At 36.3% G+C, this 72089-nt stretch overlaps 1 long non-coding RNA gene across 1 annotated transcript; it reads right to left on the reverse strand.

The window, feature by feature from the left end:
- Positions 1-15965: 15965 nt before the first annotated feature.
- On the reverse strand, positions 15966-36714 carry LOC144295233 (uncharacterized). Its single transcript, XR_013362574.1, has 4 exons — positions 36613-36714; positions 33655-33797; positions 24568-24666; positions 15966-16269 (listed from the first exon to the last, which is right to left on the reverse strand). It is a non-coding gene; the product is annotated as an uncharacterized LOC144295233 (long non-coding RNA).
- Between the last annotated feature and the right edge of the window lie 35375 nt (positions 36715-72089).

Raw genomic sequence — 72089 nt, forward strand, 5'->3', positions numbered from 1 at the left:
CTTGGCTACTGTGAATAATCCTTAATGATCATGAGTGAAGGTATGTGTTTAAGATCCAGATTTCGATTGTTTTGGAAAAATATCCAGAAGTAGAATTGTTCGATCATACAGTAGTTTTATTTTTAATTTTTTAAAATATTTTATTTATTTATTCATGAGAGACACCCAAAGAGAGAGGCAGAGACACAGGTAGAGGAAGAAGCAGGCTCCATGCAGGCAGCCCAATGAGGGACTCAATCCCAGGACCCTGGGATCACTCCCCGAGTCAAAGTCAGGCCCTAAGCCACTGAGTCACCCAGGGATCCCCTATTTTTAATTTTTTGAGGAACTTTTATACTATTTTCCCTAATGGCTATACCAAATTATATTCCTACCACAGTATACCAGAGTTCCCTTTTCCCCATATTATCGCTAACACTGGTTATCTTTTAGATGTTCAATAATAGCCATTCTAGGAAGTATGAGGTGATACCTCATTGTGATTAATTTCACTGCTCTGGCTCCCTGTCTATGATGAATAGAAGTAGTCTGAGTAGGCAACCTTGTCTTATTCCTGATTTTGGATGAAAAGATTTTGTTTTCACCATTGGGTTGGATGTTAGCTATGGGTATGTCAGATATAAACTTTATTACATTGAAGTACATTCCTTCTGTATCTAACTTTTGACAGTTTCCTTTTTTAATCACAAAGAATGTTGGCTTTTTGTCAAATGCTCTTTATTCATCTATTGAGATGATCATATGATTTTTATCCTTAATTTGTTAATGACATGTATCACATTTATTGATTCACAAATTGAACCACTCTTGCATTCAAGGGATACATTTTACTCGATCATGGTATATAATCCTTTTAATGTGTTGTTGAATGGAGTTTGCTAAAGCAGCTCCTTTATTCATTATTGATCTGCTCAGATATTCTGTTTCCTCCTGATTCAGTCAAAATAGGTTGCATGTTTCTGGGAATTTCTCCATTTTTTCTTGGCTGACTGGCATGTTGGTGTGTAGTTCTTCACAGTAGTCTCACAATTCTTTGTAGATCTGTAGTGTCCATTGTGATGTCTTCTCTTTCATTTATAATTTTATTTTTTGACTCTTTTCTTTTTTCTTAGTCTGGTTAAGACTTTGTCAATTTCTTTTTATCTTTTCAGAAAACAAAAATGAAATCACAACAAAACAAAATTTGTGCAATGCAACAAAAGTAGCCCTGAAAAGGAGTTTTATTGTGATAAACACCTACAATAAGAAAGGAGGTCTCGATAAAGAACTTAACTTTTATACCTCAAGAAACTAGAAGAGGAAGAATGGACTAAGACCTAACTTATCAAAGGAAGTAATAAAGGTTAGAGGAGAAATAAATGAAATAGAGGCTAGAAAAACAATAGCAAAGATCAAGATAAAATGTGAATTATATGTTTCTAGAGTGATGTTCCCCTGTGCTTCCCCCTCCATACCAATTGAATGAATCAGTAGTGAGTCTATGTAGTTTTACACCCAAAGTCTAATGAAATCACGTTGTGTCTCTACACGCCCAGTGATTTGGAGCCTGTTGAATCATTTCCTACAAAATAAAAAATGGGTTATATCACTTTTCATTCTTTGCCAGTAATGAGAAACAGTATTTTTGGGGGGCCTATTTTTGGTTTTGATGGCAGTGATCTACATGAGTATGTTACTCTAAGCAATTTACCTAATTACCCTACACTTGTCAGATATGCATAGAACTTAGTACAAGAAAAGATACTTCCACAGAATTTTTTTTTTATCAAAATTTGGTTATATTTGGCAAATAACCACTTTCAGTGAATGGGATGTTACCAGCAAGGATTAGCTACATTATTTTCCCAGTTTAGCTCTCTTAGGCAATAGTAGCTTACGATATTATTTTTTTCATTGTCTAGTTTCTATCTCTTTTTTTTTTTGTACACAATGTAGCTTTAGTAAATTTAGCATAAGTGTCTTCCCAAAGGCTTCTACACATAAGTTTACAAGCACCTATCTTACTTAATAAATGAAGGTGTTACTCGAAAGACACATTATACTATATCATTTTAATATTTCATTTAGCCCATGTTCCTGATCCGTAGTGTTCTCAAGCCATGCATCAAAATCTTGAATTGCCTAAATTTTATAGGTGAAATCAGTAACAATAATAAAATCCTATATATTCTTCTTTCCTTTCTTGCCTATTTTTTCCCTTGTTTCCCCTAGGGTTTTAACTACTTTCAAAATTAGAGATCTGCTTTTATAACAAAATCTTTTGAATATAATAGCTCAGAATAAACAGGAAAAAATACTGTAAACAATGGAGTTTGGTCACTCAAAATCACTTTTTACTTAAGAGTCAATAAATGACCCCAAGAAAGACAATAGGATAAAATTTTTATTTCATTACTTAATCTTATTTCATTCATTCGGAAAATATTTATGCAGCGCCTACTAAACATTGTTAAGGCACTGAAAAAGGCTAAATTCTTATTCATATTAAGTCTCGGGTGCCTTATCTAAAGTAGTCAAACTCTCAGAAGCAAGAAGCAGAATAGAGGTTACAGGGGTCAGGGGAGGGGGACATTGGCAGTTGTTCAAGGGCTTTAGGGATCCAGTCATACAAGATGAAAATTTCTAGAGATGTGCCTTACAACATTGTGCTTATAGTTAACAATCGTGAACTGTGTCCTTGAAAATTTGCAAAGAGGGTAGACTTCATGTAATGCACTTATTTGTTTGCCACAATAAAAAAGATAAAGAAATGTGTCTGGCGCATAGATAAACTGAATGGCAGCTACAGTTCTTGGGAATGGTCATAGCGTATTTTAAAAGTCTGTGCCCAGTGACTGAGGCTAGAGAGCCTTGGGAGCAGTGAGTGGTGGGAGGAGAGGTCAGAGAAATAGCCAGAAACCAGATCCTGCAGTGCCTGATGTCAGCCTTCAGGGGAAATTTGGACAATAAGCAATTAGGAGCCTCTGGAATTATAAGAACAAAGGGCGACATGATGGAATTTTTCACTTCATTCTCTTTAGTTCTCCATCTCTTTATTAAGGGTTTAATTTGGAGATTCAACCCAGAATGGCCCATAGGTATGGCCCCTCAGAAAGTAGTTTTTGATACTGAAATAAGAATCACTGTGGAATTTGGCCTTTTTTTTTTTTCTAAAGGATTTGAAACAGAACTTCTTCCCTGAATTTCATCCCAGCTGTATTTCTTAATCTCCCTTATAGACACAGAAGAGCCTGAAGCAAACTCTATATTATAGTCAAGAAATCATCTAAATCGAAGTCCTTTAATGATCTATCCAACAGCTAGCTCATTGCAAATTGCCACTGTATGAGCCCTTTTATAACCATTGATAGTGGCCTAATCATTACTTCACAATGCACTCTGAATTAGATGAAGACAAACTTATTTCTCCTGAAGCTTATTTCCTCCTGTTGGAAAAAAATTATCTGAAACTTGGAAATAAACAGATTATGAGGGTTTTTTTTTTTTTTTTTTTTTTAGTACTATTCTGGGCTTCCAGTTTTGCTAGAATTTGTATTGACTGGGATATTATAATTATGTAAAGACAGATATTGACTTGCAGATTTTTTGTACATTGGAAGACAAATAATTTCTTTCTGGTGGAAGAGATAACCCAAGAGGCTGTGGTTCATGGTTTGCTGGACATTAATTAGGTTTCCGTATAAACCAGCACTCTTAACCTGGCATTTTTTTTGTTAATTTTTTTATATATACTTAGCTTTCCAAGTGCACTTTGAACTGTGCACAACATCTTAGTGGGTTTTTTTTTCTTAATTAATGAATTGAACAAGTCTTTGATATGTGTACATTTTGGAATAATGATTTTTTTCCTTTTTTGAAAATTATACTTTAACATCCCTCGAATCTTCTTCTTCATGATCAAAGCTCCAGTTCCTTTTTATCTCCACCCCAATAGACATCTTCAGGTTTCAGCAATACTTAAAATACATGTCAGTATCAAAACTTACTTTCAAGGAAAAATAATATCACAGTTGATTATGATTTACAAGCATATAGCCAAAAACAACGACACCAGAAGCTTCCAAAAGGGGCTGTTGCTATGGAGATCTCATCACAGGCATCCCACATGGAGGATGATTAGGTGATTATGAGAGTGATCATTATTATTTTCAGTTGTCAGTTACCACCTAAAATATTATTATACATTCAAGCAGGAAGAAGACATAAAGCCCATTAAGTTGCCAGTCCGAAGACTAAATGACAGTCTGGCATGCTGTTTGCTATGCAAGAGGTAGATGAAGAGGGAGAAAAAAAACAAATTTGCCTCAGTACTAGCTGGAAAAACAGTCAGTACTAGGGAATAAATACCTCCTTTGTAAGGAATATGTAAGCCATTGTTTTTTTTTTCTTGGAGCAAGACACATTTGGATAACAAGTTAGAGCTCATATAAAGGGAAAATATCTAAAAAGAGTATTGATTACATAGGTGGTATGACATATATATGGCAGTGATTCTTAAAATTGAGTGTGTTGATTCATTGAGTACATGATAAAAAAACAGCTTCCTTAGCATCTAGCTCGAGAGATTTTCTTGAGCAGTAAATCTAGGGTATGATTCAGAAATCCATACTTGTAATACTAACTTCTGATTATTCAAATGCAGGTGTCGTATCTAACATTTCATTGCCAAGATAGTTGAGGCAACAATGGTTTCCTCACTTTAATCTCAGCTCTACTTTCATAAGAGCTTGAGTAAGTCAACATATATTCTTTGTGTGGATAACATAAATAATATAGTCAATCTGAAACATATGTATACTACATTATACTACATTTATATGTATAAATCATTGTCATTTATCTTCTATTATCTATCATCTATCTATCTATCTATCTATCTATCTATCTATCTATCTATCATCATCTATCGGCCTATCCCTATTGTAAGTCCTTGCACCATTCTGATTTCTGATTAGGATAATTTATGCCTCTCTTTTCTTTGATTTTCCATGAAAACAGATTCTTTAATCTTGTCTAATTTCTTTAATACTTTCTCTGAGGAAGTCTGGTAAATTGGAAAGGAAGAATAAAGTAAGAACACCATTATATCCATTAAATTTTAAATGTGTAACTCAAACACCCACCTTCTTTTCTGAATACTTCCTCATCACTCAGCTTAACCCTGTATTGCCATTGACAGTAACCTTGAGTTTTTTAAATGTGTCAGTTCATTATTCTAGTGGGTCTATGTACCCATTATTTAATTAATCTGAAGAGGTGTTGATACACACACACACACACACACACACTAAAAATCTTGTAGGAATACCAAACATTAAATTAAACAAATGATTACACAGAAAAAAAAAATGTATTATCAATTGTACCTAGAAAATTGATGTAAAAAGCTGCAATCCTAAGAAGATTGTTCAGTGCACCATTCCATGTATTTCTCTTAATAAGATATTAAATTATAGAACCAGGCCAGTTTATATACAAACCATAGCTGTACTTGGTATGCCTCGGTTGCCTTTTTACATTTGATCATTTTAGAACTGTACTTGGAAGTTTATAAGGCATTTTCACCTTCTGCTTTCTCATTTGGTCCTGCTAGCAATCTTGTGAGGTGAGGAAGGCAGGTGTGGATCTTATTAGTTTATAGGAAAGGGTGATTAACGTTAGGGAGGATGAATGACTTGCCTCGGTTCACAAGGCTAATTACCCTGCAAGGATAGAACCAGATTTAGACTGAAAATATATTAAACTAATTTCAGAGTGATTATCATGATAGTACTATGAAAAGGAAGCAATGGGACTTATTCCCACATTATTTATTGAGCCATTACTTTGTGCCAAACCCTACAAATATAGCCATAGACAGATAAAATTCCCACTCGCAGGTAGATTATATTTTTGGCAGCCAAAAAATCAACAAATCAATAGATACTGTAAGGTCTCATCATACATATTTTGAAGATATGGAACTATACAGGCATCGATAAAGAAAGGCATGGAGATAACAAGTGACAGAAGTAGGGTGATAGAGATACTATTTTAGATAGAATAATCATTGCACACATTTCTGATAAGGTGATATTTGGATGAAGCCTAAAATGAGTGAGACATTTGATATTGGAAGAAGAGCAGTTATGGAAAAGGAAAACAGTGCAAAGACTCTGAGATGGGATATTTGGGAGCTCCAGGCACATCAAGGAGGTGGCTGGAACCAAGTGACTGGAACCAAGTGAGTCATAGATAATAGGTAGTAGATGAGGACGAGAAAGGCACAGTCAGGTCTAATACACCATGATGAGGATATTTTATTGATTACATGAGAAACCATTTTTTTTTGGGGGGGTGCCATGATTTCATTTATGTTTTTAAAGAGTTATGTCATTTTGTGCTTTGTAGACAGGAGGAGAGGTGAATAGGATGACAATTTAAGGGGTTAGTGCAGCCATTCAAGAAGTTTAAAAAGGTTTAATTAAAGATTTTGATGGATTTTGTAAGATCCAAACCTTTCGTGAGCTGTTCAGTTCTACAGAAATCCTGTCCCATTTATTTCCTTCAAATAAAATTTATTGTGTATCAGGGAGGGTTCTATTCATAAGCAATTATTTTTAAAATGATGGTGGACAGAGAAGAATTAAAGCCTGCTTATTATTACTAAAGCTATGAACTTTGGATAAAGGAAAATTGAAAAGGAAAGTAAATGCTCAATTTTTCCAAATGAAAATAAAAATCTCATTTGAGGGCACCTGGATGCCTCAGTTAAGCATCCCACTTTTAATTTTGGCTCAGGTCATTGTCTCAGAGTTATGATATCAAGCTCATCAGGCTCCAAGCTGACTATGGAGCCTGCTTAAGAGAGAATCTTAAGAGAATCTTCTCTCTCTCTCTCTCTCTCTCTCTCTCTTCTATTCCCTTCCCCTCCCACCCCTACATACTCCCTTTCACTCTCTTTCTCTCTCTCTCTCTCTAAAAAAAAAAAAAAAAAAAAAATCTCATTTGAGAAAAGATTTGGAATCTAGTAGAATCATTTCTACCATAAAATTTGAAATATGGTTCTTTTTATTGTTTCATCAGTCTTTTAAAGGCCTCTCAGAGTGCTTGGGTGGTGCAGTTGGTTAGGCCTCTGACTTGATTTTGACTCAGATCATGATCTAAGGGTTTTGAGATGGAGGGCTCCTGCTCAGGTAGAGTCTGCTTGAGATTCTCTCTCCCTCTCCCTCTTCTTCTTGTGCTCATGCTCGGTCTCTCAAAATAAATAAATCAATCTTAAAAAAATTAAAAAATGAAGGTGTCTTTTTTTCCCAATAAAATGTCAAATAAAACTTGTTAAAAGTTTACTCTTAGGTCTAATTAATTAGAAATATTTCTCTTTGTCATTGGAATTATATCTTAATGAATACAGAGTATATTTTAAAAGAATAATATTTTAATTGCTGACTTTGAAATTTCACATTAAAACAATAAGCGTGAGCAGCCCAGGTGGCTCAGCAGTTAAGTGCTGCCCTCAGCCCAGGGCCTGATCCTGAAGACCTGGGATCAAGTCCCACGTCGGGCTCCCTGCATGGAGCCTGCTTCTCCCTCTGCTTGTGTCTCTGCCTCTCTCTCTCTCTGTGTGTGTGTGTATGTGTGTGTGTGTGTGTGTGTGTGTTTGTCATGAATAAATAAATAAAATCTTTAAAAAATAAAACAATAAGTGTACATGATACTGCTATCTTTCTACAAAAATTTCAAGCATGAAAAGAAATGACTTTAACTCACAAAATAGGGAGAAAATGAGTTTCACAGAAAATCATTTTACTATGTTTCTTATTTTTCTACATCATTTTTTTTCTAATTTAGGGAGTGTGAAAATTTTACAAATAATACTAATATATGGATCAATGTTTGGAAAACCTGGATTTAACCTTTCTTCCTCATTTATAAGTTAGCACTTATTCTCAAAATTGATATCACAGTGAAATGAGATAATGTCTGCAACTCAACTCAAGAAGTACATGTTGAAATTGCTCAACACAATGAATTAATTCCTGATCCCTTCAGACAGATAACACATTATAATGAAAGCATCTATGATAAGCTATCTCAGGTTAGAATTTCTTGAAACTTAGTTGTATGAACTTGGGGAAGTTACATCATCCCATTGAGGTTCTGATTTTTCAACTTTACAACAAGCAAAATAATCTTTTTTTAAAAAATAATAATCTTTTAAAAGGATTGTTAGAAGGTTAGGTTAAATTAGATGGATAGATAGATGATAGATTCCTTATATAAAAATTTTTGCACACAAAAGACCGAGCACAATCAAACTCAGTTGAGCTCAATTCAGCTTAGTTTCTTTCCTCCTACCCCTTCCCCAGTCTTCTATTCAAATATGTTCTATAATAATAAATGTATGAGTAGAAATCATTTTACCTTTTATAATCCCTGATGTCAGTACACTAACTACTTGTCTTGAGATTGTCAAAGGATTTGTTATTATTTTTCCTCCAAGCATGTGTTTGTTTGTTTTTGCTTCTCATTCCTTTTCTTTTCATGATTCAATAGGGCAAGGAAAATTTTCTTCAGTCAAACATCTTGCCTTCTTGAGAAACATTCCTTCAGTAGATTTTTGTTTCTTCCCACTTTCCTCCATTTTTTGGAAGAGCTTGTGCCAAAGAATCCTTATTTTTTTTCATTTGTTTGTATTTCATTTATTTTTCCCATCTCAAAAAATAAGGGCTGATAGCCAAGTACAGTGGATTATCAAGTTTTCATCATCAACTCTTATTTCAATTAAATTCTATACTCTCTGCCTGTTGCTCTAGTCCTGTTTTTCTTTTTTTTTTAATAAATATTTTTAAAGGTTTTATTTATTTATTTGAGAGAGAAAGAGCATGAATAGGAGGGGCAGAGGGTAAGGAAGAAGCAGACTCCCTGCAGAGCAGGGAGCCCAGTGCAGGGCTCTAACCCCAAACCCCAAGATCATCATCTGAGCTGAGGGCAGACACTTAACCCACTGAGCCCCTCTGCACCTAACACAGGGCTTGAGCTCATGATTCCAAGATCAAGGATCACATGCTGTGCCAACTAAGCCAGCCAGGCACCCCTGGAATTTTTTTCCCAAGTTTTTATTTCAATTCCAGTTAGTTAATTAATGCACAGTGTAGTATTAGTTTCAAGTATAGAAATGAGTATAGATTCATCACTTACATACAACAGCCAGTGCTCACCACAAGTGCCCTCCTTGATATCCATCACCAATTTAACACATGCCCCTGTCCACCTCCCCTTTGGTACCATCCATTTGTTCTCCATAGTTAAGAGTCTGTTTCTTGGTTTACCTCTTTTTCCCCATGTTCATTTATTTTGTTCCTTAAATTCCACATATGTGTGAAGTCAGATGGTATTTGTCTTTCTCTGACTGACTTATTTCACTTTGCTTTATAGTCCCTAGCTCCATGCAAGTTGTTGAAAATACAAGGTTTCATTCCTTTTTTATGGCTGAGTAATATTCCATTCTGTCTATACACCACTTCTTTATCCATTCACTAGTCGGTGGGCATTTGGGTTCTTTTCATAATTTATCTATTGTTGATATTGTTATAAACGTCAGAGTGCAGGTATCCCTCAAATTAGTATTTTTGTATTCATTGGGTAAATGCCTACGACGCAGTTGCTGGATCATAGGGTAGTTCTATTTTTAACTTTCCGAGGAGCCTCCATACTGTTTTCCAGAGTGGCTGCACCAGTTTGCATTCCCACCAACAGTGCATGCAGTTTCCCTTTTCTCTGCATCCTCGCCAACATCTGTTATTTCCTGTTTTGTTGATTTCAGCCATTCTGACAGGTGTGAGGTGATATCTCCTTGTGGTTTTCATTTGTATTTCATTTGTATTTCCCTGATGATGAGCGACGTTGAGCATTTTTTCATGCGTCTGTTTGCCATCTGTAGGTATTCTTCAGAAAAATGTCTATTCATGTCTTCTGCTTATTTTTAAACTGGATTATTTGTTTTTTGGGTATTGGGTTTTGCAAGTTCTTTATATATTTTGGCTACTAACCTTTTATCAGATCTGTCATTTGCAAATCCTTTTCCCATGATTTTTTTTTTTAACCAAAAATCTGCCAAGAGCATATTTGAGCCTAAAAATGTCACGCAATAAATAAGGCATAGTAGCCAACAAGGATTTTGCAAATCTCTTCCAAAATTCAGTTTTAACTTGAAAATCTGGCACACGTTTCTCTTCTCTGCTCTAGGACTTATTGCTTTCTACAGATTTTCTCCTCTTGTCCCTAGACAATACCATGCCGTTGAACCAGGGATGGGCAAGCAAGTGTAACAACAGGAAAACAGAGCAGGGCTCCCAGTGCTAAGCAAAAGCTATTGTTGCTTTTCATTTCCTCAGTGCATTAAGAAAAATTAAATGTTTTTTACCTCTAGGATTTGGAAACATTACAAGACCCATTTAAATTGAACATTAAGTCTTAATCCCTAAGTTAAAGTAAAATGCACAATTTGTTTAATTGTAGATATGCTATTCAACAATATGGGGCACATTTATGAGCTGGAAGAAATGGGGTAGGGGACGGTGTATTCTTTTCTCCCTTCATTTGACTTCAATGTTATCATTTAAGCAAAACTGCTGAGAATAACAAGTCATTTTAAAGTAATTTAAATACACCTCAAACTGAAAATTTAATATTTCCCTAAGCTCTTAATGATCCATTTCAAATTTTCTAACTCTGTTAAGTCTATTAAAGAGAATCAAAGGGCCAAGCCTAATTCTTTGAAGAGGGTATAGGCAGCATATGGAAACTGGAAAAGTATGAGAATGAGAGTGATCCCTGACACCAACCTAGGAAACGTGTTCATGGTTCACAAAATTTTAATACTAAAATTGCAAAACATGATTTTTGCGAGAAAGAACTAATAGTAACTGTGGAGAACTATCAGAATAATAGAACTGTGGATATACATATATATATATATATATATATCCATTATATATTGGATATACATATCTACAGTTCTATTATTCTGATTTATATATATATAAATATATAATATATATAAAATATAAAATATATTATATATATATATATAAAATCTCCATAATAAACTTGAAAGACATCAATGTCAATGTTCCCTAAAGCATGAACATGAAGTATTTAAACATTTATGAAAGAATACTTTAAGTCTGTTACTTAAAATGGTTTTAGTTCCTGGGCCCTACCCCCCCGACCTACACATCTTTATGGGAAAGAATGGAACCTGTGTAAGGCTGTTTTAAAACATGTTTGTTGGGATTTTTAAGTACCATAAAGTTTGAGACCTATGGTTTTACACTTTCTAAATGAGGAGAAATTCAGAATATTGAAGCTACTTGCCCGAAATAACCCTATTGGGAGTGAGCAAAAATGGGATTGCAATGTCGTGTCCTCTTAAGTAGAAGCCCAAAGCGTTCCCCACATATGGTTCAGCCTCAGGTGTAACCAGCATTGGCCAGCTCTGCTCTTCATTCATGGAGAACGCAGGTAGGCTCCTCTTCCAGGAGGAAGGGCCCAGTAGAATCACCAGCCCATGCATAGTTCTCACGGTCATTTTGTTTAGCATCGGTTTTCTTCATCAAACGTATTTCTTTCATATTGAGCCTCAGTAAATGCATGTGTTTCTTTACTTGTTTGTTTTCCCAAATGAGAGTGAGCCGGATAGCTGAGTGATCTTAAGGGAACACAATCATGATCATGTTCATCTGAAACAGGGACCAGATGTGTCCTTTCCGTTCAGAAGCAGAAACAAGTATTTTTCCCTGAGACATCGGATGTGCTCCTCTCAGCTTTCACTGAGGTCTCTGATGGCCAGAGAATCTTACAGTTGAAAATCTTGTTAACATTGACCTCCTTCTTCCCTCCTTCAGTGCTTCAGTGTCTGAAAACATCCCTTAGTGCTGTATTTTCTTTTTGTCATTCGCTAGTGCATTCTCTTATTACGGCCTCTCCATGTACCCTCCAAAGAGTACCACAGAAAATGAAAAAATAAAAATAGATAAAAATATTAGCTGACACACCTAACTCAAAACAACCATTTAAAATCGTATTATGACACTGATCAAAAAATAACGTAAAAAAAAAAAAAAACCTAACATTTATCAAGTGCCTACCCTGTGACAGGAGCTGGGCATGTGCATCTCATGTAAGCCCCCCACTCCCCTATGGCCTACTGGAAGCATCCCCCACAACCTTAAAAGTTAGGGGCACCCGGGTGGCTCAGTCAGTTGAGTGTCTGCCTCCCACTGGGGTCATGATCCCGGGGTCCTGGGACGGAGCCCAGCGCCTGGCTCCCTGCTCAGTGGGGAGTCTGCTTCTCCCTCCTCCTGTGCTCTCTGGCTCTCTCTCCAATAAATACAAATTTTTAAAAATCTTAAAAAAAAAAAAAAAAGATAATGAAACTGAGGTTTGGTTACACCGCAAAAAAAAAAAAAAAAAAAAAAAAAGTCGCATTTGAACCAAATGCTTTCTGCTTTCTAAATCCTTATTCTTTCACTATATGTATACCGCTGAGTTGTTTTTTGTTTTTTGTTTTAACTTAACTAGTAGGAGTTAACACAGAGCAAATAGAATTATAAGCAAAGGGCTTTTATTCGCATACTGAGTCTCCCTGCCTGGATTCTCTTTGATCCCTGTGTCTTTGTCAGGAACAGACTTGCGCATCCCTGGAGTCCTTGGGAGATGCGAGCCTGTGTCTCGTGATCATCACAGGGAGGAGGTAAAAAGACTCCAGAGATGGACTCCCTGTGTTCAACTCCCAGCACTGGCCTTGGGAATATGAGGCTTTAGGCACATTTCCTCATCTCTCTAAGCATCTCTTTTCACATGCTGCGCCCTGGGGTTGCTGTGAGGCACAGAGGAGACAGTTTGTGTAAATTAAATTGCTGAATACAGTAAAGCCTCAGCGTGCGGCAGTTACAGTGTCACGAGTGCAGCTGGCATCAGGGATGTGACCTTGGGTAAACTGCTTAACCTCTCTGAGCTGGAGCCGCATCTTAGAAAAATTAAATGACATATCGGTCACGGCTGTGTGATGATAAAAGGGAATTAAATCGGACAACTTATAGAAGTTTTCTAGCAAAATGCTTGGGAAAGAGCGGACACCTAAGAAATGCTACCTCTTACCTCTGTGTTGCAGGTGTCCCGGGGCTCCTCTTCCTTCTCTTCCTTCCTCTATCATGGTTTTTTAGGGACAGAAGAGCTGACCTGAGTCTGCCGCTCTATCATGCTCAATACAAAGCAAGTAGGCCAGCTACCATCCTACTCGGGAGGAACTACCCTCCCTAGAAACTGGGTTTGGGTTCCGCCAGCATTAGTTAAGTGGTAAAAAGCAATCCTCCCAAGTCTCCCAGGAGGACCTAACACACCTGTAGTTACGCAACAAACCAAGTGTCTGGAGTCCGTCCCACTTAGCTGCTATTAAAGTTCAGTGGTCTAGAAACTACAGTCATCTCCACCAATGAACCCCCACCCTAGGAAGCTCATTGGAGCTTTGACCTCTTTAAAATATAAAATGTGTCAGGGCAGGGGAAGGTGGAGCATCTGTTACTGAATACTGTGCCAGGAGAGGTGTGTTTGCCAAAACTGACAAAACTAAATCGGCTGTTTTCACTTTCATTTAATTATTGATACATGAACATCCTACCTATAAGCTCTACTGGGGAGAGGAAGTGGTCCTGTGGGTTGTCCTGTCTTCCCCGTTTGTTTCTGTATCCTCCTCTTCAGCTTCAGTGATTGGCTACTACAGAGTAGAATGAATGAGTAGGAAAGGCGACGGTAGGATTGCCTGGTTGTGCAGGGGTCTGAAGACAGTTACTTTCTCTCTTGTGCCCCACGAACATATTCTAGTTTAAATGCAAAGTGTGGCCCCTCGGGGCTGCCCGTACCCCCTTCTGAGCGGCCACCCAGACACAACATGCTTATCTCATGCTAGCTTTCATACTGGCTGAGCTGCCGGGAGGCCTGGGTCAATCAATAGGTCAATCGGAGTTTTGCATTCATGGGGCTTCACAAGGGATGGTAAGCAGGGTGCATACTGCAAATATGTTTTCTCTCCACCACATATGTTCCATTGTCTCTCTCTTTTTTTAAAGATTTTATTTATTTATTCATGAGAGACACAGACTGAGAGAGAGAGAGAGAGAGAGGCAGAGACACAGGCAGAGGGAGAAGCAGGCTCCCTGCAGGGAGCCCGACAGGGGACTCGATCCCAGGACCCCGGGGTCACACCCTGGGCCGAAGGCAGATGCTCAACCGCTGAGCCACCTAGGTGTCCTCATATGTTCCATTATCTCATTAAATTTCTCCTACAAAACAAAGATAAAATGACTACGGTTTTTGAGATAGTGACTGCAGAAGCTCTGAGTTAGAGCCCTGTGCAGGGGTGCAGGTGGCTTGCACACGAACTGTCCTTATTCCTTTTTTTTTTTTTTAATTTTTATTTATTTATGATAGTCACACACAGAGAGAGAGAGAGAGAGAGAGAGGCAGAGACATACTGTCCTTATTCCTAAACTCGGTGTTGTGGCCGGGCCACCTGGGTGTTCTGAGATCGAGCCCCCAGGTGGGCTCCCTGGTCAGCATGCGTCTGCTTGTCCCTTTCCCTCTCCTCTTTTCTCCCTCCCACTGCCTTGCATTCTCTCTCTCTCTCTCTCTAATACATAAAAAAAATCTTTAAGAAAAAAAAAATCAATGTTCTGGCCATGCCGCTCAGTCACACACAAGGTTTGACAAACCTCTGTGGTCTCCCTAATTAGTCCTCCTCCCTTAGCCCATGTCCCAAGGTCCTCCACTAGTCAGATTCTCTTTTTCCTGGGCTTTCTCACCGTCCCCCCTCGTGCACTGCGGGTTCTAGCCGTGCTGAGCGTAACCCTAAAATTCCCTGCCTCCGCACATTTGCTCACTCTGTCAAAGACATGCCCACCTTTCGAAGTACAGCACCGGTGCCCCCCTCTTATTTGAAGCCCTATGTCTTCCCCTTCCCTTTGCACCCTAAAATTGCACTTCCTTTAAACAGCAGAGTATTTCATATCTCCTTCTTGTTAACCCTGTAGTGCTGTTCCCTGAATCACTGGGGCACTTCTGTAACTCTGCGATATGATAGTGAGATCCTGGATCCATTCATGTTTTTGAAATCTCCCTTGGCAGCCAGCTCGAGACCAAGAGACCGAACGGTTAATTTACTTTGGTTCTCCGCTTCATTTCTTTAGACATGTAACCCGATTTCTCTTCAAGCATCAACAGTTTCAGCAGACTAGTTCGAATTTGTGAACTCTCCTGAAGCTCTCGTTCTGAATCCATTCAGTGCCATCATTATTCCTTCTTCCTCAAGTTCACGCAGGGTAGCACTATAACCTTGAATCGCCGAAAGTCCTAGGATTAAAATGATCACATTTCCTTTGTGCAATAAAATAAAATTAAAATAAAATAAAATAAAATATAAAAAAATAAAATATAAAAAAATAAAATAAAATAATAAAATAGGGTTCTGCTTCACATTTAAAAAAATTCTATCATTGTTAAGTAAAAAAAATCTTTTAGTATGAAATAATATGATATCTCTATAATATAGGTCATATTTACTTTCTAGGAAAAATACTACAGAATCACATCCTGCTTTCCTTATATTTCAACAGCTTCCTTGCAGTGGGTGTAGGGATGAGCAGGCTGCTGAGCCTGTTGTCACCCATTCCTGTGTCTTGCGGCTCACATTCACAAAGCCCTAAAAGGCTGGCTGCTGCTTCCAGAGAAGTGCTTGGGTACTGCACATCCAAAACACATTTGCCTTCCTATACTTGAAAGTAGAGTGTTTAGGTAGTTTATATTTTGTATGAACAGAACGTTTCAGGGTGGCACCCGTTAGCATTGTGCGGATGTGTATGCCACAGTTTCACATTTAGTGCCATTAGGCCCTATTTTTTTTTTTAATTTTTTTTAAATTTTTTTTAAATTTTTATTTATTTATGATAGTCACAGAGAGAGAGAGAGAGGCAGAGACACAGGCAGAGGGAGAAGCAGGCTCCATGCACCGGGAGCCCGATGTGGGATTCGATCCCGGGTCTCCAGGATCGCGCCCTGGGCCAAAGGCAGGCGCCAAACCGCTGCGCCACCCAGGGATCCCCATTAGGCCCTATTGAAACCTAATATTACATCTTTAGAGTCAAACATGGTAGTAGGTGTGTGGTTTTCTTCCCGTGCTGGATTCAACCTGAAAGGTCTCATTGTCTCCCATTGTGATCACACTATAAAGACCTGAGAAAAGAAAATTGGAAAAATGATGAATGAAAAATAGAATTAGTTTCAACAACTAGATATAAATATGGGTGATTTAAAATATAATATAGTTGCAGCATTGAGAATGAAGACCAAACCAAAGTATGTATTTTATATATCAGACACATTTAATGGAGTGCATTATAAAATTCATTTTGGGTGGCTCAGTGGTTTGGCGCCTGCCCTCGGCCCAGGGCATGATCCTGGAGTTCCAGGATCGAGTACCGTTTCAGGTTTACTGCATAAAGCCTGCTTCTCCTCTATCTGTGTCTCTGCCTCTCTCTCTCTCTTTCTATCTGTGTCTCTCATGAATAAATAAATAAAATCTTAAAAAAAATAAAAATAAAATAAAAATAAAATTATTTCTTTTGGTGTGCATTATAAAATCCTTAACTTTGAAATTAAATCACATGATATCTATTCAAATTTGAAGCACTGGTGTTCAATGAAATAATGTACCAAATAACATTTTTTGAATTATTTGCATAAATTAATTTTATCCCAAAATCACCTGTCCCGAGTAATCCCCAATTATTTCATATTAATATTATTTTATGGAAACATACATAAGGGATTACGGTCATGCTTATGCTTCACTAACAGACCAATCTATGACACAAACACAATCCCTTTAATGAATCTTAAAGAAATAAAATGGCAGCATTTTTCAGCTTTTCTAATTGAAACTATGTTATGACCAGTGAGTAGAAGCATCCCTATTGTCTTGGCAAGTCTAGTCCTGCAGTAAAAATATCTGTTTCAGACTTATGCAGACTGACACAATACACTGAGATTTCCCAAATTTGCTAGTTCTCATCCCGTGCATAAAAAATATAAGTATTTTTATAGTAATAAAATTAATTCAAAAGGACTGCAATTGCTATGTGCAGTATTTTGGTTCACACAGTTATATTGCCAAGAATAAATTAATAGCTTGTTTTTTTTCCTTAAATAACTATTCTATTGTCTAAACACTTTAATTTTAAGAAAGGAGTGGACCGTATCTCGAGCAAATCCATGTGTGCACAAATTGCACTACAATGGGAAACTCATGGTCCCCCAGAAGATTATTTGCCCCATTCCCACCAAGGAAATGTGATGAAGTCTTACTGCTAGGATGTTGGCAAAATCAAATATATGGATCGCTCCTTCTAAGAGTTGTGAAACAAGAGATATTTCTGATCATTAATGTAAATGACTTTGAGATAAATAGATCTACTCCAAACACCATCATAATTCTCTCCCTATGGAACATTCTTTCATTTAATAAAAGGAGCACTGCAAATTTCCTTAGACCCTTTTATCTGCAATTAATCCCAACCTTTAGGTCTTTAAATTGAAAGGTATGGCATAGGAATCATAATAGGTGTTATTTTACAAGTTTCTAGTCCTGGGTCTTCATCTTTTTTCTGAAGGTAGGAGAAAAAAAATATTGACTTGACCACTACGATTTATTTTCCACTCAAGCCTTGACTCATCAGAATAGTTACAACATCCAGGAGTGGCACTGGTATTGCAGTGACAGATTTTTTTTTTTTTTCCATCACAAAGTTCTTTTTTTTTTTTTTTTCTTGTCTCAACCAGTGGCAGGATTGGAAGAGTCAGTTCAGAGTGGGGTATAGGTGTGCTTTCAAATATTTAGCCTAATAGAGAGGCTTTCCCACAAAGCTTAATCTTGGAACACCTATTTACTTAAATGTTTCGAAAAACTTCTCTTCCAGGGGCTCTTGCCAAGGGCTACTCTTCAGGAGCAGCTGTTAGCTCTGTGTCCTGCAGGCAATGGTCTGGGCCTCAGAACTCCTGGAAGTATTATTCCCTCAGCCAGACAGTCATTAACTGTGCTCTCAGGCAAGTTGCTTTCTCCCTTACTTCACTTATAAAATAAACTGTTTGGACTAAATGAAGTCCAACATGGACTTGAGCATTCGCTAGGCTGCATTGGGCCTCTCTCCTGTCTTCTCTTGATCAGAATGCCCCAGACTGTGTAATGAATAGATGTGGACTGTGTCTGTGGTATCCCCCTCTTCACACACACTGAAACATCTCAGTGGCAGCAGGAATGACAACACGGGGCTCAGAGCCACGTGTCGCCACCAGGCACACGTTATTTTGCAATTTAGCTAGGGCCAATGAGGAACTGGATTTTAAACTGTGTTTAATTTTCCTGAATTTAAGTTATAAAACTGTTGGACACACGTAAGCATCTTTGCAGCAACTTGGAGATCTGAATTGCCTTTTTCAACTTGAATGAAATTTAAATGCCGATCAAGTAGATAGAAATTTAGCATTCAAATTGAAATGTCCCGTTAGTCTAATAGGACATACCAGCTTTAATGACTCAGAAAATTGCATTCATAATTCTTGTTTGTTTATATATTTTTAAGTAATCTTTACACCCAGTGTGGGACTTGAACTCATGACCCAGAGATCAAGAGTCAGATGCTCCACTGACTGAGCTAACCAGCTGCTCCTCATTAATATTTACATTGACTACACGTTGAAATGACAATATTTTGGATATTGGGTTAAATAAAGTGTAGTGTTAGGTTAATTTCAGCTATTTAGTGTTTTTAGACCCGTGGCTACTAATAAATTGGAAGCTACAGTTGTGGCCGTCATTCTGTTTCTTTCGGATAATGTTCTTCTAAGGAAAGGCAGAGGTAAAGGATCCTTGCATACCTGCTTCTGAGGGTGTTTGGATTTGATGACTAACCTTGAAGGTTTGTTTGTGCTTAGGTTTTCTCTTTTCCTTAAGTATCTCCTATGGCAGGGGCTTGCAGTGGTGTGAAGGATGAAGGTTGACATCAACACAGAACTGGGGTTCCACAGTTAGAATACTAATTATTACTATTCATAAAGCCTAGGAATACTTTGCTTTGGACGGTCTAATCCTAAACTTAGTAGAGCCCAGTGGAAAGAAAGTCTCACTTTACCTTTGTGTAGATGAGAAGAATGAGTCCCAGAAATGTTCACGATACACTCCGGGACAGAGAGCAGTTAAGTGATGTCATAGCATTGATTGGGACTCTCAGTTATCCCTCATGTTTTGATTATTGAGGTGACCTCGCACCTCCCCAATCCCACCCTTCTTATTCTGAGTGCCCCAAAACCCTTAGGGATAACAGACGTCAAATAAAACTGATGGCTAAGTGTTTTATTGGCTTTGTTGTAGGCTGCTGGGGTTGGAATCTGACTTATTAGATTCTTCACTTTAGGCAAATATCCATATTTCAACCTCTCCCTGAGCTGATTTGTTTTTATTTTTTTTTAATTGTGATTAAAAAAACACATCATTATGAAAACTGCTCGCTCTCCTAATAAATTTGTAAGTGTTGAATACAGTATTGTTAACTATACGCACGTGGTTGCCCAGCAGATCTCTAGGCTGTTTCATCTTGCATGACTGAACCTCTATAATCAGTGACGGCAACTCCCCATTCCTCCTGCCTGCAGCTCCTGGCACCCACCATGCTAATTCTGCTTCTAAGAGCTCCACTATTTTAGATACCTCATTTAAGGGGCATCATGAAATACTTGGGCATCTGTGACTAACTCGTGCCACTTGGCACCAAATCTTCAAGTTTTACTCGTGTTGTAACATATGAAAAGATTCCTTTCAAAGGTTGGGATAATAGTAGCATGCACATTCTGGATTTATTGCAAACACCAAAGGAAAGACTCTGCAATATATTAAGGGGTCATTTTATCTTAGCTTTGAATACTTTTATTTATTTATTTTTAACTTTGAATACTTTTAATAATTAATTCTGGGTCCTGTGGAAAATAGCGTGTGGCAAAAAGAAGGCATATTCCCAGCATCAGAGGGTGTGTCCTCCGCCTTCGATAGAAGAAAAGTAATGTCTCCCATCGCTTAAATAAACTTTAGCTAGGCTTCCTTCTGATTCTAGGCCCCTGACTTCCTTTTTCTTCAAGCACGTACTATAGAAAACTTAATGATTGTAAATTGTTTCCCTGCCCCTTTGAGACATATGCCAAACTTTCTTAAAAGACTCTTGCCAGTTTTAAGACTCAGGGATGTCTTTGTTAATCCAGGACCTGAGAGTCATCCCTCTGAAATAATAATCCTCAAGCAAGATATCATCACCCTATCTCAGAGGCCCTGTGGGATAATAGAAACCTAACTTTGATAGACAGCAGTTAGCAAACACATGGCTTAATCACAGCAAAACATTTGTGAATTTAGGAATAACTCAATATGCTCCACACCTTCCACTGGCAGACATTTCCCAAAGTTCTCCAGTACTTTTCTACTAGCTCAGCCTCTTGATTTCAGCTGAGTGAAATTCAGACTTTAGTTCTGGCCTGTGTCTCCTATTGTAATAGCCTTGAATAAAGTATCCTTTGCCTGTTTTACATTTATTGTTTTAATAAATAAAATGTGTTAGTATATAAGCATTCTTAGAAAAATAATAACTGATTAAATTTAAAATCAAGGGTCATTGTTAAGAAAAAAAAAAAAAAGACTAATACAAATAATTCCAAACCAAACCTCAAGGAAACTAGAGAAACTAAAGTACATTAGTTCACTAACATATTATAATTTAGTTATCACAAACTTCTTGGCTTGGGGTTAAAAAATAAATTAAAGCTATTCTATGAGCCTTCTTCTAAGTTAACTTAATCATAGACTCTAAAAAGGTCATAGGTCTTCCCCCCCATTCTATTTTTGAGACTTTCCTTCCTTCTATCAGAATCTCTGCTTTTTATCTCACATTACATCCATCCCCTGAATTCAGAGGACATTAAATTGGAGATAAAAGTTTCTTCTGTCCACTCATTTTTAAATTTTCAACATTTCTGGAGTTGGCCTTTAATTTAAAACAGCAAACAAGGGCAGCCTGGGTGGCTCAGCGGTTTAGTGCCTCCTTCAGTCCAGGGTGTGATCCTTGGGTCCTGGGATGGAGTCCCATGTCAGGCTCCTCTGCCTGTGTCTTTGCCTCTGTCTCTCTGCGTCTCTCATGAATAAATAAAATCTTAAAAAAAAAACAGCAAGCAAAAGAAGGCACTGAAATAGTGTTGTTGGGGATATAAAAATGAGCAAGAGTTGCCTTTGTGTTCAGTGTGTGCACTCTAATTTTTTACAGAAATTACTACAAAGAAGCTTCAGATTGTAAAAGGAGATATAAGTATATTGGTATTTTGAGTGAAATCATAGTTATCAAACCTATTCGTGATAAACAAAAGAAATGTGTATCTTGATTATTTAAGGAGAGATGGAATTTGGAAGGATTACATAAAGAGTGAAAAAGGACAATCCAGTAAAGGGACTAAGATAAGCAAAGACATCCCACTTTTGTCAAAGGGTTTCAAGAATAAGAATTCAGCTAGTTTGGTTGGTACCATAGGGTAGTAGAGTAGTCATGGAAAATATGCTACAAGGGTAAGCGGGGAGTTCAAAAACTGAACTACACAATGTGACTTAGTTGAAAAATCCATGGGAGCCCTTGCAGATTTTTAAAGCAAGATATGATGTGGCAACCTTGTGAGGGCAGAATTGGGATAAAACCAATTAAAAATTGGAACAATGATAAAGAGTATTAAAAAAAAAGTCTTGGCACTACCCAACTTCATGCTTAATAAAAACTTATGTAATCAAAACATGGTGATATTACTTAAAGAATAGACCAATGGGACAAAATAGCCCCGAAACAGACTCATTTAAATATGCTCAACTGATCTTTGACAAAGAAGGAAAGGCAATACAATGGAAAACAGATAGTCTTTTAAATAAATGGTTCTCAAACAACTGAATTTTCAATGCAATAAATAAACAAACAAACAATCTAGGCAGTGACCCTCTAACCTTTAAAAAAAACTAAATCAAAGTCAATTCTAGACCTAACTATAAAATTTAAAACTATAAAAACTCCTAGAGTATAGGACACAAGAAGATCGAGATGACCTTGCCTATAGTGATGACTTTTTAGATGCAATATCAAAGTTGCAATGCATGAAATAAATAATTGATGAGCTGGAATTCATTAAAATTAAAATCTTCTACTCTGCAAAAGGCATTTTCAAGAGAATGTGGAGATAAGCTACAGACTGAGAGTAAATATTTGCAAAAGACACATCTGATAAAGGACTATCATCCAAAATACAGAGTGAACTTTTAAAACTCAATAGTAAGAGAATAAAGAACTAGATTTTTTTTAAATGAGCTAAAGGCTTCCACCAACACTTTATTAAAGAAGATCTACAGATGGCAGAAAGCAAGCATGTGAAAAGATGTTTAACATTATATATCACTATGGAATTGCAAATTAAAACAACAATGAGGTATCACTACATATCTCTTAGATTGGCCCCAAATCCAAAGCACTGACAATACCAAATGCTAACAAGGATGTGGAGCAACAGGAATTCCGATTCATTGCTGGTGAGAATGCAAAATGGTGCAGCCGCTTAGGAGGACAGTCGGGCAGTTTCTTCCGTGTCTAAACATATTCTTCCTATATGATTTCACAACAATCATGCTGGTTGGCATTTACTCAAAAGTAACTGCTACTCAAGAGAGATAAGACTTATGTGCCCACAAAATACTGCTCCTTGGTGTTTGGTAATTGCCCAAACTTGGAAGCAACGAAGTTGCCCTTCAGTAGGGAAATGGATAAATAAATTGGGATAGGTCCAGAGGATAAAATATCATCTAGTACTAAAATGAAATGAGCCATCAAGCCATGAAAAGACATGGAGGAAATGTAAATACATATAACTAGGTGAAAGAAACCAATCTGAAAAATATGCATATTGAATGATTCTAAGTGTTTGACCTTCTGGAAAAGGCAAAACTATGGAGACAGTAAAACAATCAGTGGTTGCCAATGGTTAAGGGGGAGGGGAGAATGAATAGGCAAAGAACAGAAAGATAGCGTGGCACTGTCTTTATAATTCCGTATGTATAATACTAGAGTGGCAGATACGTGTAATGTCCACACACATTTGTCAAAACCCTTAGAATGCACAACACCAAAAATGAACCCCAATGAAAACCATGGATTTGGGGTAATAATGACATGTAAGTTAGGTTCATTGATTGTTATGAATATATCCCTTTACGTAAACCTAAACTGCTCTATTAAAAACAAGCAAATGGCCAAAAATCAGATGGGGTAACAAAGGGATAAACTAAAGTGGTGATAGCAATGAGCAAAAGTTTTCAGAAAGTGAGAACCAAGTGGGAGAACAAAAGAGTTAGAGACTCTATAATTTAGAGAATTCAACGGAAATGAGAGAAGACAGTGGAAAAAGAGGACTTAAAAAAAAAGATTTCAGTTTGGATAAAACAGTTTAAAACTTTGGGATGCCTACAAAGAGATAAACTATGGAAGACAGGTAGAAAACAAAATGTTAACAAGAGTCAAAAAACCCCATCGACTTTAACTAAAATTTAATGAGTGCCCCAAACCCTCCCCCACCATAGTCCCAATCTACAGGTGATCTCAGAGAACAAAGAATTCAGGAGGATTAAATACACACTCACCCTCTCCAGTCTCCCTAGACCTTCCACCCAAAAACCAACACTACCCAAGGGGCATATTAAAAAAATGGAATCAAATCACAGTAACAGCAAAGGGACAGTTTTATTCTACTTTGTTTCTTTCACATAGGAAGCTTGAGAAAACAATCCCAATTCTTCTCTTTAAATTTTATTTATCCTCTAATAATATTATAATAGCAGTAATGTAAATTGCAAATTAAATTCTTCTAATAGTATGGCAATAGCTGTTTTTAGTGATGCCTCCCAGTCTTTGGCCACATTCACATGCATCCAAGTTAATCACTTTCTGTATACACTGGTTGTAAGTATTTTTCTTTTTCTCCTTTTTTTTTTTTAAGGACTTTATTTATTTGTGAAAAAGAGAGCATGTGTGCGTGCATCATCAGAGAGGGACCGAGGGAGAGGCAGATTCCCTGCGGTGCAAGAAGGTCCCAGTCACAGGCCTCCTTCCCAGGACTCCAGGATCATCCCCTGAGCCAAAGGCAGAGGCCTAACCGACTGAGCCACCAGGGTGCCCCAGGTTGTAAGTGTTTTTCACGTCAAGCCGTCCTCAGTGGATGGCTGATACCCCAAAGAGTACCAAGCTAGGGTACTATACATACATACCTGTGATGAAGTTTACTTTAAAAATTAGGCATCATAAGAGAGAAGCAACAACCATATCAGAATCGAACAATTATAACAATAAACTGTGATAAAAGCTATGTGAGTAGGATCTCTTTCTCCCTCAAAGTATCTTACTGTATGGTACTCACCCTTCTTGTGGTGATGGGAGATGATAAAATGCCTTCATGGTGAAATGAAGTGGAGTTAATGACCTAGACATTGCACCATAGCATTTGGCTACTTTTGACCTGGGTAGAGAAGGATCCTGTGCGTTAGTGTCCACACAGCATCGATATATTCTCAATCTTTGCTGAATGTCCCTTTTTCCTTATCCAGGATACTACATTACTCTTATGTCATGTCTCCTTAGACTTCTTACAGGCTTACATATTTTTGATCACCTTGATAATTTCGAGATATATTGGTCAAGGATTTTGTAGAATGCTGCTCAAGTGGAGAATGATTCATTTTTTTTTTCCCCATGATAAGACTGAAGTTATAGGTTTGGGGGAGGAAGAACAGAGAAGGGCCGTTGTCATCGTATCAGATCAACAGGGGCAAGTACTATCTACATGACGTCACTGTTCATTTTGATCACCTGGTGAAATGGGTGTTTGTCAAGTTTCTCCACACTAAAGTCCTTTTACCCCTTCTCATACTTTTCTCTTTCGAAGGAAGTCACTCTGTGCATCCTACATATAAAGAGTGAGGGATTTTGCTCTAGGTGTTGAGTACCTGCATAAATTACTTGGAGTTTGCAAGGAAGATTTGTCTCTTCTCCACCACTTTTGTGTTCATTCAGTTATTTCTTTACATTAGTTTTGACTCATGGAAATGTATTTTATACATTGGGTTATAGTCCAATGAATAAAATAGTATTGACACTTAATTCCTTTTTACCATTAAAATGAAATGGAGAAATGCACTTCTAGTAATTTTTATATATACACAAAGATGGACAAACACTAAATGGACACATTCTTTACTCCATCACTTCTCACTATATACGTAAACACTTTACTGCTGTTTCCTGGGACGTCTGGGTGGCGCAGCAGTTGAGCATCTGCCTTTGGCCCAGGGCGTAATCGTGGAGACCCAGGACCAAGTCCCACATCGGGCTCCCTGCATGGAGCTTGCTTCTCCCTCTGCCTATGTCTCTGCCTTTCTCTCTCTGTTTCTCGAATGAATGAATGAATGAATGAATGAATAAATAAATAAATAATTAATAGTCTTCAAACAAATTAAATAAACTGTTGTTTCCAAGTTTGCTTTAGCTTCTCTACTAGAAAGCAAGAGCCTTGATGGTGAATTTATCTAACCAGGTCCTGTGGTCAACACATATTCATATCCAATATGTTTATGATAATAGTTTTGGATCTTTCATTGGATTTCTTATTCTTCATTCAGGAATTTGCCCTGCTTCTTAGTTCTGATTCTATCTTGCTTCTCTTCATAAAAGTATCCATATTGATCTTTTTTTGTCGTCTCCCTAATGATTTCTTCCAACTCCTAGATCTGTAATTTTCTTCCTTTTGTACTTATTCCTACTTATTTGGATAACCAGTGGTTGTTGATGATGATTCTTCAGTCAGACAAATAGATTCAAATCTTGTTTCCACCATTTACCAGGTATGTACTCGCAAATTACATAATCTCTCTAACCCCCCTGGGGGGTGTTTTGTATGTTGTTTTTTAACCTGTTAAATAATTTAACCTGTTAATAGTATTCCTAAAAATGCTGTGAGGATTAACAATCACAATTTGCACTTTTAATACAGTTACTATCAAATGTTAAGATGTTAATTATTACTGTTACTGTTTTTCATGACATTCTCCTGTTTTATTGACATTCTTTTTTATTAAGATTTTATTTATTTATTCATGAGAGACACACACACACAGAGAGAGAGAGAGAGAGAGAGAGAGAGAGAGAGAGGCAGAGACACAGGCAGAGGGAGAAGCAGGCCCCATGCAGGGAGCCCGACGTGGGACTGGATCCCGGGTCTCCAGGATCAGGCCCTGGGCTGAAGGCGGCGCTAACTGCTGAGCCACCCTGGCTGCCCTGGTGTTGACATTCTTATTATTAATTAGACTTTAAGATTCCACTTTATTCTTAGTGGATCAGCGCCATTCTCTTCAGTAGACCTGACCTTGTTAACAGTGAAGCAGAATGAGAGAATGCCTTAACCATCCCAGGCTCCTAACATCCTTGCATATGGCCTTTCTTCATTAAAAATATAATAATGAAGGAAATACAGTGTAACCTACCATGTTATCTGCTATCTGCACAGGCAACAATGAATTATAAGTTGAGGAAATTACGTGGAATGATGTGGGAATTAAGGAATTATGTGATGACATAAACTAGTGGTGCAGTTAATATTCCGTGGAACGTTTCTTCTTGCTCTGAATTATTTTTGGCACGTTGTTTCCCTCTTCACTTCATAAGAATATATATAAGATTTTACCAAGAACTGAATAGAATTACACCTCAGATAAACATTATTTTATGGCCAGAGGCTTATTTAACAAAGTTATACATGAGAATATAAAACTAATTTCAAAACCGACAAATAGTGTTATACAAAAGGACAGAAGACAGAGGCTTGACTTTGAGTTAACAGGGAGTTAGAAGTTTTCTTGTTATCATCATGGCAGTAAGAACATATTTTATGTGAACATGTCGTGCCATTTATTTTTTAGGTTTTGAAATTTCAGATTGTATCTAGCAAAAATTAAAATGAAGCTCCTAAAACCATTTTCTCATAAGAAATTTAAGAGAAATTATCAACCTTTTGTGAAAACACCTTTGGCTTTCAAATCAATGACAACAGTTTTTAAATCTTTCTACTGTATAATGAGAACATGTCAATCTACTAGTATTAGAAAAGGAAGTGGACTGAAATTGTTTGCTCCAAAAGGTATTTTTCATGATGCAAGTTTCCACGATATCTGAATAGGGTGTCACGAAAAACAAATTCTCATAGAACAACAGGGCTATTTGTTGAGTGATGCTATGCATGCTCTGTTGACATGTGCTTGTGACAAAATTTGGAGGGAGGACTGAGTTGTTTTTAGTACCAAGGAGAGAGAAAGTACAAATACATCATTTAACACTATTTCTTAATTTTCTACAAAATCTAAAAGGATTCCATACAGACTCATCTCTTGAAAGGCTCTTTCATTTAATTATCAATAGTTTGTTGTTAAATAATATGCTTCCAGTAACACAATTTGAAAAAAAATTGTTAAAAATTAAAATTGTATATAAAACTTCAATCCAGATATAAGAAAAAATCACTGTTTCTTTCTTCTCATTTTTTTTTGTATATATGTTTTACCACCATTTATACACTGTTTAGAAAGAATCAAATTTACTTTGAGAAATTAATGTTGGAACATTTCCCAAGCTTCCCAACATTTTATTTTCAATACTTCATTTAACGACTGCTTAATATAATGCATTGTGTGAATATACGTTTTAATTTAATCTGCCTTCTTTTAAATAAATATTTAATGTCCTTTCAATACTATAACATAATGCTAATATAAATAATTTTTCAAACAAATCTTTGTGCACCTTACTTATCCCAGTACGCTAGTATCTACTAAACTTGAGAAGTTAGTAACTGAATATTCTAAGACTACACAAGACACCTAAGTTTTCCAGAGTTCTTAATTCTTAATACTTCCTACTTTTTCCTCAGTATATACTATACTTTTCTCATCAACAAGAAACTTTCAAGACAATGATTTATAGAAAGGTTCCCTGTAGCAAAAGAAGAAAGTTACAAGAGATGAAAAGCGATGGGAAAATTAGAGAAAAGCAATGGAAAGAATTCTATGTAGCCATTAAAGGAATGATGGAAGTTAAGACTAATGATATGGAAATATATTTTAGTATACTTTTAGAAATTAAATACTGTATTCTTTTTAGTTCAAATATTTGCATTTGATAAAAATTATTTGCGCTGTGCATATTTAAAGTTATTTCTCTCTCTCTAAATACTGCTATTATGAATACTTGTATGTGTAAGAGTCGTTCTCTCAGGTTACCAATAGTTTCCAAATATTCAAAAATGAAAGTTTAGTTTCTATATGTTTAAGAAGTATATAAGTCATTTATGGAAAAGCAAAAATAAAAAATAACTCAATATCCAGTGGATTTAAAGAATTACCTCATGTCAAAAATGGCTACTTGGGTCAATTTAAGAAGCTATGGTCAATGTTTTTACTCAGCTTACCAAATATCAAGAAGAGGAAGAAAAGTAAACAATAATGTCAAAACCTGTGGATATTATATAATTTCATTTTATTAAGCCATTTGGAAAAGGCTACAAATAATAAAAGTTGAAACATTAGTGACAGCACCATCCATATTATATAAGAAGAGGCACATTTTTCCAAGTATTAAAAGAATTTTCTCTGGAAAATATGGCTCTAAAATACTTTTTGCAAATCATATATCTGATGAGAGGTTAATACCCAAAATATATTAAAAAAAAAAACTCACGCAACTCAATAGCAAAAATCAAAACAGAACAATCTAATTTAAAAATAGGCAGAGGATCTGAGTAGATGTATTTTCAGAGAAGACATACAGATGCCCAATATACTCATGAAAATGTGCTCAGCATTACGAATCATCAGGGAAATACAAATCAAAACCACAATAAGATGTTACCCTATATGTGTTAGAATGGCTATTATCAAAAGGACAGGAAATAGTAAGTGTTGTTGAAAATGTGGAGAAAAGAGGACACTTGTGCATTGTTGGTGGGGATGTAAATGGGTTACGGCCATTTAAATATGAATATTTTTTAGCCATAAAAAAAGAAATATTGCCATTAGCAACAATATGGATGGATCATGAGGGCATTTTGCCAAGTGAAGTAAGTCAGACATAAAAGGACAAATGGTCTCACTTATAGGTGGAATCCATAAAATAAATAAATAAGAATTCATAGATGCAGAGAAAAAAATGGCAGTTACCACAAGTAGGAGGAATGGAGAGTGAGAGAAATGGGTGTGGGGAAGAAGAAGTACAAATTTCCAGTTATGAAACAAGTAAGTTATGGAAATGTAACAGACAGCTTGATAGCTAGTTTAATAACAGTATCCTGCATATTTGAACGTTACTAAAAGAGTAGATGTTAAGGTTCTCAGGACAAGAAAATAAAATTTTATAATGGTGAAGTATATTAACTAGATTTATTGTGATCATTTTGTAATATATACAAATACCGAATCATATTATTGTACATCTGAAACTAATAAAATGTTATGCCCATTATATCTTAATTTAAAATTTGAGGATAAATTATAAACAGAAAAAAATAGATGCTGTTTTTAAAATATCATACTTATTATATATGTAAATATCGTTTTTTTTTTCAAGATGTATTGATTTGAGAGAGAGAGAGAGAGAGAAAAAAAACACGTGAGAGCGTGGGGAGGGGCAGAGGGAGAGGGAGGGAGAGAATCCTAAGCAGACCCCCTCCCTGAGAACAAAGCCTGACCTGGGGCTCGATCCCATGACCAGTGAGATCATGACCGGAGCTGAAATCACAACTTAACTGATTGAGCCACTGAGGCACCCCTGATCAACCAATTTTTATTCCTACTTATACTGAGTAGGTGACCCATTTTTACAGTGGAGTTTAAAAATATTTCTTCTGATGAAATTGCCTCCTGTTTTAAAACTGTCAATAGTTTCCTATGGGTTCGGTTGTCTCCCCGCTTCCCTTTACCCATAGGGGTCTCCTTTCATTTCTTAGAACACAACGTGCTCTTTACAGATGCAAGGCTTTCATATGTATTGTCCTCCCTACCTTTCTCTTCTTTTTACCTAATATATTTGTTTTCATACTTCAAGCTAAGCTGGCCTTTGACTTCAGAGTAGGATTTTCTGGCCATGACTGTTACACATATTTAGGCAAGTCTCCAACTTTGTCTTTTTGTTTCACAACGTATTTTTCATTTGCAACATTTTTCACGATTGAAATTAAAAAAAAAAAAAAACATGGCTTTTAGTTCATGAAATCCATGCAATTTGAACAGTGTATACCAAACTCACAGCTCTAGCATCACCATCTGAGACATTGAATTCCCCAGAGTAAATTATAATAAATATTTATTGAGAGAAGTTTGGAAGGGAAGTGGCAGAAGGGAAGAGAAAGTTTTAGAACCCAGAAATCCATTCTTATTTTTAAATCATAACAACTGAAGAACTTTGCATGTCCTGGAAGGGAAAAATCTTTACATTTTTGAACTAATGAATACCTAGTTTAAGTATTAACAGAAATCTATAATTTATATCCCCTCTGTTCGGCAACACGGAAAAGTGCAAAGATTGACGGCTTCAGGGCTGTCAGACCTTGGTTTACATCTATACTACTAGTTAGTTGTGTGGCTTCAGGTGGATTTAACCTACTAGTGTTGACCTAAGCAAGTTGAACAAGTGCACTGACCCATTCCTTTGAGTAGAATCCTAAAGGTCAAAGTCTAGAGACCAGAGGTGCTCGGTCTCACACAACCCTAGACATATGCTTCATTCATATTGTTTTCCCCTTTCAATGATGCAGGAAGGAAATATTGTAGAACATTGGGTAGATGGGTGCAGGGATGGATACAGACAGAGTTAAAATGTAGATTTAGGAAAAGGAAAAAGTCATTAAAGATTTGTGTGTGTGGGTGTGTGTATGAAAGAGAGAAACGTTACGATGTGAAATATATTCGTGATAACTTGACTGGAAAAAAAATGGCCCACCAGGCCTGCCTTCAGATGGCAGACAAGTGATATGGAACCTGGTTAACGCCACTTTGAACCAACCGTAAAGGGCCTCAGAGTTAATTTCCACTAATCCCCCATTCTATTCCAGCAGCAACTTTTGAACCAAATAAATACTGGAGTTTAACCAAACTAAAGAGACATGGAGGAGGATTTCCCTGTAATTTTTGAAGTTATATTCTGACCAGTGTCTCAGAACTTTCAGGAACTGGGGAGGGGGGATCTCTAGAAATGACAGCAAAAATATAATCCGACAGTTTAGAGGAAACTTTCTAAAACAATAAACCTGCCCCCCCCCCCAGGTGGCTCAGTGGCTCAGGGGGTGATCCCAAGGTCCCTGGGAGTCCCCCATTGGGCTCCCTGCAAGGAACCTGTTTCTCCCTCTGCCTGTGTCTCTGCCTCTCTGTGTGTCTCTCATGAATAAGTAAATAAAATCTTTTTAAAAAATAAACTATTTTCTCAAGTGTAGAAATATAAAACAATATCTTCATTGCATTGCAGAGTGGCCGCAGTGAGAGAAGACAGGATATAATAAAATCCAAGCCTGAGTTGAGCACGCTGATAGAGCTTCATAAATGTTTATAAGCCCATGACTCAGAGAATTCTTATTCAAGTCTATTAGGCTGAATTGTGCTGACTGGGGCAGCTACGGGGGCAACGTGAGAATTAAGCTCATAATCTTTGCCTACTTAATCCTAGGATAGAAACCACTACATTTCAGTCATACTCTGCTTTACTAAATGTCTTTTGTGTGAGGGTTCGAGGCATTTTGCATTCTATACATTGAGCTATCTTTCAATAATGGACAGTATATAGCTCAGGGGAAAATGGACCATGAAAACTTCCCTAATGTCATGTCTTAAGACTTAAAATGAAATTTATTCCGACATCTTATTTTATACCACCTGGTTTCTAATCATGAGGAAGTATCAGATGAACACAAATTGATGGACATTCTATAAAATGACTGCCTCATACCTTCAAAAATGTCAATGTCAGGATGCCTAGGTTGCTCACTGGTTGAGCATCTGCCTTTGGCTCAGGGTGTGACCCCCAGTCTGGGGATCCAACCCCACATCAGGCTCCCTGCATGGAGCCTGCTTCTCCCTCTGCCTGTGTCTCTGCTTCTCTCTGTGTGTCTCATGAATAAATAAATAAAATCTTTAAAAAAATAAAAAAAATTCAATGTTAAGAAAGTCAAGGAGAGAGCGAGGAAGTATTCCAGGTGGAAGGATACCAGAGAAGCATGGCACTGGGGGCAGTGCCCATGATGCTGGATTGGATAACATCACTGGGGCAAATGCCAAAGCTTGAATGGAAACTCAGGATGAAAGATATATGTGTGTTCTTTGTACTGGTATTACAACTTTAAGTTTGAAATTGGTTCAATGAAATTTTAATAATTATTAAATCATTACCTATTATAATACTTTTAATAATTATAATTATTTATAACAGCTATTTATTATAATTATTTATCATAAATTATTTATAATAATTCTCCTTTCCCTCCTTCATCTCTCTCTCCTCCTCTTCATCCTTCTCCTCTCCTTCTATTTCTCTCCCTCCAAATTCTCCTTCTTTGTTTGGAAAAAGGGTGTAACAGTGGCCCTCTTTTTTTGTGTGATAATCGTAAAAATATACGCTATAAAATATTTTAACCACAGAAACTATATATAAATTAAATAATTATTCCTGTTGTTATTGTCTCTGTTATTGTGGGTGATGTAATTGTCGTCACTATTATAATTATTATCATTGTTATTATTATTATTATTATTAGTAGTAGTAGTAGTATTACTATAGCTTTTTGGTTGGCCAAGGAATTAAAAAAAAAAAAAATAATAATAATAATAATAATAATAATAATATTAGAACACTTACAAAGCAAAGTGTATCAGTAAAATTTCTAGGACTTCATATCAATTAATTTAAAAATGACAATTATGCATTTGGGCTCTGGTTGGTGATCTCTTCAAATACTATAAGATACATTTTATATTCTGGAATTAAGTTTACAGGTAAACTGAAATATATAATTCCAAGGCATGATTAATTTGTAATTTTGGAAATGTGTCTGTCATTAATTTTCCTTTTCATTTCCTTCTCTTTGGTCTACTACATTACAAACTACTTCAGGCACAACATATCCAATATCCACTACATTTAAGGTCCTAGATATATCAAGAAAAAAAGGAACTCAGTTTTCTACTTAAGTTCAAGCAGTTAGACTACGTAAAAATTTTCATCTGCGGAATATTATTGTAGATAAAGGAAAATACTTAAAGATCAACTATGTCCCAATGTGAACTAAAAAAAAAAAATTCCTGTTCATATGTATGAAAAATTACAAATACATCATAAATGTCTAATCTGTTAAATGTACTATATTATATAAGAATATGCTGTAATATTGATCACACTAAAAAATAAATTTGTGGGGCACCTGGGTCAGTTTCACATCTGACTCTCAATTTCAGCTCCGGTCATCATCTCAGGCAGGATCTTGAGATGAGCCTTGCATAAGGCTCTGCACTCGGCAGGGAGCATGCTTGAGATTCTCTCTCTCTCTCTGTCTCTTCCTGCTCCCTAAATAAGTAAATAAATCTTTAAAAAATTTTAAGATAAATTTGCTACTATCTTGTAATGACTGAAGTATCTTAAAGAAAAGCATAAGTACACACACACACACACACACACACACACGGGTTCTCCTCTCATAATCTGCAAAGGGTAAAGAAAAAAAACCAAAGTTATAACTGTATGCATATTGCTTCTTCATGAAGGAGTGTAGCAAATACCTGCACAGGGTCAGAGTTGCTGATAAGATTGTAACTGATGGAAATAACCTTCCAGCTTAGGGAACACATAACAATTGATTTTAGAACACATACAATTTTTCAAGATCCACAAAGTATCTTTGCTCTTATAAATCCAAAATCAAAGATGGGTTAGATATGTAATATACACTAAGGCTAACACCATGAAAGAGCCCACCAAACTTGGCCACAATATCATGAAATACTGAATAATTCAACCACTTTTGTACAGTGATGAAAAAGAAGGTTCTAATTATCTTTGAAATGATTCTGACTGTTACTACTTTTAGTATTGATCCACAATGCAAATTCCCTGGAATTTTATCGGCATGACCAAAAAACTAATTAGTTTTAAAACATACAAACATCTTTTGCTTCTTATGATTTGAGGAAGTTCTTTTGATTAAAGTTGGAATTATTTTGATTTGTTCTGTTTTGTTTTAATTTTAATTGTTCAAACTCCGTTTAGACTTCTACATTGGATACCTTCTCGAAGATGATTATGCAACATTCTATTCACAAATGTAGATGTGAAAATGAGAATATTGATCTATAAGGAATTTCTTCTTCTTCTTCTTCTTCTTCTTCTTCTTCTTCTTCTTCTTCTTCTTCTTCTTCTTCTTCAGAAAGAGAGTACATATGTATGAGAGAAGGTGGAAGGACAAAAAGAGAGGGAGAGAACGAGAACTTAAGCAGGCTCTACTCCCAGCATGGAGCCGTATTTCATGACCCGAGCCAGAATCAAGAGCTGGACCAGTAACTGACTAAGCCTCCCAGACACCCTTTGCTATAAGAATGTTTTTAAACTTAATTCTTTGAATTTCTGATTGTATGCAAGGTTGTTAGAGGTCCCTTAAGAGGGTAGAGGAGGTTGAGTAGGAGGGAAGATACAGATGCTTATCACCTGAGATGAAAAGAAAATGTTCTATTTTTTTTACATGTATTCAAATATTGGACTTCTTGCATGAAATGTATTTGAAAATATTAAAATTAAACACAAAACTTGCCCTGCTCGAAGAATAACATCAACCTTTTAATTTTGATTTTTAGAGACAACAATAAGGTTAATTTCAATTTGACATGGATGAATATGATTCTCTGATGAAAACCTAGAGATACACATTAAAAATGAATGCCTGAATAAATATTAGCTATTTATCTTTAAGACTTGATTTTCCCTTTGTCGTTCTAATTTTAAAAGGTTATTGAGCATTACTGAGAGAGAGAGAGAGAGAGACTTCATACCACAATTTTATTGCATAAAAATGTTAAGGATGTATAAGATAAAACGGTCCTGGTAGCCCAGTTGAATGTGGTTAAAAAAATAAAAGTAAATTCAAGGCCTACATTGCTAGTTCTAGAAGACATCTGAAAAATATTTGCAGGACGCCTGGGTGGCTCAGTGGTTGAGCATCTTCCTTTGGCTCAGGTCATGATCCCAGGTTCCTGGGATCGAGTCCTGCATTGGGTTCCCTGCAGGGAGCCTGCTTCTCCCTCTTCCTGTGTCTATGTGTCTCCATCTGTCTCTCATGAATAAACAAATAAAGTCTTTTAAAAAAGAAAAAAAGATTTGCATGATGACTATGATTGGGCATGTTCTCTTCTTTTTCTAGCCTTTGCTTCTACAAACACACACACACACACACACAAGAGATATATGCACAGAACACACACAAATTCTTACATGCTCATTGACATCTCAGTAAGAGGCTACGTATATACTCAGTTCAGTAATTTCTTAGTAAATTCTGAGCCTGAGATAGTGATAAGCTTAGTCATTGTGGAACATTTATGGAAGGATTTTTTTTTTGAAGGATTTATAAGACTTGTTATCTCTATTCATATAGAAATAAGAGCAACATTTATTAAGTTGAATAGTCAGTCTGAAAGCCATCAGTCAGTTCTCTACTACACACACACATGCACACACACACACACACACACATCTCATAGAAATCACAGTCAAAACTAGACTTTTCTTCTCTATTGTTCTAAGTATTTATTTAACATGCATTTATTCATCCAATATTCATAACAACCATAACAAGAAAATACTATTAACATTTTCAGTTTTCAAGTGAAGAATCTAAGGAAGAGGTTGATTTAGTTGTTTTTTTTCTTTACATGCAGCCAGTAAGCAGCAGAATTGAGATTCAAACCATGTTGAATAGCTTTAGAGTCTACTTTTAACAGCTCTTAATAAGTGGGCATGCTACCTGCTAGAGGCATCATGATTCCAACTTCAAGCTATATCATGATGTTATAATTATCAAATCAGTGTGGTCCTGGCACAAAAACAGACACCTAAAAAAAACAAAAACAAAAACAAAAACAAAACAAAACAAAACAAACAAACAAACAAAAACAGACACCTAGATCAATGGGGCAGAAAAGAGAACCCAGAAACAGACCCACAGCTATATGGTCAACCAATTTTTGACAAAGCAGGAAAGAATATCCAAGAGAAAAAAGGCAGTCTTTTCAGCAAATGGTGCTGGAAAAACTGGACAGCAGCACACAGAAGAATGAAACTGGATCACTTTCTTACACCACACACAAATGTAAATTCAAAATGGATAAAAGACCTGAATGTGAGATAGAAAACCATCAAAATCCTAGAAGAGAACACAGACAATCACTTCTTTGGCCATGGCTGTAGCATTACTAGACATATTGCCAGAAGCAAGGGAAACAAAGCAAAAATGAACTATTGTGACATCATCAAGATAAGCTTCTGCACAGTGAAGGAAATAATCAACAAAATTAAAAGGCAGCTACAGAATGGGAGAAGATATTTGTAAATGACATATCTGATAAAGGGTTAATATCCAAAATATATAAGGAACTTATCAAACTCAACACCCAAAAAACAAATAATCCAGCTAAGAAATGGGCAGAAGAAAAAAAAATAAAAATACATAAAAATAAAAAAATAATAAAAATTAAAAAATTAAAATTAAAATAAAAAAAAAAGAAATGGGCAGAAGGCATGAATAGACAGTTTTCCAAAGAAGATTTCCTATGGCTCACAGATGCATGAAAAGATGCACAATATCACTCCTCATCAGGGAAATTACAAATCAAACCACACTGAGATACTAGCTGATACCTGTCAGAATAGATAAAATGAACAATACAAGAAATAACAGGTGTTGTAGAGGATGTGGGGGGAAGGGGAACCCTTTTGCACTGTTGGTGGGAATGTGAACTGGTACAACAAATGTGGAAAACTGTGTGGAGTTTCCTCAAAAAGTTAAAAGTAGAATTACCTTATAATCTAACAATTGCACTACTGGGTATTTACCAAAGGATAGAGAAATACAGATTTGAAGGGGTACATGGGCCCTGATGTTTGTAGCAGCTTTATGAACAATGACCAAACTATGGAAAGAGCCCAAATATCCATTGACTGATGGATGGATAAAGAAGAAGTGGTATATATACACAACGGGATATTCCCCAGTCATCAAAAAGAAAGAAATCTTGCCACTTATAATGACGTGGATGGAGTTAGAGTGTATGATGCTAAGCAAAATAAGTCAGAGAAAGACAAATACCATATGATTTCACTCATTTGTGTAATTTAAGAAACACAACAGATGAACGTATGGGAGAGGGGATAAAAGAGAGTGAGAGAAACAAACCATGAGAAACACTTAGTGATAGAGAACAAACTGAGAGGTGATGAAGGATGATGGGTGGGGGATGGACTAGATGGAAGATGGGGGTTAGAGAGGGCACTTGTTATGATTGATGATCCTGGGGTGTTGTGTGTAAGGGATGAACCACTGAATTCTACTGCTGAAACCAATATTGAAGTGTGTGTTAACTAACTGGAGTTTAAATACAAATTTAGGAAAAAAAAAGTTTATAACTTATCATTACATTACATTCAGTGATTTTGTATTGTCACTTCTGTTTCATGGATGATGAGTCAAAACTTGGAGTAAATTTGCAGAGTATCACAGACCCAGGGATGAGGCAGGAGAAAACAGGATGTGAATACACCCTGTCAGACTCCAAGGTCTCTACTCTTACACATGTTGCTTGGCACTAGGTTCGTTATACTAATGTTCATAGCAGAAAAGTCATTTGAAAACAGATAACAGAGCAGCCTGGGTGCCTCAGTGGTTTAGCGCCACCGTTGGCCCAGGGTGTGATCCTGGAGACCCAGGATTGAGTCCCACGTTGGACTCCCTGCGTGGAGCCTGTTTCTCCCTCTGCCTGTGTCTCTGCCTCTCTCTCTCTCTCTCATGAATAAATAAGTAAAATCTTTAAAAAATAAAAAAAAAAAAAGGAAAAGAGATAACAGGCTCCAACATCATTTGCAAGGGCTTAATGTGTGACAGGGTCTACAGCAGTGAGGGGACCTCATTAAAGTAGCTTGCAAATGCCTTACAGCAGAGCAGAAAGTCAGGATCAGCCAAAGCTCAGAGAACACTCTTAGCTTCTCTCTACTGCATACAATATTATTTGTGTAGGTCAGAATAGAAACCACCCCCTGCCTTTAAGAGAAGGTGCTTGAGGACTCAAGGACGTGGTGAATTACAGGTAAATTTAGTCTTACAATGCATTCTGCTCAGAATTTTGAGGTGTTTATATTTTAACTTACTAAGCTTATGTCGAATCAATCTTAAAAATTAATGGGTATCGTTTTTTGACATTATGATTATGATTCTTTGATACCTCTCATTGGAAGACACACTTCGTTGCATCCCTTCTGCTTATCTATCCTAATGCTCAGTCTCTTGTGAACAAGTGTGCTTCCTCGTGCATTGTATTCTTCAGGATTTGCAAGCAAAGTAAGAAGCTGGACAAGTACTCAGCAGATGTGAGAAATGCTGAGGGGAAGATTTGAATTTTGAAGTGAGCGTGTGTGGTCACATGGAGATGTTCAGTGTTTTGTCTTCAAGGTCAAAAGCCTTCTCCCCTAAATACATCTTTCACTGAGAAAATAGAGGCCAGTGGCATCTCCGTTTCTTATTTGATCTTTATATAAAAAGTTATAGCATCTTCCTGGTCAGCTTGTCTCTCTTCTCAAAGGCTGATGGGTCTTTTCTTTGATTGTCTAGCTGCTCTACTTGGGTTCAAGGCCACATTCCTTGTTGCCTCCTATGGGAATTTGCACTAATTATTACCTCTCACATAGGATTCAATGTCTCCTTCTTCTGTTTCCTTTCTCTGTAATTAAAAATCTGTTCAACCTTTGGCAAAAAAAAAAAAAAAAAATGAAGCCTCCCAAGATCTGTCTCCCTTTGTCTTCACTACCAAATTTTTAGAAGGATTTTCTTAAATTTACTCCACATCTTCACAAATTCCTGCTCATATTATCATGTGTTTCTCAAATCCTTCTCCTTTGTCCTTTTTAGCTACCACTGTCCCCTTCTTGTTCCCCCAGAATATGGCAGTCGTCCCCACCACCAGCTTCTTGCTCTCTGATCCTTTCTTCTGTGTGACTATGTGACTATTTTTCTAAAACTTTAATCTCGTCAGTGTTTCCCTTGCTTAAGTTCATTTATTGACTTTCTAGTGGCTTCCTGGTATGGCCTAAATAATAGGTTGATAAATTATCCCTGGAGAGGAAAAAAATAAATCACATCGAATATTCTTCCCACATGCCATAAAGAAAATTTTATAGTTGGCATTTTACGCTTAGTGATTGTTATGGGATAAAAAGAAACAGAAGGAAAGTGGCTCAGTAATTTCCATCTCCAAAGCAAAACGTGCCCTAAGGCTTGATAAGACTAGGTTTGGTTCATTATCAGGAGACCATATGGGTGGTCTTTCTAACTTATGCCTAGGTAATTGATAAACAAAAATTTATTTTTATGGTTGCTTGGTACCAGCTACTTTAGGACCATCCAGGAAGCTATTACGACTGAGAGGGGTACCCTAACAATTATAATGCCAATATATTAAAAGGAATTGAACAATATATTAAATTAATATTGTAATTTTTATATATATATAATGATACATTCAAAGGAATTCTATGACAGTCATAGGAATTGGACAGTGAAAGTCATTCTAAATATGACTTATTGGAATTATATAGAATAAATCTCCACTAAATGGTAGACTCTAGTAGGAGAGGAATGATTAGCTAATTGCAAGCAACTGGTCAGAAAGGAAGCTATTGAAGACCGATAACCAGTATCTGGGAGAGCTGAGAAGTTACCTGATCTAGAGGCAGGAGAGTGGTAAGAATAAACAGGCTTCTTCTTAGAGTCTCCTTAATTTCCCAGGTTTCACAACCATGGCTGTAAATTAAAATACCTAGGGGCTTTTAAAATCTCATTTCCCAGAATGCACTCCAGTCCAATTAAATCAACATCTCTGGAGATGGGACTTTGGCATGAGAATATTTACAGCTCCATGATGATTAACATGCATGGCACAGGTTGAAAACCACTGATCTATTATGACTCCAGGTGTTTCTATTGAGAATTCCTGGAAAATTCTCTGCAACAGATTTTTGGCAAAGGAGAGAGAAATACAAAAACTCTTTGCTCTAATTATGCAGATGCCAAGCAAAATGTAATTTGCATTTGGGTGTCTTCAAGCTCCTGGATAGGGCTTGATGCCCTAACACCACTTTACATTCCCTACAAATGTGAAAAATTGACAAATAGCTCATGTTCAGTGAAGCAGGCTTAACAGTCATGGCCTTTAAATTGTAAAGTTAAGAAAATGTAAGCTAGTGAGTTACATGGAATGTAGAAAACAGCCTAGGGTTTGGTGAGAGATGGAATTCTGGGTTCTAACAACTTTATCATTGATTTTTTTATCTGTACTTCTTGTCTGAAATGTTTTTATCCCCATCTTTTATTTCTGCTGCATTTTATAGCTGTTTACTTGCTGTTATAATCCCTAAAGTTAAATGTACTATGAGGGTTCTACTGTACTTTTAAGAAAGTCAGTCATGTAATTGGTTAGATATGTTCTCATATGAACAATAAAATAAGGTGAGAGCTTAATTTGGGAGGTGGGGGAGATTTTATCCTATCAAAGAAACTTCTTCATGTATTTTAATAATATTACTCAAGATCCCAGATATTACCATGATACTAATTTCATCCATCCATCCATCAGTTGTTTCCTTGGTGCCAGTTTGATCACATTCAGACTGTTTGACATAAGAACAGTGGATTTGGTAGCATTTTAACTCATTCCAGTTTCATCCCCTGCTCAGGGGTAGTTGTGAAAATAACAGTCTGCATTCTCAATGCTGGAGGAGAATAAAACAGGGCCTAGTTTGGAAGAGTTGTAATTAAGTGATTGAACAAATAAAGAAAGGAAAGAGACAAACCTCCTATGCAAAAATAGTTTCAAATAATTTGTGTAGATGCTCTTCCCTCAAAGAGGTGGAGTATATCTATTTCTTAAGTATAGGTTGTGCATAATGACTTCTTCCAAAAGGTACAGTATAGAAAAGAGAATAAGAAGTAATCTTGCTTTGTAGAAACCTGACATTAACCGCTTCAGCCACAATATCATGGTCAAAATCAAGAGTCATAAATCATGTAGATACTAAGAACCCTTGATAGGATGCAATGGAAATTGCACTTTTATCTCTGGGATCTTTTCTCCCCAAAACCCATAACCTCAGTTTTATCAAGAGAAAAATATCAGACACATTCCAATAAAGAGGTATCCTACACAATATCAGAGCAGTAATCTTCACAATTAAAAACAAGAGAAGTCTGAGAAATAGTTACAGCCAAGACCAGCCAAAGGACACACAAAGACTAAATGTATGGTAGCCTGGATAGGATCCAGGAATAGAAAAAGGTCATTAAGTAAATACTGAGGAAAAAATGAATGGAATATGGACTTTAGTTAATAAAAATCTGTCAATATTGGTTCATTAATTATATCCAATGTACCGTACTAATGGACTATGTTAAAATAGGGGAAACTGGGTGTGGAGTATATGAGAACTGTCTGTACTGTCTGCAATTTTTCTGCAAAAAAAAAAAATTGTTTTAAAAATAAAAAGTATTAGAAATATACTGAGAAAATAGTTGACATATGTATTTGCTTATTTTAAATTCATTGCTTAATCATTTAAAGATAAACCCCTCCAAAAAACTATAAATATTTTTATGTATGTGGTCTAGATATATTTCTCTGTATATGTGAAGACCCCTCTGATGAAAAACACATGGAAGTCATTCTTTATGTAGAACCCAATACTCATATATAAATCACAGTTGTATTGTTCCTGGTCATAATAGTCTCTTAGGCTGACAAAAATCTGTGGTTTTAGGGGAATTAAATCCATTGTATAATTAATTTTCCCTCTCATCTTTGGGCTAATTGTCTGAGATTTAGAGTCTAAGCTATAAATATATTCTTTTGTAACCCATTTATTGCTTCCCAAGTGATTTTGTAAAGTACTGCTTTATTTGTGTAAGCCTGGTTCATCTTTCCCTGTTTCGATAGTTCAGACTAAAAAATCACTAAAAATTATAGTTATGATGTCCAAATGTTGATATAACCATTCTTGCAGACGGTCATTAAACTATGTTTACTTTAGCTCTTCCTTATTGGGTTCAAGTTTACACTGATATTTTATTATCTAATACCCATAATCCAATACCCATAATGTAATTCTGAGTATACCACAGCCAGGTAGTTTATTACTCTACATTTTCAAAATGAAATATTCTTATAAGGCATAAAAGAAATTAAATATAAATTTTGATTTATTCTGGGAAATGTGTTTATTTGGATACTACAGGATGTATTAAGAAGTCCAGAAGTCTTTCTCTTTCATTCATTCACCCAACAACTCATTCATAAATCCATCTATACACTCACTCTTCCATTCTTCTTTACCTTTTCACTCAGTTATTCACCTATCAACCCATTATTCATGCATCCATATATCCACCCACTCACCCATCTACCAATTTCTGATTTGCATATTCATCCATTTGTCCACCTCTGTATTTGTCCACTCGTCCACCAATCCATCCATCCACTTTCCCACCTAATTTATATTGAAGCCAGTTGTAAGTTAGACATTAGGAAAGCACTTGAAGTATAAGAAATAATTCCATTGAGCTTATCTAGACAAGAGAGGAAAGATATCTGATTTCATTTAGTTAGAAAATTATGAATTTTTGGTAAATGATCAAATAGCATTTATTTATCTTTTATTTACCTAAATCAAGATTTCTTAAATAAATTATTTACTATTGTAGCTGCACACAGAAACTATTTCAAATGTTTGCAAAAAAAAATAAAGATGTAAATGTCCTAAAGCAGACTACCCAGTGGATTAGAGAGGGTATCGATGTTTTTAAATACCTGTGTATAGATTTTGGCACACGTCCAACCTTGAGTACAACTGGCTCAGAGCAAGCATATCATCTAATCATTCAATACAGCATTTCTCCTGGCACAGCTCGGTAGAACACTTACATATTTTAAACATTTTACCATCCAATGTAAACTCTATGTAATCCAAAGGGAGAGGAAAATTCAATATTAACATACTGTAAATATGTAGTAAATATACTTCTTAAAAATAAAAATACCAAATCCATTGACAATAATGAAGAGAAAAGAAATATGTTTGGAACTGACACATTTATCAAAAGAAAATAAGTGTTAGGTTTCAGAATAGATCTTTCTACTCATGATTTCATGAAGAAACTGTCCTTTGCACTTTCTAAGAGGGAGTGATATTGAGAAAACACTTCTGGACTCATTCTTCATTTCTTATCCAGGGTAGAGGTATATGTGTGAGGAGTAGGTTGCTAGAGTCTAAAAACACATTGATCTCTTTTATAAATCAAGGTTAAGGTATTGAAACACTGAGTGTCCTCATGGCTTCACTTTATACCCTCTTTTAGGACTTTCCTAAAAGAAGTTATTATTATTATTATTGTTGTTATTATTTACTCCTAACCTCTGTATGGTAAATGTACCTGCATAGGGACCCAGGGTATGCCTTCTAGAGACAATTCTGGAGCTTATATATCTTTCCTGTTTTGGAGATCCTCTGCATATAAGACATTTAATGTCCTTTGTAGTTAGCCTGGTACTGCCTTGCTGATTCATATCTATCATGCATGAATTCAAAGCATAGATTAGGAGTAAATTGGGGAGGTAATTAGAATGCCCAAATTTGGCTATAGTTTATAATCCCATACTCCAATTTACCGAAAAGCTAATATTAGATTTCTAAGTTCTAGAACTATTCCTAAACAATTTGTTTAGGTCATAAAAATGGAAAACAGTGGGATTAAATAGTATCTTTAGAGAAACTTTCAACTTCTCTGTGTACTACAAAATCTATGTATTTATGTGATTAATAATTCAGTATTTTTGAGATATAACATTATTCAATCTACCAGCAGAGTTATTTTTTTCACTTTTTTATTTTTTAAATTTTCACTTTTTAAACTCATTTCTTAATTTGACATCACACTGTACTTTAGAACAGGTCAGTTTGATAAACATTTGCTAAGTAAGATTGATACCTGTGTCATTCTGATACCTTCCCCTCACCCGCTGTATCTAGTTCAGGAACAACTGCTATATGTTCACCTCGTCCAGGTTACTCCCATCTCCCATCAGGAGAGACTGAGGAGCCTCTCAACAATTTAACCAGTATGTCTTTATCCATTTTCTATTGCCCACTGCAGGGGTGGGAGGAAGGTGTATATGTGTGTGTACTTTTATTTTCTCCGGTACTATTTTGATTGTGAGCTTTTAAAAAGCTATAATAATCTTTTGCCAACCTCTTCCTCTGCCTAAGTTTCCTCTGTTGTGCAGAAATTTTTTAATTCGATATAATCCACTTGTATATTTTTGCTTCTGTTGCCTTTACTTTTGATGTCAAGTCCAAAATATCATGACTGAGACCCACATCAAGAAACTTATTAACATCTATGCTTTCTTCCATGAGTTTTAGGGCTTCGGGTCTTATGTTCAAGTCCTTAATCAATTTTGAGTTGATTTTTGTGTGTGGTAGAAGATAGTGATCCAGTTTCATTCTTTTGTATGTGGCAGCCCAGTTTTCTCAATACCATTTATTGAAGTATTTCTAGGCTCTCTATTGATCCATATATCTATTCTTATGCTGATACCACACTGTGTTGATTACTATATCTTTATAATATACCTCATTTTTAAAAAAATTAAAAATATTATCCCATCAACTGTAATATCACCGTTTATGTATTTATTGGCCAATGAAGAAAAACAGGGTTGTTATAAGAATGGGCAATTATGTATAAGGTCATTATAAACATTTATGTGCAGAGTTCTCAGGGGATATAATTTTTTCAGTTCATTTGGATGAACACCAAGGAGTGTGATTCGTGGATTTTATGATAAGATTATGTTTAGGTTTGGGGGTTTTTTAAAAATATACTGTGGAAGGAGCCTCGGTGTCCAACGAAAGATGAATGGATAAAGAAGATGTGGTTTATGTATACAATGGAATATTACTCAGCTATTAGAAATGACAAATACCCACCATTTGCTTCAACGTGGATGGAACTGGAGGGTATTATGCTGAGTGAAGTAAGCCAGTCGGAGAAGGGCAAACATTATATGTTCTCATTCATTTGGGGAATATAAATAATAGTGAAAGGGAATATAAGGGAAGGGGGAAGAAATATGTGGGAAATATCAGAAAGGGAGACAGAACGTAAAGACTGCTAACTCTGGGAAACGAACTAGGGGTGTTGGAAGGGGAGGAGGGCGGGGGGTGGGAGTGAATGGGTGACGGGCACTGGGGGTTATTCTGTATGTTAGTAAATTGAACACCAATAAAAAAAAATAAAAAAATAAAATAAAATCTTAAAAAAAATATTTTATTTATTTATTCATGAGAGACACAGAGAGAAAGGTAGAGACACAGGCAGAGGGAGAAGCAGGTTTCCCGTGGGGAGCATAATGCAGAACTCGATCCCAGGACCCCGGGGTCACGACCTGAGACAAAGTCAGATGTTCAACCACTGAGCCACCCACGTGTCACAGATTATGTTTAGTTTTGTAAGAAAGTGCCAAATTGCCTTCCAAAGTGGGTGAGCTATTTCACATTCCCACCAGCAATGAATGAGGGTCTTTGTCGCTCCATATCCTTGCCAGTATTTGGTGTTCTGGATTTTGACCGCTGTAGTACAGGTGTTGGTATCTCATTGTTTTAATTTGCAACTCCCTAATGATGTATGGTGTGGAGCATCTGTTCATTTGCCGTACGTGCATCTTCTTCCATGAGGTGCCTGTTCAGATCTTTTGCCCATTTGTTAACCAGTCAATTCACTTTCAGTTGATGAGTTTTAAGAGTTCATTATGTATTTTGGATAAAAGGCCTTAATCAGATGTGTCTTGCAAATATTTACTCCCGGCTTGTGGCTTATATTCTCATTATCTTAACAATCTTTTGCGGAGCAAATGGTTGTTGGTTTTTTTGTTTGTTTTGTTTTCAATGAAGTCCAGCTTATTAATTATTTATTTCATGGATAATGCCCTTGATATTGTCTCTAAAAGTCATTATCAGGCTCAAGGTCATCCAGATTTTCCTCCATATTATCTTCTAGGAGTTTTACCATTTTGCGTTTTACATTTAAGTATATGATCCATGTCGAGTTGATTTTTGTGAAGAGGAAAAGCCTGTTTTTAAATTCACTGTTTTGTCTGAAAGGGCATTTCAAAATGGACAACAACTATGCACTGGTTACAGTACACTCCTCTGGGGGTATCTGTTTCTATGGGTTTTGTGATTTTCATTTTCTTTGCTCTGTTTTGGAACTTTGTAGAGATAGAAGTTTATTTGTGGAAAACCAGAAATAATATAAATAATGTTTTAATAGATCTACAAATAGATTCTGTGTGCTTGATGTTAAACTGACTCCCCTCCTCTACAGCAGAAGCCAATTTGGCATCTATTAAGAACATCCTTTTAGGTGTGTTGAGGGGTATGTGGAAGGTTAGAGTATAAAATCATCAAAATTAAATAGCACTATTTTAGTTTACCCAAAGCCTTCATTTATCCCCAGAAGCTTCCTGAGTACAAATGTCATTATTAGCTTTGTTAGTGCCATATACCCAGGTACTCAAAAAACATCTGTTGAATGAATTAATCTCTGCTTGAGCCCAGCTGTGCAGCTATAACATTATAGCACATATTCATTTTTTTCCCATTTTCCCATTTAAAATCCATGAATCATAATTATTTTCTTTGTTAGCAGAAGCAAGGAAAAAATAAACAACCTTTTTACTTATTGAATTCAAAATGAAAATGAAAGTGCTACTAGTGGTTTGGGAACACAGGGGGAAAATTGCAGACTCAACCATGCCATGAAATGTGACTTGTTATAAAGTTATAAAGAGGAATGCGTTCATAATCGATTGTGTGGGACGATACAGCAATTACAGGTTACTGTGCCAGAGTGATGTGGGCTTTAAGCATTTATCTTGAGATAATAAAAGACTGTGAGACACTACTCTCCATGGACTACGTTGTGAATGCCATTGGTCTCCCTTATATCTAAAATAGAGGTGTATAGGTCAAGCCTATCTCAGATTTACTTGTGAAGTATCATCAGGGAAAAATATTTTATGTTTCACCATGTTTGTCTTTGATAATATATAATAATCTAAATGCAATTTTGTTAAAATGCATTGGGAAAATCAGAAGTCAGCATTTGATTAGCATCTATGACGTTCCAGGCTTTGTGTGAAGTTAATTCCCAAACGGTTTTTATTTTGACCCTCACGTTATTCCTTTTTTTTTTTAATTTTTATTTATTTATGATAGTCACAGAGAGAGAAAGAGAGAGAGGCAGAGACACAGGCAGAGGGAGAAGCAGGCTCCATGCACCGGGAGCCTGATGTGGGATTCGATCCCGGGTCTCCAGGATCGCGCCCTGGGCCAAAGGCAGGCGCCAAACCGCTGCGCCACCCAGGGATCCCCCTCACGTTATTCCTATACAACAATTGTAATTTCCATTTAGTTGAAGAAATAGACACAGAGAGGTTAAGAAATCTATTCTGGGTCAGTATGGTAAAGGCAATTGGAAATTTAATCTTTCAGATCTGTCTCCAGACACCAGTCAAATGAAATTGTGTTAATAAATTGAATTTATTTTGTTGGTACCTACATCTATTACTTTTCTTTAATAAGGAGACTCATGTAAACCTGTTATCAGAATAATCAAATAAAATTGGAAACCTTATGTGTAAAAAGCTAAAGTCTTCCTTTTTGGTAGCCCAAGAACTAACAGAGTACGTGAGTTTTGAACTCTACTGAATGCATTCAAGAGGCTTTTTGCCTTTATAATATTTAATTAAACTAAACAAAAGAACTCTGCCTCAGCAAACTGGGTAGATTGTTCCCGTAAGATAAATAGAAGGGGGGTGGATGAAAGGTTCTGGAATAAACCTATAAACAATCCAGGGATTAGAAAATACACCCTAAACTGAAGAGTTGGACATATTGATTGAAAGAAAGATCATTGTTTTACATTCTGAAAAAGTGGTGAGAAAATTTCTTAAGAAATATGATATTTCTCTCAGAAAAATGGAAAGTAAACCATTGTTACAGGAGAAAGGCTTTTCACATTTTTTTGACTTAGAAGATTTTCTTGCATGTGTATAGTAGAATATTTTGCAAGATACATTTACAAGGACTCCTGGGGGACTAAGCAGTTGACTCTGCCTTTGGCTTAGGGCATGATCCCAGGTTGGGGGATCAAGTCCTGCATCGGACTCCCTGCGTGGAGCCTGTTTCTCCCTCTGCCTGTGTCTCTGCCTCTCTCTCTGTGCCTCTCACGAATAAGTAAATAAAATCTATTTTTTTAAAGATGCATTACAAAATTCATCATATTTGTTCCAACAATCCTGAGTGGGGTATTTTAATGGTATCCCCTGTTTATATCCAGGGATATTGATGACCAATGACAATAAGACACCTGACCAAGTTGAATTGTTAGTGAAGTGAAAGAGTTCAAAGGAACTCAGACTTTAACCATATATTGAGGACACCTCATAAACTGTGTTTCCTACAAAAGAATCAAGGTAAAAATCTTCAGAAGAAAATATTTAAGTGCAGATGCAATTAAAAGTATCTACGTAGTTTAATCATGGAAACACTACAGTTGGCATTGAAATGCACAAAGAGGTTTAGGTGATTTGTAGACATAGAGTTTGCACACATGGTATAACATATCCCAAGATAATCTAAAAAATACCAGCAGCCTCAGAGGAGTTTTCTACCTCTAGTTCTGAGACAATGGTGGAGGGAATATTCTAGCTTAGGTTTCTGAATGAAAGGCTATAGAATCAGGAAGAGCAATGAAGAGGGTGTATTAGCCATGGTAGATAAAGCAGGAGGCTTTGACCGTGTGTCAATACTGAAGTGTCAAGAGTTCAGAGCGCTTCCTGAGTTCAGAGAAATGATCTTCATGCCCTTCCCCAATACTCCCACTTTGCACGTGCCTGCCCAGGTGATTATTGCCTTTAAATCCAACAGAATTTTATGCTTTACTTAAAACCAAACCCCTCATGGGAGTGGAAACCACTTACCCCAGGACGTGAAATTCTCAAAAGGTGTAGAGAGTGTGGAGAACAGAATGAGTGGAGAGAGCCCAAGAGTTGAAGCCTGGAGGGAGAAGATACGCTTGCCCCTTCTTCATAAACAGCCATTGATTTATCCGTGGTTTTTATAGCAAGCTTTAAAATCAGGTTTTACCTTGTGTTAGATTCGATAACAGAGAACAGGAGATTCTATAACAGTCAGAACTTAGCAAGAAGAGTTGCTAACTTTCTTGGGTGTAGCAAAGCCCTTCTACTGAATAATTTCGTAGGAGGCAAGAGTGCTGTCTCTCAGAGGCTATAAGGGAAACCCCTGCACCTTGTCAAAAATGGATTAGGAGGATTTTCAGGACCCCTCCAATTTGGAGATTCTGAGTTTCTGAGAAGTTTTGTATAAAATGGTGGAGACTGAGCTATCAGACCCTGATGCACAGGAAGTCGGCCCTGGGAGGTCTCTCATCTCGCTCTAGGTAAGAACTGCACATGCCAGCCTCCCGCACAACACCACCATGGGATGAACTCTCAGATTTGGGTCTTACTTTTTATGAGCTGAGCTGTATGATTTATGAAGTGTTGTCATCAGGTGGTCTTCTTCTCATTTTCCGTCCCCCGCCTTCCTGCCTGCCTTCCTTCTCTCCTCCCCACTCTCCTTTCTCCTCTTCCTCTTCGTTTTCTTCCTCTCCTCCTTCTCCCTTTTCCTCTCCTTCTTCTTATTCCTCCTTTTAACATTTTTCCTAGCTGTATTTGTTGCCAGACCTTTCTGAATAACTACTTTTATTTTTTTAAGATTATTTCTTTGAGGTGGCGAGGGGATAAAGGGAGAGGGAGAGAGTATCTCAAACAGACTCTGTGCTGAGTGTGCAGCCCGACGCAGGGCTCGGTCTCCCAACCCTGAGATCACGACCTGAGCAGAAACCGAGTCAGTCGCTTGCCTGACTGCACCCCCCGGGCATCCCTCTGAATAACTACTTCTACAGATGGACGAATGCCTTCTTTTTTCTCTCTCTCTCTCTCTTTTTAACCAATAGGTCCACAACCTTGTACCAGAATATCCATAATGAAATGAAGTAAAATCAACTAAATAAATCTATAATTTTAGTTTCAAAATGATACTGCTAGGACTTTAGAAAAAAATATGTTAAAATGTGAAGTTATGCTTTGATCAGAGCTCAGCTTTTTGGGTTATCTAATTTTCATTCCATGGAGACTCCGTATCTCTCACTGGCTGTGGGCTATTTTGCAATTTTCTAAGTTCTGGATAACAGATACCAGGACAAAAAATAATTCCTCTTTATACATTTAAATAAATTATGTCCAGGGGAGTTTCAATTGACCTGTTTACCCTGTTGTGGAAGAAATCAGTTTAGCATCCATTTCTAATTTGACTACAGTATTCTAAATTTATAAATGACTATATTTTTTGGAATTTTCTGTAAGCTGATTACATGGCAAATATTTTTGCATGCCTCAATTATATCAAGCTTCCTGCTTGATATGACAGTAAATCAAATCTTTAACACAAGCTCATTTTGCCTGTAGGACAGATGCGATTTTGCGTATTTTTTGAAAAAGCATTCTTTAACATGTAGAAAAGAACAACTAAATACAATGTCTGAAGAAATAACATTCAAAGGAGTAGTAACATTTATTCCTGTTTTAGAAATTATGGACAGCATCACCATTAAGATAAAAAACAAGGCATAATTTTCAAAGTACTTAATGAATAAAATCAATGTATATTTTCATCAGTGACCTTTCTTTTATTTTACAATAAAATTTATAATATTATTTGCTATTTAGCATGCAGGTCTACATTGGAATTTTCTACATTTTAAATAAGGATATTATGCTATTTATGGATGAAATACTTCCCTGGGCGGTGATTCCATAATGTCTGACTGCAACTCTACAAAAGACCACAATTTCAGAACGTGGTATGTAGTCTCTCAAAAAGTCACTCAAAAGTCACTTGAAAGATTTAGAAGATTCATTACAATTAAGTTTTTCAAAAAGTAATTGCATAGGAAGCATATATGGCCTGACGAAATGGTTTCACCAATTAAATCCCGAATTACTTAGGATAGAGATGATAGTAATAAAAGCAATTCTGCAAGTCGGTAGTTTCCCCAAAAGGACTGATGAGAACTGTACTGTCCCAAATACATCCTCAACTGTGATATTTTCAATGATCCATTGTAGTTTTACTTTGTGGGTCCATTTAGAACAGTGTGCTAACCAATGATGCCCCGATAGACTATTGGGAAGGAAAACCAGCACTGCAATTATTTTTTTAAAGATTTAAAAAAAAATTATTCATGAGAGACACAGAGAGAGAGGCAGAGACATAGACAGAGGGAGAAGCAGGCTCCCTCTGGGAAGCCTGATGAAGGGCTCGTTCCTGGACCCCAGGATCATGACCTGAGCCAAAGGCAGATGCCTAACCACTGAGCCACCCAGGTGCCCCCAGCACTAAAATTAATCCTCCTTTCCCAGGAACAATGAGAAATGCTTTGCAGGTAATCTAAATTCTGGGTTTTTTTGTCCTGCTTCACTGCATGAAATGTTTCATTTGCATCCTAACACTCTAGATTATCAGCTATACTCTCTCCAGCAAAAGGTGAAGATAATGAATTTGACATATTGCTCCCACAAGACATTGGTCAGCAAATCTTCATGGAGAAACTATCTGGAGACTCAAAACTGGCTACTAGGAAAATATGACTGAGACTCGCCTCAGGATGATAATACTTCAACGTTGAATTCTGACACTTACTGATTTGGAGGAACTGCTCAAAGCCCTGAATTGAGAAACATTCTGAGCCTGGATCCAAGCTCCATTAGAAAGATCGCCATGACCCCTTAGCAAGGTCTATAATAGGCACAGAGTGGGACATACATCTACTAATAGTTTTAAATATTTTTGCATGCCTCGATTATATCACTTAATTTTCATATTTTCCTATGAGCTGCACCATATTTTTTAAATTTGAACTGGTGGCAAAATATAAATATTATATGAACACTGACAATTATATATAAATATTAAATACTACATGCAATAGCTTATGAATCAGCTATTTATGGTTGAGAACACATTCATTAAATGTCCACTAACATAACTCGGCAATGGGGTCATCCCTCTCAGTCCTCAAACCTGCAAACTGATAGGAGTGAGAAAGACAGAAACCTGGAACGATTGTTATATATTGACTTCTAGGTTAAGAAAACTTCCAGAAAAGAATGGCTAGAAAGAGCACTAATCATTGCCTTATAAACAATGCAGCCCCAGTTATATTTCCTGAATAAATAAGAAATGATAAACTTGGAATTATGAGATTTAGATTGAAGTTATGTGACTTCATATAATTTTCTCAATCTCTGAATTTGCTTTATTTTGCTTCTTTTGGCCTTTAAAATATAATAGGTGGACTAGACTACCCCCTAAATTCTCCTGGATAACCCTATTTCTAGGGATTCTGTATATTTAAGGGAAATCCTAAATTGGCATAGAGAAAAGTCAGGTCGCATACACTTTGGATTGGCCTAACATTTGACAAGCAACAAACATGTTTATACATAGACGTACATGGCAAATATACCATAATCTACATAAGTATCACTTTCTTCAGTAAATGATGAAAAATAACATTGGCCAATTGGCTTCTAGGCTTTGAGTATGATAGTAATGAGGTCCAAAGAGTGGGTTTGACATGTATTTCCTAGTCCTATGACATATAATTCAAATGCTGACCATAGGTCTTTTAAAACAGGATTATGTTATTGTTTTTGTTGATTATAAGAATTGAGGAAATAGGAAGAAGGTTATATGAGGCTGGGCAAAGTAAATCTCTCCAATTCTTTGCCTGCTCTATAGATAAAGCATCTTATTTTCATATGAAATATGCTAATACTGATAAGGATGTGGACTTGATTCTGGTGACTTGTTGATGTTATGTGGTTGTTATGTTGTGCCTATGGAGATGTTCAGTACTATGTATTACATAGGCATTGAACTATATATTAATTTTAATATTAAGTCAGAATTAAATCAGAAAAAGTGGGAATCTTGCCATGCATTTTAATATTTTACAGTATCAATATATAACTCATCTAGAAATAAATTCAGAGACAATATATAATCTGCTTTTAAGGAAGAAAAATATAAATCATTCATTAACTTAAGATCTAAAAATGTAAGGAAGGCCATATTTTTTCCCCCAACACCAAAGAAATTCTTCTCCCAGTTTCCACTACCCTACCATACACATGAGTGCTATGAGTTCCCTATGAACAAGTGGGAAACACCAGGAAACAGTTTGCATCCAGACTTTTATTTTCTTTTAAAGATTTATTTATTTACTTATTTATTCATGAGAGACACAGAGAGAGAGGCAGAGACACAGGCAGAGGGAGAAGCAGGATCCATGCAGGGAGCCTGATGCAGAACTCGATCCCGGGACTCCAGGATCACACCCTGAGCTGAAGGCAGGTGCTCAACTGCTGAGCCACCCAGGCGTTCCAATCTAGACCTTTTTAATCAAAATCTTCTAGTAATAGTCAGGAAATGCACAATCCATGTTTGTACCATTACTAAGAATATGGCAAGTATAGAAAATGAAGAACACAATTTTTCTACAGAGACATGCAATGAAAATAGAAGAAATACTAATTAACTAATAATTCAGAGCTACTTACCCTAGTATTTTATCTCGGGGAGCACCGACCCACAGTTTCTAGATTTTCAATATTTCCATTCATATAGTCAAGGATATCATTGACTATTACTGCCCCTGTTATATTTTGTAGTAAGGACTATTACTCACGCAACTAACATCCATTCTCGCCTTCTTACAGGGATGTTCTCCCAAAGATGGACAACTCTTCTTAGTAAATCAAATTTAATCTGAGAATAAAATTATACAGTTTATGTCTATCTGACTATCTGTTTTCAATCTAAAAATCTTAGGGTCTTCGTTTTAAGAAGCATTCTGTTCATTGTCAGAGGGAAACTTCCTTTTGTGTGTCTTATTTTTGAGTCTTCAGCATCTTTGGTGAATAGATAAAATTCCAACCTACTAAAAAAGCCTTTTCATTAATTGTATAGATTTATACTATTTCTAGACTGTTTGCTTTCCTGTTAAAGAATTCTCTTCCTTTTGCATGAAAATTTCTTGGCCTAACCATGGAACTTTTCTGCTCATTTAACTGATTTTGTGATAGAGACCTTGGAAATGTTAAACATTAGTACAGAGTTTTTTTATTTTTCTGAAATGAAGTATTAGGTCAACATGTTTTTTTCTACATAATGCCGTTTCAGCACTCTATAAATTTTAAGGGGAATTATGGCCATTTTGGAAGAGGGACACAAAGCCAGTTCAGAACACATCTTGATGAATCTTGCATTCCAGAGGTGGGAAAAATCACTCTCATTGAATTCCATGTTATTACCACAATAAATAGGGAATCATACCAGATGGAGGCATTTGGTGATTTGGGAGAAGACGATAGTTGGTTGTTCTAGTTAACACTGGAATAACTACATTTATTTATGTCTGTATGTATGTACTTACTTATTTTTTGCATGCATTTACTTACATATAATACATAATTATGTATTTACTTACATATGTATGTATGTATGTATTTACTTACTTATTTTTAAGAAGTGCATGAAACCATTTACTTGCCTCAAACATGAAGAAATAAGAAAATGCGTTGGTTCACTAAGATTTATCATCAGCCACAGATTGCTCAATCTGCTAATTGATTGTCATGGCCCAGAACTGTAGGACTGACATAGAAAAGTCATAAAAACTCACTAGAATGTCAGTGCGATGACAGGTATTTATTATTACAGACAACTGTTAACCAAGTTAATAAAGTATTTCCAAGAACTTCAGCATGGCAGATGAAAAATGACAATGAAAAACCCTCATTAAACAAACATTGCTTAGATGTACGACTTTAAAACATTTACTGGTGTCGAGGCACTTACGATCTTTTCTTTCTTTTTTCTTATAAAATGTTTGCAATTGTGTTAGAAAATACACTAAAATTAATGGAACTGCTAAGAGGAGAAAGGGACGATTATGAAAGATGGCAGGTGTCTGAGGTTTAAAAGAAAAAAAAAAAAAGGACCCTAATGTTGTTTTTATCTGATTAAGCCTAGAAAAATAGAAATACAACTCACCCCTTCTGCACGGATGTCTCCAAGCTTGTTTCATGACAAGTTCTGCATTTCAGGCTTTTGTACTGAATACAAAAACAAAAAATAGCCATTGTTTAAGAATCCATGTAAAGCTGAGTGAAATTTTTAATGTAGAAGTATGGCTGCTTTATTCAATGAAAAGTTTTGATTAATTAATATCAACTTATTTATGAAAAAAGAGTAAAATTTACAGTAAACATAGCATTTTTGTCGAAATATAACAACTAGTACAACATTTATTCAGTATGCTAATATTCAGGAAATTTTTTAATTTAATTTGGCTTTTTGATTATTAATATGCATTTGTTTTTTTATTTTTTCATCATGACAAGTGTATTCTTTAATTCCCATCCCCTATTTTGCCCACCCTCCACTCCCTTCCCTCTGGGAACCATCAGTTTGTTCTCTATAGCTAACTAAGAGTCAGTTTCTTGGTTTATCTCATTTTTCTTTGCTCATTTGTTTTGCTACTTAAATTTCATATGAGTGAGATCACACAGTATTTGTCTTTCTCTGACTTATTTCATTTAGCATTATACTGTCTAGTTTTATCCATGTTTTGCAAATGGCAAGATTTCATTCTTTTTTATGGCTGAGAAAAAAAAATATATATATATATATATATCACTTCTTCTTTATCTGTTCATCTATCCATGGACACTTGGGCTACTTCCATAGTTGGGCTATTGTCAATAATGCCGCTATAACCATAAGGATGCAAGTATCCCTTTGAATTAGTGTTTTTGTCCTCTGGGGGAATACCCAGTAGTGTGATTACTGCACCATAGAGTACTTCTATTTTCATCTTTTTGAGGCACCTCCGTACTGTTTTCCAGAGTGGCTGTACCAGCTTGCTTTCCCACCAGCTGTGCACGAGGGTTCGCCTTTCTCGAAATCCTTGCCAACACCTGTTAGTTATTGTGTTGATTTTAGACATTCTGACAGGAGTGAGGTGACCTCATTGTAGTTTTGATTCACACTTCTCTGATAGTAAGTGATGATGAACATGTTTTCATGTGTCTGTTGGCCATCTGTGTATCTTCTTCAGAGAAATGTCTGTTTATGTCTTCTAATTTAATGGATTATTTGTTTTGGGGTGTTGAGTTTTAGAAGTTCTTTATATATTTTGGATACTATCCCTTTATTAGATATGTCATTTGCAATATCTTCTCCCATTTCATAGGTTGCCTTTCAGTTTTGTTGATTGTTTCCTTCTCTGTGCAGGAGCTTTTAATTTAGGTGTGGTCCCAATAGTTTACTTTTTGTTTCTAGACGTATCTAGGAAAAAGTTGCTTTGGCTGATGTCAAAGAAGTCACTGTGTCCTCTTCTAGGATATTTATGGTTTCAGGTGTGGAGCCTGATTAAGAGTCTCCGTCTCAAAAAAAAAAAAACAAACAAAAACAAAACAAAACAAAAAAAAGAGTCTCCGTCTCCCTCTCCAACTGCCCCTCCCTCCTCTAAAAAAATAAAAAAATAAAAATAAAAAGGAAGGACATTTTATTAGTAGCATGAATATTGTACAAATTCTATACAAAATGAATAAATAGTTGAATTAGTATATCAAATTTAAGTGTTCTTTCCTTAATATGTTCTGATCTTGAGTAACTGTTTTTCTATTTCATTTTTAGCCATACAAAGTTATTTGAATAAATTGTTTATTTTCCCACTGAGGCTAGGTTTTAGCACGCTAAAATCTTATTTCAAATTTTTAATGCCAGAGAATCTTAAGTACACAGTTCATAAAACGGCAAGGTAACAAATTGCAAGTTTAAAACAGATTCTAATGTATATTGTCTCTCTCTCTTGAAAGAAATGTAAAGTACAATAAAGAAATATATATTAAAATGTTCTAAAAAATATCCTAAGCTACAATATAATTGTAGCTAAAAATAAGTAGATGTGAGTCAAGGGTATCTGATATGAGGATCCATGTAATCAATACACACCAATAACGCCTTGGTAAGTTAATCTTGAGAAATCATTATAGGTTAATAAAAAATAAAATAAATGGCATACTTAAAAACTGATCCTTTTCTTTATCACTTATAATTTGTATTTCCTTTTTTAAGAACATAATACGCTTTTACTAATTTTAACCCTCCAGTATGGATATGATTAAGGGCCTTTCCTTTTTCCTTAGCAGATAGAATTTTGAGTAAAAATAATTTCAAACTTACTTAACTTACATATTTTGTAAGACCAGGCTATATCTACCAAATTTATAGAGCAATCCACAGTGCTAAACCTTCCACACCATCAGTGAACCTCTAGTCTCTTTATTTAATAACAGGATTCAAAGATTTTTTTTTTTTGATTCAGAGATTTAAAACTGTTACTTCATGAAAATAATTGAATTAGATGCTAGGGGTGAATATAGCAGAGAATGTGTGCTGAGAGGGCAGGAACTCAGGATAGGACCATTCTATCATAAGACAAAGACAAAACTTCAAAACTTGATGGAACAAAGAGAAAAAAAAGGTTTTCTTGTCTGTCAGACTTCTTAGACCCTTTGTTATACGACTGTGCATAATGCATAATATTCTCCTCCATTTATTTCCTCATGGACCACTTTTAAATGAAAAACCTATCTCTTACTGGTGTTTTGGGGAAGACACTATGTGACATGTGATCCTAAATCCAGTAAATTTTAATCCAGTAAAAAAAAAAAGTAAATGATTCTATATGTATGTTATACACACATGTAAATATATTTACAAATGTGTGTTTATACATATGTATGCATGTGTATAGATGTATGTGTATTTAAATGTATAGGTAAACACACAGAAATGCATAAATAAATTGACACATGACCATAAAATTGCAAAATATAACATATAATGGAGCTGAAGTTCATGAGCTAAGAAAAAATAATAAAGAACATCCCATTTCAATTGGAAGAGACAAGAATTTCACTTAATGGGACGAGCATTGGGTATTTTTTTTTTAAGATTTTATTTATTTATTCATGAGAGACACAGAGACACACAGAGAGAGGCAGAGACACAGGCAGAGGGAGAAGCAGGCTCCATGCAGGGAGCCCGACGTGGGACTCGATCCAGGGGTCTCCAAAATCAAGCCCTGGGCTGAAGGTGGTGCTAAACCGCTGAGCCACCCAGGCTGCCCAACACTGGATATTATGCTATATGTTGGCAAATTGAATTTAAATAAAAAATTATTAAAAAAGGGAAAAAAATTTAAAAGGAAGAGTCAATAATTCAGGAAGGAAAGGAAGAGGAGGAATTCAGATATGATCTCTAAATGCGAATGTCTTATTTGAAAATTTTCCAAAAAATAAATACACATACCCCTGGTATGTGAAATCAGAGGCTTTCCTCTGTGCATTTTTCTTCAACTAGCTTACTAGGTAGAAAGAACTTTAGAACATTTAAATTATTCCCAGGAAAAAATACTTTAGAACAACTTCTACATTTTTCACCAGGTGCAAAAGAAATCTCTGCTTCACACTTGGTCACATTTGACAGTGGTAATCTGTGTTTTCTGTTTGTGGCACTTTCTTGTTATACACATAAACCTTGTCTTTTGCCAGATTCCATGGAAATATTTTGGGGAGTCCTCCCAAAAGTATGTTGAACAGAAACTTTCATTTTTCTTACATAGTTACGATATTGCCTGAAATTATCTTCAGAGAAGGAAATGTGATAGTGTGGGTGCATGTTTTCAACACTTCATCTGGGTTTCAGACTTACTATACCAAATAATGTTCCTATGTATCTTTTTTAAAAGATTTTATCCATTTATTCATGAGAGACAGAGAGGCAGAGACACAGGCAGAGGGAGAAACAGGCTCCCTGCGGGGAACCCGATGTGGGACTCAATCCCAGGACCCCAGCCCGGATCACGACCTGAGCCACAGGCAGATGCTCAACCACTGAGCCACCCAGGCTCCCAGTCCCTCTTTCTTGACAATTTTTTAAAAAACAATGATGAGAATCAATGGAGCCTGGTCTCATCTTTAGTCCCTAGGGTCACATGTGTATATTTAACTGAGTGTCTTCATGTTATGTGCCTGTTGATAACCAGTGTTGTGGCTGGACTGGCCCTGGTGGTTAGGATGTCAAGATACCCTCAGCAATAAATATCAGGAAACTGAAGAAAAAAAAAAAAAAAAAAAGAGGTCGATCACTCATAAGCAGTGGTAAGCACATGGCCCATCTGGGGCCACACAGAGCAATGTGTGCCTGTGCTTCTGCTTTAATCGGTGTTGAGGATGGGAGCCTAGGCTTTCAAGGCCTCCTTCTGCCTTGATGAAGTTAGAACATTAGAGTGAGAATTAAAACTACAGGGACATTAAAAAGCAAGCAGCCACAATGGTTGGTGAAAGGTCAGCCAAGATCTCGAAAACAAAGGAACCTCGTGGAGGAAGAGAGCCTGTCTCTTCATCTACTCTTGTGGCTGCAATCGTTCACGCAGGGTAGTGGTCTTTGAGGTTGAGCACCTGCGTCACAAAGAAAGGGCAACTGTTAAGGCTCACCCTGTGCTTAGACGTGTTTCATATGTGGGGTCACAACATCCATCCCCATGGCTACTTTGTCATTGGTCTACATTTTCTCATGCATCTGCGCTTTTGTCAGGACCTCTCAGGTTCACTCATCTCTGTTCAGCCGCTGCCAGTGGGGGGCTCGAAGGCCAGAGATCTGCTTCTTCCCAAGTGAGGCCTGGTTCCTGGTTTTCAAAACCAGTCATTCCCTCCATCTGCCTATTTTTCCCTTTCCTCCTTCCATGAATCTTACGTCTATTCCTCTTCAGAAGCTGTGTTTCCTTTAGAAAGTTGTCTGTGCCAGCCTTGCAGGCCTCCCCACCAGCAATCTGTTCCAAACTTCCGTCATCTATTGTTGTTCTTGCCATTTGGTGTTATTCACTCTTCTCCTTTCAGGTATTCAATGTGCGGATCCTGGCGTACAAATATTCACGAGAGGTCCTCTCCTTTCATAAAGTGCACCACTTAGGGGCGCCCAGGGGCCCAGCAGTTGAGCATCTGCCTTCAGCCCAGGTCATGATCCTGGAGTCCCAGGATCAAGTCCCCGCATCGGGCTCCCCTGGAAGATCCTGCTTCTCCCTCTGCCTGGGTCTCTGCCTCTCTCTCTGGGTCTCTCATGAATAAATAAATAAAATCTTTTTTAAAATATCTATAATAATTCAAATATGTAATCACTGAACAAGCACACATCAAATAATTAGATTTCACAATGAACAACTTTATGTGATGTTAGTGACATAATTGTGACTAATCTTCTCCATGATTGTAAATTTTAAAAAGTTTAGATTTAAATATGCTTTTCATAATTTAAACCATTGTTTTTTAAGATAGTTTTGAAATTAAAGTTACACAGTTAAAATAAAATAAAAATAGATCATAGCTAAAATGATACGCTAGTGCTTCTAGAAGCATATAAAAATAAAAGCATTTAATATGGAAGGGCTAAAACTTGAATTCTGTTATCATTACTGATTATATTTAAGTCCTGTTTTCTCATTCCAAGTTTAGGGCTTAATCTGAATCTGAGTTTACTCTCTGTTTCCAGCGCCAGGAGTAGTGTCCTACTTGTCGTTCATGCTCAAAAAAAAGATTTCTCACTGAGGACAATTCGAATACGGAGAGAGGAGTGGGAAAGTCATTGCCTCCGAGAAACATTACTTTGCTGTACTACCTGTTTGGCAAAGGCTGAACATCTTAAATCTGTATCTTGAAAACACCTGAAGCATCCACCATTTCGGTCCACATTTTCCTTCCAGAGAACATAAAGGAGAAAACCTTGTCTGTAAATACGATGCAATAATTTGACTCCTGTCCATTTCCCTAATGATTTGGCACCTTCCTAGAAACTGCACCCGAGCACTGCACGGTGCTCCTCCGGGAAGTAGCAGCTGGAACCAAACTATTGTAATGGTGTAAGCTCCTTTTTTTGGAGCTTCTCACCAGGCTGAGCACCTTGAGCTTTAGAATCATGGGTTATTTGTTTGTTTGTTTGTTTGTTTGTTTTTAAATGTGTCAACTCAGGGCACCTTCTCAGCGATGGCCTAAGGGAGGTGCTCAGTAAATGAGTAAATTGAGATCCTTTTATCTAAAATATGCAATTGAGTCACAAATATCCACCGTCCTTGGTCAGCAGGCTGGAAGAGAATTAGCTGCCTGCTGAGTTCGGATACATGCGAGAGATCAGCATTTTAAAAGGATTTATCTATGAAAATAATGTCTTGGATGTAGAATCATTACCAATGATTACCAATGGCCAGTATAGACACACACTGGTGTCCTACGTGTCTCCAGTTCATTAAATAATGCAACCTAGTAAACACATGACATTTGTATGGTTCAGAACTCTGTTATGAATGAAAAAAAATATTCGAGGCGAGGGATTGGCAAACGTCTTCAGTAAAGAGCCAAACAGTCCACAATTTAAAATGGCTTTGAGGGTCATGTGGTTTCTGTCACAACTACTCAGTCCTGTTGTCCTAACAAAAGCAGTCATAGATAATTTTTTTTTTTTTTTTAAATTGGCCTACCAGTGTTCCAGTAAAACTTTGTTTACAAAATCAGGCAGGAGGACAGGATTTTTCCATGAATTCAGATCCTCAGCTGCTGCTCTATACTGTAGTAGAGGTCTCATTAAGTGGTGTTGAGATGTGTGGCGACGTCTGCACCTCCCTTAAGTGTCCAGTGTCTGGCTTTTGTGTATTAGTTTCTGTTTAGAGAAGCAGAAAATGTAAGAATATGTATATTCTGTTAGAGAAACAGAAAATGTAAAATGTTCATATACATATATAAAATGGCATATATAAAAATAGCATATATTTTATATTATATTGTCATATACAATATACCTATATATAATATGTAGTTTATATATAATATGAAAATACTTAATTCTATGTACAATTTTTATTTAAGTAAGTACACATTATAGTCATGATAACAGGTACAAAACTTTATTATTTATTTTAGATTAAAGATTTCAGGTGATATGACTGCCAGAGAAACAACTTATTTATGTATGCCAGGGCATAAAAGACCCCAGTGCCTTAATATGTTTAATTTTTTAAGAGTGACTTTTGTCATCTTCTTTAATTGTTCTTCCCTACCTCAGCGTTTGGTTTAGCTATCAAAAAGTCTTCATTCACAAATCAGGTCGGCATGATTGATTGTTTTGATTATTTGCTAGTAGTCACTCATCATGCAATTGACAGGTTCATGAAAGGTGGTTCCAAATGGTCATCAAAACCAATTTAACGGAACCATCCTTCACAAAGATCACATAAATAAGCTATTTTCCATTTGATCAATTACATGGCATTCAACTAAAATGTTGCTGGAAAATTTCATTTTAATTTAAAAAAAACTAATTTGTGGATCTCTATAGATTACATATCCTCATTATCTCTTCATGTGCTTAATCAACTTGTTTTATTTGAAATACATTAAAATGCAGACTATCTGCTTTGATGCCTACATGACTATCACAGCTATGGTTCCAAATAATTTCAGAACCTTTTTTTTTCCCTAGAATATTTTTGTGTTTATATTTGCATATAGTCATCCAATTTATGAACTTACTAGTGGGATTTTTTTTGGATTCATGGATGTCATGGATTTGGAAGGAACCAATATATTACATGGTGATGACTTTCATCTGACTATATTATATTGACTTCAAGTAGAACAAGAACAACTAAATAAAGCTATTTGTCTCAGTGAAAGCTAAGAGAAATTCACTGATATCACCCCTCTGTTTATTCCATCAGATTCCAAGATCATTAGGCAGCATAATTCACAGGGTTTCAGCATAAACGTTTATACTACTCTTGGGCAACAAAGCTGGAGTGTCATAGGAAGAGTTTTTCATGCCTGGATAATGGATGTACACATATGGCCACCCAGAAATGGGCAGTGATTTTGATGCGTTCCACAGTCCACTCTGGCAGCCAGTGGTTCTGGGCAACTGAGTAAAGTGATATGTTTCCATTAACCTAATCAATTCTTTAAAAGATAAAAAAGGGCGGTCTGGGTGGCTCTGTCAGCTAAGTGTCTGCTTTCAGCTCAGGTCATAATCTCAGGGTCCTGGGATCAAGCTCCACATCAGGGTCCCTGCTCAGTGGGGAGTCTCCTTCTCCCTCCCCCCCACCCCCTCCCCTACTTGTTCTCTCTCTCGCTCACTCATTGTCCCTCTAATTAATGACAAAATCCTTAAAAAAATATGTTTCCATTGAACCAAATGTTAATTCCAGAACTTTATAAAGTATTTCACTCTTTGAAAAGATAATCCAGAACACTGTCTGATGAAAAGCTGGGCCAATTCAGCCTGAAAGCTGAATGGGACTCAGGATAGCCTCTTGTCAAGTTCCTGCTGTGGTTGTTCTTAGGATAGAAACCTTCACTTCCAAGACACAGATGGCATGGATGATGAAGAGGCAGGGCTGGCTCTCAAATCAATGGCTGATACAGACGGTTCCCTTGTAATTAGTCCACCTTTTTTTTTTTTTTTTTTGATATACATAAAATATAATTCAATAGGGCATAGGCCCTGAGAATGAACTTTCTACAGGTTAATGAGAGGGCTTGAATCATGATCATCCGTACTCTCCATAATAGTTCTTATTCCTATCATACTATTTAGATAACAAAATACATTGTGATTCTCTCTTTACTCTCCTGTGAAGTACACTCATGATTAAACCATCCTGACAGAATTAAAAACAAAAACAACAAAATAAAGCTCTAACTGTAACATAGAGGAGACATCAGTGGAAAGGCATATATAATGAATAGGTACCTCAAGATGTCAGTTTCTGGGCACAACCTTCTGGAAAAGCTAATAGAGACACATGTCTTCATGTAGAATTACATGAGTGCAACAGCTTGAAATGTAGAAAGTCATGAATCAACATATAGCATCTCAAGCATCACAAATAGCACTAACCTTGGTGAAGTTCTGAACAGAACAACAACAACAATATATATATATTTCCTAAGTACATATATATTTCCTAAGTATGTATATTCCTAAGTATATATATATTTTTCTAAGTATATGTATATACTTCCAAAAATATATATATTTTTTTTTCCTAAGTTTAGCTGGTAATTGCATACTTGAAAAATTTAGTGTGTACTAAACTCATGGAAGATCTTTCTGTTTATATAAAACGAGTGTTAGGTTCTAGATTAAGATTATTATAAAGAGCTTATTTTTGTTTGTTGGATTGGTTTTCTAAATGAAGGGCTAGCAGGGCATCCAAAATTTGCATGAACTATGGAATATTAGTCTTTTATTAAAGATAGTCTTGGCTGAGCCTGACAGACTGCCTATTTTCCCTGTCCCCACTGTCCCCACCCCTGAACATCCCCACATGGCAGTAGTATTTCCCACATGGAAATCACATGGCCAGACCGTCATCATCAATTTTCAAAATACCTTTTGGAGATAGATAGTACCACCTGATGCAAGAAAGAAGTTACAGTTCGAAGCCAATGGCCAAGCAAGAATTCTTGAGACATCTTTGGTGCCAAAAAAGTGTTTTTATTAAACACGGGGACAAGACCCATAGGCAGAAAGAGCTGCACTGGGGTCTTGGAGCGTGGCCCATTATATACTTTCAGGTTGGGAGGGGGTTAGTGATAGCATCAGCCTCCCAGGTATTTTGGAAACAAGGTCTCCAGGACTTCGAGGGGGCTGGCTGTTCTTGGGAAAAGGTCACTCATTACTGTCTAATAAAACCTTAGTCATGAAACCCTTCAGATGTGTATCGGTGGGTCATATGCTTGGGAGGATGATGGCCAACATGTGTTTTGGGAGGCAAAGATAGAGGAATTTTCCAAAGGAATTTTTATATGTTAAAAGAGATTCACAGAATCCTGGAGGTTGGGTTACTATTGTCTTTTGTCCTTAGCCAAACGTTAACATGGAGGCAGCTGAGTCCTTAGAGGAAGGTCACTCTGCTTGTTTCCAGGACTTGTCAATGGGCTGTAGGAGTAAGGAAATTTAATATTTGCCTTAACTGCCTTTATTTCTCACATCGCCACTCGCATTGAGAAGCATTGCTATTATCACTGTGGGCAAGCTGTTTAGACCACTGACAGAGTATATTAATTATATTAATTGCAGCCAATCACAAAATATTGGCCCTAAACAAGTGGACATTTCACTAGGAATGCCTTTCTTATTTTGTGTGATGTTTTCCTTTCCCTTCCTTTTCTTTTTCTTTTGTTTTTGGAAAACTCTACCTTACAATGAAACAACTGGTTTCCAAACTATCTCCCTGAATCAGCTAGAAGTATTCCCAGAATTCAGAAGTGTCCCCATAATTAGTGTCTATTTGAAATAAGTATTAATGGCTATTTAGTATTAAGAATGAGTTTGGCCATTTATCATCTGTTTCCCACTTAACTAAAATTTGTGGGTTTTTGTTTTACCTTGTTTTGGATAACTGATAAACTATGACCCCAGTGTGTGTAGCCTAAGAAACTCATTAGTGTTCTTCCAACTTTTAAAATTATTTTTCTTCCTAAATTGGAATGATTACGAAATAAGTATGATTTACAAAGAAATATATATATATATATGAAACACTATATGTGTTATATATGTGTGTATGTAAAATATACATATATGTATGTATACATGGTTCTTTGTAAAATATATATAATTACATGCAAAAATGATTAATAAATAAGGAAATATTTTAGTCTAGATTTGTAAGAGAAATTTCCTTTGTCCAGTGATACTAGTAAAGTTACATTTTTATTTTTTCACTCATACTTTGAGGAGCTGGAGATATAGAAGTGAGTAAAAAAATGAAAACTTTTGCCTTCATGGGGCTTATATTCTAGTGGGATGATGTATATGAAAATGTTAATACACTATACAATGTACATAAATGGATTTTTTATTATCTATCACTATTCATCCTATTCTGATTTAAAGAACAATAGAAATATTTTGTTGGTGTAGGGACAGGGAAAGTTGGGAGACATAATTTACTGGCTGAATTAAATTAAGTGCTGTGAAATTGTTTTTGAAGTGTAGGACACACACTAATTGTCCTTGTCATGCCATCTCTTTGCTTAACAATACCTTTTTTATAGAAATTTCTTGAAATGATTAACTTTAACTGAGCATTTGTTCAAACTGTGATGAGAGATTGATCTTTCATAAGATAAATTATTTTCTTTTTGATTTTCTTAGATTGTGGGCTTCGGTGAAATTTACATAGTAGCGTTAAAACCTGTAGCTGTATCGACCCCCCTGACCTACAGCTCTCACATGCTTTGTGCCTCAGGAGTCTGAAATTGCTCATGTTGCATTAGGAGGGATATAAGGAAAAGTGGTTTAGAAGAAAGAGTCTTTATCAGGTGTGCCCATGTGGCTCAGTTGGGTAAGCAGCCAACTCTTGATTTCAGCTCAGATCATGTTCTCAGTGTTGTGCCATGATCTCAGGGTTGTGAGATCGAGCCCCACATCAGGCTCTGTGCTGGGCATGGAGCCTGCCTAAGATTCTCTCTCCTTCTACCTCTGCCCCTCCCCTCAAAAAAAGAGAGGAAAAAAAGAAGCATCTTTATCAAATGTAATAAGAATCTGTTGTTTCTACCTATCAGTTTGCCTGTATTGTTTCTCCTTCCTATCATCACACCATGACTTTTTCTAGGGGACACCCTCCTCCTCCACAGTAAGCTTGTTTGATGTGGGTACTTTGACTCTACCTAGAATATTGATGAGTAACACATGGCACAGTTTTAGCCCATGAATACTTCAGTTTATGGTTTACTGCATGAGCCTGACTACGAAGTTACAAATACGTAACTTTTGCTAAAAGTCATAGGAAAAGGGTAGAGATTACCAGAAGAACAAAGCTTATTGATGAATACATTTTAACAAAAGAGAAAGGTAAAATGTAGAGAGTTAAGATGTAGAAAGAGATACACTGATTTGAATGATATAGCATGCCTGGATACAACTGTTCCTGAAGCTCTACATTTCTGGATTTTTTTTAGTCACATGTATCTAGAACTATTGTCATTAGTGACTTTCCACAATATTTGACTCTTTTTGCTCTGCCTTTTTTTTAAAAGTCATCTTTTTACTACTTTAAATCAAAACAGCAAACAGAAATGCACAATTGGCCAAGCTTAGATCACATGTCCATGACAACTGCCAAGGAAAGGTAAAGTTAAATATCTTCCTCTCATTGTCTTCTGTAGCAAAAGGCAGATCCTCTTTACCAAATATTTAGGAATGCCTCCAAATTTGAACTTTGGTCAAATGCTGGATAGACTAAATGTCCACTATAACCTTTCTGAAACACAACTTGATATATTTGTAAGTCCTGCCTAACCTAACATTATTTACTTACTTTATTACATTTATTAATAAGTTTATTATAATATGTTTTCCTCTTATATACATTAAAAATCTCCCAATCTGAATTATGGGACTTATTAATTAAATCAATGTAACCTCCATCAGAAGGTAGTCTTAAAGCTAAAGTCAAAATTCACCCCAAAGGAAGAGGCTTATATTATTTACTGTAATTCATACGTACTTTGAAAGCATCTAAACTTTAGTTCATGTTGCAAGCCAATCTATAAATAGAGAAGGAAATTAATTATTGCTCCCTCCACCAGGTTATAATTGGTGGAGTTACCAAAGTTGAAGAGGATTTAGGGTGATGTTTCTAGTTTTTATTTTGTACATTTTTTATCTGGGCATCTGATACATCTGAAATATTAATAATATTTGGCCTTTACTATGTGGTATCAGCTGGACTTTGTAACATCCTTCTCTTTGGGTGGGAGGGTGTCCATTATTGGAAAGCGGAAAGGAGATAGTAACGAAAAGCCTTCCTTTCTCAGTTTCTGGCATCCTAAGACCATCACTACTAAAAACACAAGAATAGGAAAATGTTATCATCATTTGGGTTTTGTGAGCTAAGTGAAGTTGTGCACGCATCCATTTTAAAAGCAAATGTCTTCATCTCTATCCTTCTGCCTCAAAGGGAATCTATGCTAATGCACTCTGGTAAATATGTGTTGACTTGTGAACTGATGTGAAGAGCAGACTCTCAGAGCCTTGAGTATTTTGAAGATTGAAAAATCTTGTTCAGCATAAGTGACCACCAAAAAGCAATCCAAGGCCGTCTACATGTCACAACTGAGACAAATTAGGAAATATGTTGTCTAATGTGAAATAAAATGTACTACTTAAAAAAAAAAAACCCTCAGTCTGATAATGGTATTGAGAAATTCTTGTTTGAAAACAAACCCATTTAGTTTAGATTTGCATATTGAAAGGAAACCTAAAATATTACAAATTTAGTAGAGCATATGTACATAGAGAGCTAAAATCCTTCAAATGTGTTTAGTCCGTAAAACAGAAATGAGTTATCATGATTCTAGTACATCTCTGTAATCTTCCTGCATAAAAAGTCATTAATTCCAAAATCACTATGATCCTCCAATTTTTTATCATATTGAATTTGTATTAAACAGGTTTCTTTTGGAAGAATTTTGGATAAAATTAAGAAAAAGCCTAAGGATCAAGCCTTGGAAAATGAATAAGAAACAAGCAATATAAAAAAAAAAAGAAACAAGCAATATGCACTTGATGTAATGAGCACTGGGTGATATATGCAGCTGATGACTCACTAAATTCTACTCCTGAAACCAATAACTAATGTGAATCTAAATAAAATAAAAAAATAAGCTAAAAAAAGATACAAGCAATATAAATCGGTGTAAATCTTAATATGCATCTAAGGTCAACAGATGGGATTAAAGCACTATACAAAATTGTAAAATGGAATAATTGAACTCCAGTAGATTTTCACAGCAAATTTTAGAATCTCAGACTAATTACGGTTGCATAAATTATAAATTATGAAAGTGTGTGCATCACATTATTTTTAGATCTAAATAAGATGTATCATTGCCCTCAGCTGAAAATATACCATTAGATTTCCTAAGTATAATTGAATTTAAAATGAGAGCAAAAACACCTGCAGAAGCATTTAATCTAAAACTAGAGTTTGCTATGTCTTACTGTGAAAATATCTCATATTTAAAATGTCCTGAAGTGACTGTACGGAGGGCACGTTATAAGACTGCTTGGGCTCTACAAATAGCCAAATATTTCTTAAAATCTTTGGAAAAGTGTCATATGCCCTTCAAAGATGTGAGTTGGCACATGATGAGGAATCCTATATATCAATAATATACAACTTTATGGTGTATAGTGGTTAATCTGAAATGTGAGCATATTATTTCATCAATTCTTAGTTATGCAATTTTTCACTTTTAATGTTTTTAATTCCAGGATGCAGCTTGCAACAGGTGAAAACTCTTCATTTTAATTTTAGAAAGTTGTTGGTAGATCGTCCTTTTAGTTAAGATATAGAGTATGAGATGAATGATGCACAGAAAAATTCAAAGAAGCTCTTGTTTTGAAAAAAACAAATAAGCTAGCTCTCTATAACCAAAATTATGTATGTACTGAATTAAACTTAAATATGCTTTCTTTTTGTCAGAAGCCTGAAGTTTTCAGTCAGTGCATCCCTCTATAAGGCGATATAAAGTATTATGATTCAAGAAGTGACTAATAACTAGAGCAGTAACAAGGCAAGATAATTTTGCTGTAACATCATTAGGAAAAATTAGTTAATTCACCCATAATTACTACTGAGGATATTTGTGCCCTGACCTACCCAATTAAGGCCTGAACACCTGCCACCTTTTCCTTACCATTCTGCTGGGAATCCTCTGGCCAATAAAATCATTTTATCCCAGGAACATGGCTGAATGACCACAGTGATTAAAAACAGATCTCACTCTTATCTCAAATTTGAGGGCAATCCTTGGAGTTTTGGCAAATTACTTTTCCTTATTGTTCAGGCCAAAGACATAAAAAATATATTACATGTTTCCAAATAACGGGATAAATTTTCTAGGTACGTTAAGGCATATAAATGTCCTTTGTTTTAAAAATGTTCTGCTCAAATACTAACAGTAAATGGGACATATAAGGCCACAAAGAGAATTTGTTAGATGGAATAAGCGGATACCTTGCTATTATTATGTGTGCATTGATTGAAGCTTGCCAACTATGTACTGCTGTAGACAATTCCGTTTTAACTGATGACTAGCTAGGCTCTCCTGGATGCCTCAAGTTGAGAATCAAATGCTGTTGTATATTTAGAAAGCAAGATATTTATATAACGCATTTGGTTTATTTTCTTCCATCAGCATTATTTGAAATGTTTCAAATGCTGGGTAGGATGGGCAGGGTCATGCAATGAGTCGGGAATTGCAGTGTCATCTCCTTTGTTATTCCAAAGCAGAATAAGTTAGTCTTGCCTGTGGTATAAACATATGGCACTGATTGGGGCGGGGGTGATGGTTAAGACAACAATGTAGAACTTAACCCATGAAAGGGACTATAAAAATAATGAAGTCTTGGCAAAAAGTGAAAGAAACCAAGTTTACTTCTGCCACCATGATTCCACATTTCCTTTCCTGTCCCCTGGTAACGACGATCCTGAATTTGGTGGATACATTTTTGTAGCTTTTTAAAAGTGTTATATACAAATAGAAAAAGGGGGTTGTGGGATCCCTAATTTATAGCAGGATGACAAGCAGGAACTTGTAATGGCTCTCTGAAGTGGGACAGTCTCGTGGCTCAGGACCCCTAACTTGTGGGATCTGTCCCAAGCTCCAGGTAGATAAGGTCAGAACCCAACTAAACTAGACACCAGGCTGAGAACTGGTCAGGGCGGGCAGATCTAATACATCTGGGGTCCGAAGTACTGTGAGCATAGGAGGCAAGGAAAGCAGAATTTTCCCGGCCAGCTCCAGAGGTGCCTCCCTCTTGCACTCCCCTGGATTGCTTTGTTCTGTGTGGTTGTTTTCCAAGGGGTATCCCCCCTTTCCCTCCCTCCTCCCATTCTTGTCAGTGTCCATCGCTCCCCAAACTTTCAACCTCGAAATGACGCACATCTCAGTACATGGTCCTCTCCCTACCTACCCAAACCTAATAGTGTAAAATGCGCAGGTGACCTGTCTCTCCAGACCTCTTCCCCGCAGTCTCCCCGCTTCTTAGCAATGATAAGACTGTCTGAATATTTTGAACAAGTGCTATAATTTTCATCACTCACCATTGACATACACAGTTTCAAAACAGCATATTCAGAATCTAGTATCCTGTCTTTATCTCATCTAAAATAAGAGGCGCTCGGAGACTTGTCATTGGTGTCCTACTCACGTATAAGAAGCACTGTGCTGGGATATG

Source organism: Canis aureus, chromosome 23 (genome assembly GCF_053574225.1).
Source record: "Canis aureus isolate CA01 chromosome 23, VMU_Caureus_v.1.0, whole genome shotgun sequence".
Taxonomy (NCBI): domain Eukaryota; kingdom Metazoa; phylum Chordata; class Mammalia; order Carnivora; family Canidae; genus Canis; species Canis aureus.